This window comes from Musca vetustissima, unplaced genomic scaffold (genome assembly GCF_032173495.1).
Source record: "Musca vetustissima isolate MV318-11 ecotype Yass unplaced genomic scaffold, APGP_CSIRO_Mvet_v1 utg5482, whole genome shotgun sequence".
Lineage (NCBI taxonomy): Eukaryota > Metazoa > Arthropoda > Insecta > Diptera > Muscidae > Musca > Musca vetustissima.
The window spans coordinates 1-72,089 of record NW_026879543.1 but is presented as its reverse complement, the minus strand read 5'-3'; the positions used below and the strand labels follow the sequence as shown (position 1 = coordinate 72,089).

General features: G+C 33.2%; 2 protein-coding genes across 2 annotated transcripts; one reads left to right on the top strand and one right to left on the bottom strand.

The window, feature by feature from the left end:
- Positions 1-23,386: 23,386 nt before the first annotated feature.
- On the bottom strand, positions 23,387-23,685 carry LOC133324460 (uncharacterized). The gene has a single exon (XM_061533295.1). It carries the CDS (start codon positions 23,675-23,677, stop codon positions 23,387-23,389), a length of 291 nt encoding a protein of 96 aa, XP_061389279.1. The 5' UTR covers positions 23,678-23,685.
- Positions 23,686-30,559: 6,874 nt separating this feature from the next.
- LOC133324459 (uncharacterized) lies at positions 30,560-70,951 on the top strand. The gene is made up of 3 exons (XM_061533294.1): positions 30,560-30,639; positions 70,165-70,445; positions 70,536-70,951. The coding sequence occupies exons 1-3, from the start codon at positions 30,560-30,562 to the stop codon at positions 70,949-70,951; spliced, it is 777 nt and encodes a 258-aa protein (XP_061389278.1).
- Positions 70,952-72,089: the final 1,138 nt, after the last annotated feature.

Below are 72,089 nucleotides of genomic sequence, written 5' to 3'. Positions count from 1 at the left end.
CAGTAGTAAATTATTTGTTGCTGTTGTTGTTTTTATTATTACTTTTTTATGTTGTGATCAACATGCAAATCTTGTTTTATTCAAATTGCAACAATATAAAATCAATGGGAAAACATCTGTGGTATTGGTAGTATTCACTGTAACTTGGTGAATACATTTTGTAGTATATTTGGCGGTCTTGTGGTATTAATATTCTAGAAAATATGGACAAAAGAGACCCACAAGAACTAGGGTCTTTGTCAATTTTGTGTCACAGTATCATCATGAAATTTTTCTAAATGTAGGGGATAGGGGGCACCTTTGAACAGCGCTCTTAAAATCTCGGTTTAAAATATTTCCAACCCACAACCACATTTTGTATATGGCAATCTTATTCTCTATCTGCGTTGTCGACAAATTGTGCATGGGTGATCATGTTTTCGCAGTGCAATTGTAAACTTTTAACCTTTTGGTTGAAAGGGCGCTGGAATAATTCGGGGATCGTTTTCTTTCGATAAACAATTTTTTTGCATTCCAACAATAATTTCAAACATAACTAATGTATTTTCATTCATATATATTTTCTACAAAAAAAAAAAATTATTACAAATTTCCGTAAAATGCCACAGGTGGGGCACCTTTGAACATGCCAAATAAACTCCAGTAAAAAACGGAGTTTTCAACTTTTGGCTTCGATTTCTCAAAATTTCAAATGGGTTAATAAGAATACAAAATTGACTGTATTTTTCACCATATTAATTTTTGTTTCAAGTCATTTTATATTTAAATAAATTTTGATTTGATTTTTTTTTATTTTCGAAACTTATTGTATATATTTTTCATAAATAAATGCATTTTTGATATGTATGAATAAAATACATACACATTTGAACATAAACAATGTAAACCAGTAAGGAAAGTAGTAAAGTAGGACGGGGCCGACTATATGATACCCTTCACCACTATGGGTATATTAAACAGGACTATTAACGTGAAATTGGATGAAATAAAATATGTGATATTTATCTAAATGTGAATCTACCTAGATCTATCCATAAAGTATGTAAATCGACTTCAAACAAATATAAATAGGCCATCCTTGGGCTATGTCTGTACTTCTAGAAAACGCAACTACGTAATTCTATGCTCAATTTTATACGTTGTGCAAAATTTGATGTCAATCTGACTAACATGAGGAGTTTGATGCCCAATTTACTTGAAATCAGAAATATAAATTTTCGTGCAAATCGAAAGATATATAGCGACTTTGGTGAACCATTTACATGAAATCGGACGAAACTATATGTGGGAGCTATGTAGAAATCTGGACCGATTTTCTCGAAACCTGGCAGACATCATTCCAGGCTCAATTCAGTACGTTATGCCAAACTTCGTGCAAATCGAAAGATATATAGGGACTATGGTGCACCATATACATGAAATCGGACGAAACTATATATGGGAGCTATATCTAAATCTGGACCGATTTTCACGAAACTTGGCAGATATCATTCTAGACCTAAATGATTAGGCTGTACCAAATTTCGTCCAAATCGAAAAATATATAGGGACTTGGGGGCACCATTTACATGAAATCGGACGAAACTATATATGGGAGCTATATTAAAATCAGGGCCGACTTTTCGAAACTTGGCAGACATCATTCTATGCTTAATTCAGTACGTTATCCCAAATTTAGTGCAAATCGAAAGAACACTTTGACTTCGCCCGTAATAAAATATATTTATCAAGCTTAAAGTATGTCATGTGTATATTCATTTTAAAGGTTACATATGTACCTACTAGTTAAAATTTATAAAAAACCCAAAATTATAAAATAAAAAATTTTATAAGGTTTGAAAGAAAAAAGTGTTCAAAGGTGCCCCCCTCTCCCCTATGCCATTCGGGAAGTGCGAGAAGAAATGGACTAATACTCTTCGAATCAAATTGGATACTTCGTTTCGTAATTGTTTGAAATGAATACATCTGTAAAGTACACCTCGTTAAAATGTAAGTATTTTCCTAAATACCAAAAACAACAACTGTTGCAAATGCAATATTTTCAAATATAAATAAAAAAATTGTAAACAAGCAAATATTTAAATTAAACGTTAATTATTTAAACGCCTATATAAACAAATTACGGAACTGCACACATTCTCTGTATCTAATTATTTATTTTTGTTCGTATTTTATATTTCAGATTCTTTAAGAAATTTGTAAATAGTTTTAGATCATGTTAAAAACCAGACGAAATTACAACAACATTTGTATTTGAAATAATATTGTTGATATTTAAGTGATATAATATTGGAATAGATATGATGACAAAAGTCTGCAATTTTAAATTGATTAAAAATAAGAGGCACAAATGTAGAAAAATGTCAAGTTTAGGTTGGATCTATATGCAGTGTTGTCAATTAAGCACTTTTTCAATTCGTTGAGTACCAAAAAATTTGATCAAGCACCTATAATTTTTTTCTGGAATATTTTTACAACGTGAATTTTTTTGATTTCACATTGAAATTTCCATATGGACGTGACCAAAAGTATGAGAAACTAATTGCATCATCGGCGATCAAAACATTCATGCTTATTCTGTGACCTAGCGTTGTCCTGGTGGAACACGACACCAGTCCTGTTGACCAATTCGGCCCGTTTCTGGTCAATTGTAAATGGTTGAAAACCATTTCTCCGGTTTTATCGACATTTTCAACGACCGGCCTGGCCTGTGCGAGGTGCATCTTTAACATCAAAAATTCCTGAACGGAATCTACGAAACCAAAATTGCACGGTTAATTGAACAAAAATTGTGCAATTTTTGATGTGCAATTAACCGAAAAATACTGTATATTTCTTTCGATTACGATGACATTTTTTATCACTTTATAATTTGTAACGATGCTGAAACAATATTTGACGTAATTATAGATGGTTTGCAAATATTACTAAAACACTCTTCCGCCCATGTGTCTCATCGAAATATTGTCTTAAAATCCAAGGTTTCATTGGACATAATCAGTTTCAAACAATTTGGAGCCAATTTAGAAATTTCCGTCTGTCCTTCGAAGGGAGAGTTATCAGCTCAATATTTGAATGAAATTGGTATTCAAGCACCGATTTCATCCAAACTTTGCACATCATAGGTCCATTTATAGGTCCTTGTTTTGACATCTATATACAGTGAGTGTAATAATTATTTTGCTTCAATATAAATTTGAAAAAATTTAATATATACGCCTAAAGCCAGCATACTAAAAATGTAAAATGAATTATGTATGATGGGATATGTTTGTGAATATATTTAGATCTTATTTATACAAGAATTACTGCGAATGACCTATTGGTCTCGAAGATATCGGCCAAAATCCATACCAACCCAAAAATGATTATCAAAAAAGTATTTTGCTTTTTATTATTATTTTAGTAAAAACCCATTACCTATCACACGCTTTGTCTCTTTATAGTTACAATTGCGGGTTAACACATACTATAAGCGATTTGGCGACGATTCCAATAAAACACAGCATTTTTTCGCGAATATTTTCTCACATTTAAGTTCAATTTATTCTGCCGCAATATTTCAGTCGTCGCGGCTTCTAAACATCCCAAATATGTTTAGAATAATAAAAAGGAGGTTTTACAAAATATAACGTGAGGACAGGACCTTAAAAACTATTAAAGTGAAAATCCTATAAACAAATTATTTAAAAAATATATAGCGAAACCCCATTTTTCTGACTTCGAAAACTTTATGGTCCATTACTATTGATCTAGGAACCATTATATGCGATGCAAATATGAATAAGGAGGTCAGATACCATTTTTCTAAGATTTCCCGAGGATGCGTTGTTATAGCATCGAAGGTAATCATAACTCAAAAATTCAGGGACCGAAAATAACAGTTATTTTTTAAAATACGAACAAAAAAAATCTTCATGTTAGACACATGGGACACCAATAGTGTCATATACCAATAGATTCGTATTGAGGAGCCCATTAAGGATATTGAGTGATCTTGAAAAAACACTCTCAGTTCCCATATTAAGGATTATTTTTTAACGGAAAAAATAAACGTTGATTTTTAACTGTTAAAAATGATTTTTATTTTGTCCGTCAAAAATAAAAGTCGTTTTGGGATTTTTATTTTTTTCGTCAAAAATAAAAGTCTTTTTGGGATTTTATTTTTTCCGTCAAAAATAAAAGTCTTTTTGGGATTTTTATTTTTTCCGTCAGAAAATAAAAGTCTTTTTGGAATTTTTATTTTTTCCGTCAGGAAATAAAACTCTTTTTATGTAAAGAAGTTTATAAAAATTGTAATCAGTTATAAAATTACAATTTATAAATATCTGTCCTTATTACAATAAGTGTACACATAAGTAATCAAGATCAAAGGTAAATAATATTTGTTATAAATTTTTAAAAAATAAATCATGAATATAAATTAAAGAATCAATCCCCTGACTATTAGGTCAAAGGTTATATAACTGGTACCAAACTCTATATGTTTATTTAAAAGACTTTAAAAAGACTTTTATTTTCTGACGGAAAAAATAAAAATCCCAAAAAGACTTTTATTTTTGACGGAAAAAATAAAAGTCCCAAAAAGACTTTTATTTTTGAAGGAAAAAATAAAAATCCCAAAACGACTTTTATTTTTGACGGACAAAATAAAAATCATTTTTAACAGTTAAAAATCAACGTTTATTTTTTCCGTTAAAAAATAATCCTTAATATGGGAACTGAGAGTGTTTTTTCAAGATCACTCAATATGCTTAATGGGCTCCTCAATACGAATCTATTGGTATATGACACTATTGGTGTCCCATGTGTCTAACATGAAGATTTTTTTTGTTCGTATTTTAAAAAAATGCACACCTCATTGATTTGAAATCTATACGTAGAAAATAAAAAACTTATTGTTTGTGGACTGAAAAACCACTAAACAGATTTTACTAAAATGTTCATAGTAAGTCAAGTGATCCCACGGAACCAACATAGTTTAGATAAAACTGAGGAGTAATAGCATCAAAAATATTCATACATTTGAAAGAATGTACATATGTAGAACATCTTCTATGGGTATATCTTAAGGTAGCGGCTTGAAAATATGTTTGAGTAACATGGATACAAATACTCATCATTCGATGAGGATATATTTTCGAACGATGAGGATATATATGTATTTTGAAATACTTATATAAATATGTATAGATTTAAAAAAGACAAAAAAATTGAAGTGAGTTGTGTGAATTTCAATTATAAATCGTTTTATCATCTGGAAAAAGTCAGAGACTGGGATAGGATAAATTCAGATACACCACTAATTTTTTTCAAAATACCATGTTGTGGAGGAGCTAAAAAGGTAAAAGTATTGGCATTGTAATTTATTAATTGTTGTTACATTGCGAAAAAAATTGAGTTTCAACAAAAACAAAATTGCCACTATTGCAGAAAACAGCGAATTATTTAATAACTACTACAACAGTCCAGTGTTAACGCGAGCATATAAAAATGCCAGGGTTTACATAATTTTAAAATGAAATGTAGCAAATATTGCAGTCGTATATAGGTACCGCTAGTGTTCTTATAAAAGGGGCTATAGTTTTTGGAATTGGATATATTTCTATGTTGAAATTTATGAATACAGTTCCATGTTTTTATAGAGCATCCATATAAAGAGCCCGCACTATTTTCGGTAATTTGAAGTATTCCGGGTTTTTGGGAACTGATATTTTTACTGAGACAATTATCAATATAGGCCCATATTTTGACATAGCCCTCATATAAGGTTATCCAAATTGGTAATTCGCGGTTTTGGAGTATACTGGCATAAATCCACGCAGAAAATTGTCATTATATAACTGTCATATTATGGACCTACTTCATTTTAAGTATTTTTAAGATTTTAATCGAAGTGAAAGTAATATGGTAAAAAAACATTATTCCCCGAAAACGTTCAACGTAGGTCAATGTTTTTATACCCTTCACCACACTGTGGTACAGGGTATTATATCTTTGTGCATATGTTTGTAACAGGCAAAAGAAAACGAGATAGATCGTTCTCAGTCGATGTATACATGTCCGTCCGTCTGATGATGTTAAAATTGTAAATTGGTCCAAGGGCGAACCCTATTGAAAACGGTTCAGATTTAGATATAGCTTCCATATATATTTTCGTCTTATTTTATGTAAATGGTGCACTAAACTCCCTATATGTGTCCGATTCAAACAACATTTTGCACAGCGTACTGAATTTAGTTCAGTTTGGTGTCTGCGTACTAATTCAGTCTAGTTTGACGTCTGTGAAGGTTTGCTTAAATCGGTTGAGATTTAGATATATCTTCTATATATAGTTTCGTCCGATTTTAGGTAAATGGTGCACCAAATTCTCAAATTGGTCCGATTGAGAACAAATTTAGCACAGCATTCAGATTTACATATAGCTCCCATAATTAATATTTTCTGGATTTCATACAAATGTTACACCAAAAGACCCAAGTCTGCGCCACTGACATAAAATAGATAGATTTCAGAATTGTATGTATATAGTTTTTTATTGGTTCAAATATCTATGTAGATCACACATTTTACATACATAATATCATCTCTGGTATGTTCCCAAAGTGGTGAAGGTTGTCATATAGTCGGCTCCGTCTGACTTTTGATATTTGCTTACTGTTTGAATGTATACAGAAGTCCCGCTTAAGTTTGGTTATGTTAAAGTTTTACAATATTTATACCCTACACAACTATGTTGTCAGGGTATGATAGCTTTGTGCAGCCCCAAGAGTTTGCTGAGTCGATCTATACATGTGTGTGCGTCCGTCCGTCTGTCCATTATAATTTGTAAACACGATACAGGCCAGAATTATGGACCAATCTTCACGAAATTTTGCATGTAGGATGGGTTCTGTAAAGATCGGCTAATATTTAGGGGATGAAATGGAACAAATACTAAATTTTTGTCCGTTTTTCTGATCGCTCCTGAGGCCTCAACTATGGCCCAAACATTGCGAATTTTTACATGGAGAAGGGCAGCGGGCCAAAGAATAAGCATGTATGTTTTGATAAAGATTGGTCAATATTTAGCGGGCCAAATGGACCCCGACTTTTGTGTGAAAAATTACAAAATTTGTATTCAATGGCGTATATATTTGTCCCTGAAGGACACAGACCCGAGAAGTTAATAGTATATCCAACAGGAGTGGTTGACCATTAAATTGATACCAATTATTATACTCAAATGTGGGAGTTACACCTAAAAATTTAAAGGTGCTTACGTAATGAGATATTATTTAGTAACCCATTACCACACTAGAGGGCGGAAATATAGCGCTGATCGCTTTGAAATTTTCCATGAGATTCTAGTTGTGGTCAAGGACAACGCCAATAATTTTCGGTGATGATCAGATAATAATTTTGGGATGAAGTGGACCGAAAATTTAATTTTTTGTGTTTTTTTTTCCAATGGGTCTATAGGCCAAAATTATAAGCCGAACATCACAACACAACTCACGGTGAAGGGAATCTGGGCAAGTAAGTTGAAAGGATGTACTAAATTTTAGGAATATATGTCAAGTGTAAGGAAGAGGTGCAGTTGACCTCTAATCGGAGAAGAGTTTGCAAATATCACGAAATATTGCCCATACGCAGAAAGTTAGAGTTGCGTGGTAGTTGTGTAGGGTATCGTATGGTCGGCCCTGTCCGATTATACTGCTCCGCTCACTGGTTTAAACTGTAGTTTGGTATTTAAATTTCTAAGAGAACAAACAACCTACTGTCACAAACTTTACAATGACATATTCGTCATATAAATGTTCAGGCTTTTTTAAGAAATTTTCAATGTAACCAACATTTATGATAGAGAATGGTATTTTTCAATCGTTGCATTTTGTTCCTGCCGTAAATAAAATAAATGTCTAATATATTATCAATAATCCATTAGGTGAATACCCTTATTGTGTTATTCATTGTAATCGCATAAGCTGTCCCACTTTTAAGGATTGGTTGATAGCACTTGTCATTTTATTTATTTTTTGTTTTTCTTTATTTATCTTCCTTTGTTTTTGTGCATTTTATTATTTTTATGGTATATATTAGATTCACCAAAATTTTTCAACTCACAATGTTTTTATTCGATACGATTGTTTGCCGTATACGATCGCGTACTTTTTTTGGTTTTAATCAAAACAAATAAAAACTCGATTGACTTGTTCTTCAAAAGCGATTTGGAACAGCTAAGTACGTCCACTCACGTCTGGAGTGAGAATACAACTGATTTAGTGGGCCATGGGAGAGTGATCATATGTAGGTAACAAAGTGAGTACATGGGTATGAGCGAACGAACATTGAACAACAGCCAATGTCTCTGCAAACAAACGATTCGAACGAAATTCGGTTATGGTATCGTATCTGCCGCGAGAGAGAGATGTGATGGATTTTTCGTTGTTGTTGAGGTTGTTGTCATTTTTGTTTGTTTTCAAGATATTAAAGAACGACGCCGGTGACGACGACGCCAACCAATTCACCAACCAACCAACAATTCAAAATTATGATCGTTATCTTGTTGTTATCGCAGCGCTTCATTCTTGCCAATTTGTTTGAATGTTTTGTGGTTGTTGTTGTTCGTTTTTGTCGTGTTTTCTCAAAATTTGTTTACGAACGTTTTCATGTAGAGATGTGAAGTGGTTGGCAGTTTGACTAAATGAATGGATGGATGGTTGGTAGTTTGTTTTTATTTGACAGAGAATTTTTGTATGCACCTTGATAAGTTTTATCGTTGTCATTATTCTACTGTTTGGTTATATCTGACAGAGTCAACACATAAGTCGTAAATATTACATTGTGGCACATTACATTGCACTGTAGTACTTGAAGGAGGTTTAGCCATGAAAAAATTTAATTAAAAAACAATACTTTATACTTTCACATTAGAATGAGCAATGTATTAAAATTCAGCTGCGGAGGCTTGTGGCCCTTAAAGTTATTTAACATTTTTGGTGACCACCTTATAAAAATACTGCATATTCATGAAATGGTTAGAAACGAAGGTTCCAGTATGATATGTATACAATTAAAGAAAGGCCAAATAGGAAGGAGAACGATGTAATCATATATTAAAATTGGTTTTAAAATATTGCTTTTAAATAAATTTTCATCAGATTGAAGATTATACTTATTTACCTCTTTATAATCTAAATTTAGAGGACGCACAGGGATCATCTTTGTGGAAAGTTCATACAGAAAAATTTTAGTTCATGGCATGTGATAAGTTAAGTGCAGCACATTACATTTGTAGAGACTTTCACAAAATGCTATAGTCGTGCCACAAAATAATTAGGAACAACCCGAACTTTTGGTAAAGCCGAGTCAAATAAAGATTTGCTGTGTGAACAACAGAAGCCAATGGTCAATGACATTATTGGACCATACCAATCACTCTGCGCCAAATCCTGGAAAAGACCCCCGAAAACACATCGACACATTCCACCTATTCGTCGACAATAAAGCCGCATTCGACAGCCCTATCTTGGAAAAGACCCCCGAAAAACACATCGATACATTCCACCTATTCGTCGACTATAAAGCCGCATTCGACAGCCCTATCCGTTCAGAGGTGTTCAAAGCCATGTCTGCGTTTGGCATTCCTGCAAAATTAATTCGGCTATGCAGGATAACTTTAACTGGCACAAGATCAGCAGTTAATGTTGGAAGGGACACCCTCGGAGCCCAGTAAAAGGTCATACGAGAGGCAAAGGTGAACAGAAATGGCACTCTGTACACCAAACAACACATATTACTCGCCTACGCCGATGACATCGACATACTGGGTCGAACATTGAGAGCGGTAACAGCAATCTTTAAACAAATTGAGAAGGATCTGCCAAAGTGGGTCTGGCAGTAAACGGCAAGAAGACCAAAATTATGTTATCAACGCGCAAGACCAGTAGAGTCGGCCCAACTGTGGAACTTTAAAACTAAAGCTTTGAGGTATTCAAAGATTTTATATACCTTGGTACCGCCATAAATAAAACTGATGTCATTAAGTTTTGAAAGAGGGATAGTGTTGGTTACTTTTTCAGGTAGGGTAGTCATTCGTAAACGTGGCCCAACAGCTAAATTGCAAAATATTTTAATATCTTCGTTCGGCTGAATTTTAACGATTTTATAGACCCAAAAAGAGAAATTTTCAAGACCCTCTGTATGGGAGGTATACCAAATCGAGGTCCAATCTATCCTAATGTTATCAGTTGCTTTATAGACCAAAGTAGATGTAAATAGCCAATTTTCATTGAATTTTGGTTGTATATTAAAGAGACCCATTATATGGATAATGGTCCTATCTATCCCATTCTTGTCAGTTGCTCTTTAGGCCACTAATAAGCACTTGTGCACTCGCGACATGTAACGATACCTCACATTTCCGTACTAAAAATTATTAATATTGACCATGCCGGTGTTTTGGGAATTTTAGGCAGTAGAATATGACATTTGTCTTTTTTCTTGTACACTGCCGGTACCGCCGGACCGATATCAGTGAAAAATCCAGGGACCGGAGGGGATCACCTTTAAATTACAGATGTTGATATAGGGGAGAGGGGGGCACCTTTGAACACTTTTTGCTTTCAAGCCTTATAATTTTTTTTATTTTATAATTTTTGTTTTCTTATAAATTTGAACTAATACGTACATATGTAGCTTTTAAAATTAATATACATATGACATACTATAAGCTTCATAAATATATTTTATTACTGTTTTAATGGACGAAGTCAAAGTGTTCAAAACTGCCCCCCCAGGGGGGCAGCTTTGAACAAGGGTTGCCATTTTTGAACGACATGGTTTTTTACAGTGTTTATGTTCAAATATGTATGTATTTTATTCATACATATCAGAAATGCATTTATTCATTAAATAATATATATATAAAAAGTTCCAAATTTAAAAAAAAAATAGATCAAAATTTATTAAAACATAAAATGACTTAAAAACAAAAATTAATATGGTGAAAAATACAGTTAATTTCGTAATCTTATTATTTGAAATTTTGAGAAATCGAAGCCAAAATTTAAAAACTCCGTTTTTTACTCGAGTTTAATGGGCATGTTCAAAGGTGCCCCACCCATGGCATTTTACGGAAATTTTTAATAACTTTTTTTGTAATAAATATATATGAAAGAAATTACATTAGTTATGTTTGAAATGATTATTGGAATGCAAAAAATTTGTTTGACGAAAGAAAACTATCACAGAATTCTTCCTGCGCCCTTATAACCAAATGAATAAAAGTTTACAAAAACACTGCGAAAACATGGTCACCCATGCACAATTTGTCGACAACGGAAAAAGCAAGCCAAAGTGGTTTACGCAGATAGAGAACAAGATTGCCATATACAAAAATGTGGTTGCGGTTCGGAAAAATTTTAAACCAAGATTTTATGAGTGCTGTTCAAAGGTGCCCCCCTCTCCCCTACCTGATATGTTGCAACTTTAGACTTACCCAAGGTGAGATCCTAATTACTTGGTGATCAAATTGAAGCTATTGAGGGAAGGAGACATTCCTCTAACATTTAATAATAACGAATTGTTGGTATTGCTTTAACTAGCAATACCAACAACTACGTTATGTGCATTCGTCACAAAGTGACGACACATGGCAGCGGGAAATGTATTGTAGTTTTCTGCAAATGCCTTATTGACAACGAAGTCAGGCACCAACGAAACGAACTTCTTATCGCTGGTATCGTAAGAACTTCGAATTGGCACAAGAGGCATTTGGGTATGAAGTTTTTTTTAAAAAACATTACATAGCTTCTGGGGAGAATATCCCAACAAAAAACTAAGGTAACTGATGAGGATTAGTGGCGAGATCGGAAACTATAGTCTTCCCTGCCTTACCCCTCGGCGGAAAATTCCATACATTCCCCACTAAAAAATAGTTGTTTTTTATAAAGACAACACACTGGGATTCAGCCTGACTATTTTGCAAAAAACAACCCGAAAACACTGCTGAAAAGAAAAATCTTTCAGCGGGATCTTCCTGTAATAGGCTTTGACAAGTCAGGCAAAAAAAAAATTTATTTTTTTTAAATCGCGAAAGCGTTTTTTTAAATGGGGGGAACTTTGCTTTATTGACTATTTCACCATTCGACATACAAATAAATTCGTTTGTTAATCGGTATCATATAGGTCTTCCCATCATTCCATTTATCGAAAATTAAGTTTTCCCATATTAAAATTATCACAGTATAGCAACGACACACAACCATCAGTTTTTTAATAAAAAATGTGGCATTGAAATATCGCAAATTCTATATAGTAGTGCAGTAATCTTATCTGCAGAAAATACATTTCTTGAATAAATTTGATAACAAAAAAGTGCACCTTCATTTAAATAAAAATATAGCCTAATTTACATACACAAATAAGATGATACGAATCAAAAAAACAGTAAGGAAAGTAGTAAAGTCGGACGGAGCCGACTATATGATACCCTTCACCACTTTGGGCATATTCAACAGAAGAATCATAACAGACGTCGAATTTTTGAAGGACCATTAAAATGAAAATGGATCCATAAACATGTCATTCTGCAACCGATACAAAATTTTTCATTTGGTCAGATATAGGGTTGCTTCTTACAATGGGACAAAATTATATAAAGCAATGTAAAGGAAATATATATATATATATATAAGCTATATCGAAATCTAAACAGGTTAAATTATATACATTATGTACTTAAAATCGGGAGAAAATATTTATAGGAGCTCTATCCAAATCTGAACTGATTTCAAAACTTTCCACACGCTAGGTTATATTAACATCAGTACGTTGTGCAAAATTTTGTGTCAATCGGTCTACCTTTGGGTCTTTGTTGAACCATTTACTTAAAATCGGACGAAACTATATATGGGTGATATATCTAAATCTGAACCGATTCTTATTATACTTAGCACACGATACGCTATACTAAATTCAGTACATTGTACAAAAGTTTGTATCAAACTGCCCAACTTTTGGCTCTTTGGTGCGCCTTTTACTTAAAATCTGATGAAACAATATATAGGAGCTATATCTAAATCTAAACCGATTTCAACTAAACTTGCCACAAGTTATGTTATAGTAACTTCAGTACGTAGTGCAAAATTTTGTGCTGATTGGACCCACCTTGACGAATCACTTATATCCAACTTCTAGGTTATAGTAACTTCAGTACGTTGTGCAAAATTTGTGTCAATTACTTGTAGAAGCTATATCAAAATCTTATATTAACTACAGTTCATTGTACCAAATTGTGTGCCAATCAGACAAACTTTGGGTCTTTAGTGCACAATTTACATACACTCGGAAGAAAAAATATATAGGAGCTATATCTAAATCTAAACCGATTTTCTCGAAAATTAACACACATAATTCTAGACCTAATCCATTGCGCTATACCAAATTTCGTGCAAATCGAAAGATATATAGGGTAACCATATATAGGTGAACCATTTACATTAAATCGGACGAAAATATATATGGGAGTTATATCTAAATCTGGACCGATTTTCAGGAAACTTAACACACATCATTCTAGAACTAATTCATTACGCTGTGCCAAATTTCGTGGAAATTGAAAGATACATAGGGTATTTGGTGGACCATTTACATAAAATCGGACGAAAATATATATGGGAGCTATATCTAAATCTGAACCGATTTTCACGAAACTGAGCACACATCATTCTGGACCTAATTCAGTACTCTATGCCAATTTTCGTGCAAATCTAAAGATATATAGGGACTTTGTCGCACCATTTACCTTAAATCGGACGAAACTATATTTGGAAACTTTATCTAAATCTGAACCGATTTTCTCGAAAATTCGCACACATTATTCTGGAACTAATTCAGTACGCTATACAAAATTTCGTGCAAATCGAAACATATATAGGGACTTTGGTGCCCCATTTACCTTAAATCGGACGAAAATATATATGGGAACTATATCTAAATCTGAACCGATTTTTCCCAATTTCAATAGGGTTCGTCCTTGGGCCAAGTAAGTGAGCTGTGCCAAATTTCATCCAAATCGGATAATCAATGCGACCTGTACTTTGTTTACAATTTAACATGGACAGACGGACGGAGATGCATAAATCGACTTAAAAAGTGATTCTATGCATATTCTCAAACATTTTTATATTGAAGTTTTCTATTTGTTACTTATTCATAAATTATATTTGAAATTCAAAAAATCCAATTTAGACATAAGGAAAGGTCCGAAGCTGGCTGTGCAGACAATATGAAAGATTTCCCCATTAAAGAATGAATTTAGACACACCAAATTTAAAAAATGATCTACATAGAATTGAGGTATAGGTGCAAAATTTTGTATTGGTGAACTCTGAACCATATTGAAGTAAATATAATGTCCATCATTCTATACTGAATCTGGATGTATGGACAAAATTTAATGGTTATCAAATATCGCTGTGCACTATTTCTTTTGAACGGATTTTAACAAAATTTGTATTCTGGTTCGGAGGATTTACTATGTCAATCGGACATGCGTAGCAGCTATATCTGAATCAAAATCAATTCAAACCAATTTCAATATGGTTTGTTCTTTGGTTAAATGAATGAGATGTGCCAAATGTCATCGCCATTGGATAATAGTATCGATCTGTAGTTTGTTTATGGTGCAGACTATAAAATCAGAATATTATAATTAAATATAAGTTATTATATCTGGAAATCTTATGATTTTTTTAACGATTTTCCAAAAAAAAAAACACCATTCATTTGTGTATTTTTCCACTAAGAACCAGAATATTTAATGTTGAAATTATAAGCGATTTCAAATCATAGAGATCACGTACAATTCTAAAACACATCAATGTTCCTCATTGTACATTTAAAGGTTAATAATAGATTTTCAAACGCCTAAAAGTATGCAACTGTTTTGTTTCATTTAATTTAATTAATTTTAAAAAAAGACTATAGGTGTTGGAAATAAGCAATTATTATTTACTCTCTTTAAATTTCGTGCAGTTATTCTCATGAATAAATATTGGATAAAATGATAAAACATTTTCACTAGAGCTATAGTAGTAGAGCATCGATCCACGTTTTGATTTAATCTATAATTTGGAACTTCGTTTTTTCATATACAATGTAGTTTATTGTTTACATAGTCCCTATTTCCCAAGAATTGTTTCCGAAGGCATGCAAATGCTGGGCAATGACACAGGAAATGTTCCAGCGTTACTTCCCCACACGCTCTGCAAATGCTGCTACCTTCGCATCCAATCTTGAGTAGATGTGCCTTCAGGCTGAGGAGTCCCGTGAGAATACCCGTCAGTCGGGTTATTTCTTTTTTGTTTACCATTAGGATTTGCTTAGTTTTGTTTTTATTTGGGTCACTCCATAAGATGTTGGTGATCTTTCCTGTCCTCTCTCTCATTTATTTGCGTATTTCGTTAAAGGGTTTGGCGTACGCCTCTTCTACAAAAGGCCAGCATCTATGGGCCTTATGAGAATATAAAATAACATATTGTGATAATTAGATACCGGTTCTATAAATTAAGGACGAAAGGGACATACAAGGAATAGATTTAGAAGAAAGAAATGTTCTACAAACAAAAATTCGATTTTACTGCGGAGATGTAATTTTCAAAAATATATACAAACGCTACACATCAAGATATTGAGCAATATCTTCATGTATAATTGTGTCGCCAACTATGGCGAATTTTTCCTTCTATGGTTTTCATATACTCACCAAGGTCTTTCATCCCCAATATGTTTTTATCTAAGAGGTTTCGGGTGTTGATCAAATCGATTACTCAATTCGCTTCAAATTAAATTTACAAATTAGTCCCATATTCGGACTTGATATAGACTTGGAAAATATAATAGATTGTGCAAAGTTTGTTAAATCGGACATTATGTTATTGGATACATAAATATTAAAAATTTTGACCATTTGTGGGGAAGGTGCCAAAATGAGTGGGTCCCATTTTCGGACTTGATCTAGGCTTGGTAAAGACAATAGGTTTTACAAAGTTTAATTCATCGGTTAGTCCGATATTCCACATCTTGAAACTATAACTAATTTTGAAAAAAATATTAGTTTGGATGAAATCGGAAAAATGGGGTCTAAAACCAATATTTCTATGAGGCACATTTTTGCCGTATAAAACTACGTGGTCTGTTAGTACGTAGAGTTGGAACTGAAGTGAATATCTCTCGGCCAGTGTTTATGATGGCCCTTAATTATCGATTCGTTGTCGTTCGCAGCAATTGGGGATCTCTAAGATGTAGCCTTTCAAAACAAAACTAGTGTAAGAACTGAAGCATAACGACCTACCGCAACACCAAGATTTATTGATTGGGCTCTTGAAAAGTTGGCGGAATATCAACTTTTTCATCGAAAAAATGTGTTCAACGACGAAATTAAAAAATTAAAAAAGTCAGAATTTGGTGCGGTTTATAGACTGGTGGGTCATACTTCCGCAAACATGAACGTAACTGTGAAGAGCGGGTACTACCCATGAAATAATCTTCAAACATTAAATTATTTGGACCGTACTATCGATTTCAATAAAAAGTTCGTTTAAATGTCTCTATTTTATTTTTTTATTATAAACGTTCCTATAGCTCTTGTTTGGAGTACAACTGTAAATCTAATGAAATGATACATCCAATTGATTTTTGTCGATTTAATATGGTTTGTTAAGAAACCAAATAATCACTTCTTGACTGATTGTCCTGGTTTTTCGAGCTCGTCAATAACCGATGAAAACATTGAGATAGTGAAGAAAATTATTTTGGATAATCGTGGAATCAAACTGGACATATCTGGTAACGATTCATTCATCGTAATTTAAACGATTACTGTTTTCTTTAGCTGCAATGGCATGGTACATCATGAATTCATTCTACAAAGTCGTAAGATCAATAGGCAATACTCCGATGAAAATAAGCTGCTGGCAATACCATAAAATGTGTTTCAGAAGTGTTTCGAAGATTGAAACCAGTAAGGAAAGTAGTAAAGTCGGACAGGGCCGACTATATGATACCCTTCACCACTTTGAGTATATTCAACAGATGAATCCTAATATACGTCGCATTTTTAAAGTACCAGTAAAATTAAATTGCATCCATAAACATGTCATTGTGCAACCGATACTAAATTTTTCATTTGGTCAGATATAGAAGCTATATCTAAATCTGAACAGATTTCAGGAAACTTAACACACATCATTTTAGAACTAATACATTACGCTGTGCCAAATTTCGTGCAAACCGAAAGATATTAAGGAACTTTGGTACACCATTTACGGACGAAAATATATATGGGAGCAATATCTAAATCTGAACCGATTTTCACGAAACTTAACACACATCATTATAGACCTAATTCATTACGCTCTGCCAAATTTCGTGCAAATCGAAAAATATATAGGGACTTTGGTGCACCATTTACATTTAATAGGACGAAAATATATATGGGAGATATATCTAAATCTGAACCGATTTTCGCAATTTCAATAGGGTTCATCCTTTGGGCCAGATAAGTGACCTATGGCAAATTTCATCCAAATCGGATCATAAATGCGAAATGTACTTTGTTCACAAAAATACATGGACGGACATGCAGAAAGTGATTCTATGCATATTCTCAAAAGGAACCATGTGTCTATCTCGTTTCCTTTTGCCTGTTACAAACATATGCACAAAGACATAATACCCTGTACCACAGTGTGGTGAAGGGTATAAAAAACCTTATATATAATTATTGAAAAAAATATATAATGGTTTTTTGATCAGTTTTCATATGAGCATGGGACAGAATGACTGGTATCTTGTACAATATGCTACGCTCCTGAAGTATATTGAAATTTTACTTGGCATGAGATTGTCTATATATCTCCTTTATGCTGTAAAAAAAACTGAAAAGATAAATATTTTGCGACTCAATGTTTTTGAGGTATTTCAAATTGGCATTTCCATTTTAAATTCAGTGCAAAACGTTTTTTAAATGTTGTTGTTGATGTTTGTTTTACATTAGCCAATTTTTATTTCGCTTGCTATAATAACCACCACTAATTGATTCCATTATGAGGCATTTATGGGGTTGTTATTCTCTTAATGGCGTCTAAAATCAATTTAAAGTTTTCAATATCCCTTATATTGTGATTGCCATATTGATTAGAGGGATATAAAATGGCATTAACTGAACAATGTGTCATGGATTACAGCATATAGGGATGCTACGTATATTTGTATGTACCTGGATTGGTTGGTTGATGTCACACACATTTTACAATTTTAAGGGATGATGCTAAAAATTTTAAAACAAGCGCCAGAAAGAAATTCATTTCTATCTTGAATGTCATACAATTTTCAAAAAAATGGGAATATGTATATCAAATACGCAATTTATGCATTTAAATATTTAAAAAAAATCAAGACAAATTTATTATTTGTTAGAATTTTATTATGTGCATCAATGTCTACATTTGTTTTGTTTTTATTTTTGTCTGTGAGATAATTTTTGAGTAGCCAAATTGCAATGTCTCACACCCAGACATTTGATTAAATAATCTATTATGTGTTAAATAAAAAAACTGCAGTTCAAAGTTTACAAACAGCAAAAACATATGACGAATAATTGCAAATAGCAAAAAAAAGTGATAAGAATTAAGTCGTATTTGGGTGTGACGTATTTACCTCATTGTACCCTGACTGAAATCACTCGTTTTTCACATAAATCTCTTAAGAAGACGTACACATAACTAAGTAACCCATATTAAATTAATAATTCGTACCAAAAATGTTTTATTTATAATCGAATTTTTAATATATTTTTTGTTCATTTATTACAACTGGTAAACACAGGGCGGGTTCAACAGAAGGCGGGTTCAAAGTCCATGTAAATAAAAATAAAGCGAATTTTAAAGATAACGAAAACAAAAGAGGTTAATAGAACTTCAAATTTATGTTTTGTAAGGTGACCATATGTCCTCTTTTTTAGAGGACAATCATCTATTTTAACTGGCTGTCATGTATAAAATGTATGTCATCTATTTGTGTAATATTTCATCTAAAATGTTTACATTGTTCATTATTTATTTTAGTAAACTAAAAATTATTTTTTTTTCTGTTGTTAAATTAAAAACATTTACAGTTTCGTAACACTATTGGTCGGTATCAGAATTTACAAGAGTAATTGAAGATTAAATTGAGTCAAAAGACGCTATAAATATAACAATATTGCATATGAAACTGTGAATATTTTTATTATATACTCCACCATAGTATGGAGGGTATATTCATTTTGTCATTCCGTTTGTAACTCATCGAAATATTCATTTCCGAACCTATAAAGTATATATATTCTTGATCAGGGTCAAATTCTAAGACGATCTAGCGATGTCCGTCCATCTGTCCGTGCGTCCGCCTGTCCGTCTCTTGTAATCACGCTATCTTCTGAAGGAATTGAGATAGGGTGCTGAAATTTTGCATAGTATTGTCTTTTGTCTGCAGGCAGGTCAACATCGAAGATGGGATATATCGGTCTACGTTTAAGCATAGCTCCCATAATTTTGGTATTTTGAGGTTCTTGAGCGCGTTTTTCAACCGAATTCGCTGAAATTTGGTACATTGAGTTGCTATTGGATACTAAATGCTTCCACAAAAAATTATGAGCATATGTCCACTTTTTCTGGTAGCCCGCATATAGCAATTCAGTATTTTGGGGTTTTGATCGTATTTTTCCACAAAATTGGCTGTAATTTAGTATTTTGAGCTCCTTATAGGTACCAAATCTTTCCACAATAAATTATGAATATACGCCCATTTTTTCGGATAGCCCCCATATAAGGGTACCTCCAATTTTCGATATTTTGGGTTTCTTAAGCGCGTTTTTCAACCGAATTCGCTGCAATTTGGTATTTTGTAGTCTTATATGGTAACAAATCACCCTACCAAAAATTTTTAATATTCGCCACCTTTTTGGGGTCGTCCCCAAATAACCCCCTTTTTATACCCTTCACCACACTGTGGTACAAGATATTAGGTCTTTGTGCATATGTTTGTAACAGGCAAAAGGAATCGAGATAGACACATGCTTCCTTTTGAGAATATGCATAGAATCACTTTCTGAGCCGATTTATGCATGTCCGTCCGTCTGTAGATGTTAAATTGTAAACAAAGTACAGGTCGCATTTATAATCCGATTTGGATGAATTTTGGCACATGTCACTTATTTGGCCCAAGGACGAACCCAAAAAATCGGTTCAGATTTAGATATAGCTCCTATATATCTTTGTCCGAAAGTACCTATATATCTCTCGATTTGCACGAAATTTGGCATAGAGTACTGAATTAGGTCCAGAATGATGTATGCGAAGTTTCGTGAAAATCGGTTCAGATTTTTAGGTAAATGGTGCAACAAAGTCCCTATATATCTCTCGATTTGCACAAAATTTGGCATATAGTACTGAATTAGGTCAAGAATGATGTGTGCTAATCGGTTCTGATTTAAATATAGCTCCCATATATAGTTTTGTCCGATTTTATGTAAATGGGGCAAGAAAGACCATATATATCTTTCGATTTGCACGAAATTTGGCATAGAGTACTGAATTAAGCCTAGAATGATGTGTGTTAAGTTTCATGAAAACGGTTCAGATTTAGATATAGCTCCTATATCTGACCAAATGAAAAATTTAGTATCGGTTGCAGAATGACATGTTTATGGATCCAATTTCATTTTAATGGTCCTTTAAGAATGTGACGTCTGTTTAGGATTCATCTGTGGAATATACACAAAGTGGTGAAGGGTATCATATCATATAGTCGGCCCCGTCCGACTTTACTACTTTCCTTACTGGTTTATATTAAAATAGTTATCTGATTTGCTCCGTGATTGGGTTTGGTTCTAAGACTCTGTTGTAATCATTTTATCTGCGGAAGATACGAAAAAAACTAGAACATAAGGTTTGATAATTAACCTTATATATATTCATATATATGAACAGTAACCCACTTTTAGGCCTAGCCCCTGTGTGGAGGAACCTTAAGGAGGTAACCGATATTCCCCATGTTCGAACTTGAACAAATTTTGGAAGTAATAATAAGATGGGCAAAGTTTGGATGAAATCAAAAAATTTTGAAACAAATTTGGTCCAAAGAAACATGGGGAGCTTTCATATTTTAGGAAAAATGCCTATTAAAATTGCTGAGATTTGTAATTTGTTTACATATCGAATTAGAATTATCGGTATATGCCCACTTTTTAGTATGTTACCTATATTTTCATTGCACGAATCAGTATACCTATGGTGGTTGGTATCCAAAGTTCGGCCCGGCCGAACTTAACTCTTTTTTCAGTTGTTTTAATTGACCCAAACATGTACTCATTTTAATCCCCTTGAAATTTTTGATTTCAGAGGTTGCGTTGGGTGGAAATCGACTTCGATTTTTTTGGATTTCTTGTTCATATTAGGGGAACATCGGGTAATGTGGACTATGCGTCTAATGTGAAAAACTTTCCTATATCTTTGAAAAATCACACTTTACAATGCACTGTTAGCATTTCTTACAATCCTCGAAACATTTATAAAACTAGTTTTTTGTAGCCACAGCATGCATTCGTCGGTGTTCAGTTCGGGAAGTGAAAAAACCAGCGGGCGGTATGTCGAGTGATACGGTAGTTGAGGCATCGTTTTTGGTCAAATACAGACGCACAAGTATTTTGAGGTAATATGGATCGTCGTTGACGATGTTCAATGGATGCAGTATATAGATGTTGTTGCAGGGATTACATCGTTTTTGGTGGAAGTGTTAAGGCGACGTTGTTTTGGTTAGTTGTTGTTGTTCTACAACACAAGTATATTCATTCATCATCATAATATTCAGGAATATGTGGTAATATCATAGATTGAAATGAATTTAGTACATTTATTACATTTTTTAACTGTCGAACGAACTAAAAATTCATCAAAATAAAATACAACAATTTTATATTTTATATATAGTATTTTTATTAATAAATTTACATATTAATACACATCTTTGTGAACCATTTCATATATATTACAATTCTGGGCAGTTCGAACTTATAGATATAATTAAGACTAATTACATACATACAACATATAACAAATATATAAAACATAAAGTAGACATGTTCAAACCCTTTTTTTATACAAACAAAAATTAATAGCAATTAATTATGTATTTGTTAAGTTTGTTTACATTTTAGCTAGAATAGGAAATATGATACAACAAAGCATGTACTTTAATAATATTTTTTTTATTAAAAATTGTTTAATAAAAAACCAATAATAATAAAACCACACAATAACATCAACATTCATCCCTGTATATTAGTGTGTGCCAGTATAGTGGTTTGGAATTGAATATGTGAGAATTGTAAAATTTAAAAAATCGATTGGAATTTTCGAAATTCTCGAGATGTCCATTGGAGCGGAGGCGATTATATACAATATTTACTCCAAGATAGTACAAAAATACACTACTACAATTATTTTGTCATGGCTAATATAGGAGGCACACCCTAATATTTAAACATACATGTACAATACTTCCTAGGAATTTAAACTGTAATGAAAATAGTCCGTGATTTAAAATAAGAAATACTAAGTTCTATAACGTTCCGATCAAACACAGAAATTTAACCTTCAGCTTTGCCATTTTCAATGAAACCCAGGATTTACTGTGTCTAATAATCGGAGCACTTGGAAATGTAATCGAAGTTCTATTGTCCCAAATAGTTTTGGTTTGTTATCAAATAAAACAGAAAAATTAAAAATTATTTGAAAATTATTGGACGGATTGGTATTTAAATCAAAGATTTGTAAACAAATATATGTATCTCTCACAATAACCAGTATAATTTTTTTAAATCGATTTCAATTGAATAGTACCCTAAGACCATTTTCAGTTTAAGCCACAAAACCCACAATTTACATAAAAATCAAAATAAAATATTGAAAATATTAAATCAAAATACATACAATTATCATATACATATTTACATAACTAGGTTACTTCCATCACAGATATATCTGAAGTTAACAGATAAATTACACACAAACTAGTTTTACTTGCAACCAGGTGTTGCATGTTGTTATTAAACGCCATCACTGACTGAAGGCCCTAATTTAAGTTTCTTTGAAAGAATTTAAAACTAATTTGTTGTTGTTTTTTGTTTTTGCCATACCATAAAATACAAAATTACATACAGACTATTTTTACATACACATGGACACGTATTTTATACAAGTCCTCTTTAGTTTTGAGCCTAATTCTTATCGCATAGTAAGTAAGTAACATAAGAATCAGTTTTCCTTTTTCTGTTTTGTTATTTTTTTTTTTTTGTCCTTTAAAAATTGCCAGCCTTTTCCATTAAATACCAAGGTAAAAATACGCTCACAGCCACCGCCGCTACACACGTTGCACACATAACCACTGTCGACGAGATATTACTCAAAGATATTCCACTCTCATGATGATCCATATCTTCGTGTGGATGTTTTTCGAATTCCAGAACTTCGACATCGAAACGAAAACGTATACGAGCACTGGGTGATTCTTTGCGCCATACCAAATGGCCGGATGATTCACGACGTTCTAAGCTCCATTTGGGATCGTGTATACCGCCAGCCATATCCATGGTTGAATTCGTTTGCGGGGAGGGTGACAGTTTAAATGTGGATTAATCTGCAAGAGGAAAAGAAAGAGTGCAAAGTCCAATTAGAAACAAGGCAAGCTTTTTGGCATGATGATAAACAAATTTAAAGCTAAACAAAATAAAACTAAAATATACATATCGGTCATTTGCTGCAAGAGAGGCATAACTCAAAAAACGTGATTTTCGAGTTAATGATGCACGATTGTTCGCTATAATAGACCTCATATTGTATAAAAAATTCATATAAATATCTCTTACACACTCTAATTGAGAAGCTGTAGAAGTTCGTCTGTCCCATTAAAAGTGTAAGTAAATTGAAAACTTAAAACGCATTTTCTACAAAATCGTGCTTTTTTGAGTTATGCCTGTCTTGCAGCAAATGAGCAATATGTACTCGTATTTGCGGTGCTATTCAATTGATTTTTATAATTTAAAATATGATTTTGTAATCTTTTTGATTAGGGAGGGAGGGAGTAAATATTAAATTTTACGCAAATGTCCTCAAGCATCAACAAAATATCTAGAATTTGCCATGTAATAATTGTGTCATACAAATGTTGACTATTCACTTGGTGCAATTTTGGCATAGACTTTCCAACTTCTCCGACGGTTTCTTACGAAAAAAAGCTTCAATGTTGTTTTTAATGCTTGTCTGTATAGATATGTGCTTTAACATAGCCTCAGTCTACAAGCGTTAAATTGCAAAATCTAGGGGGAATAACATCGTTAAAAAAATCACTAAACTTGCCATTACTTAGCACAATAATTCTCATTCACTTCGTACTACGATACAGATATATGTTTCTCTTTCCCATACCGAAGGGATCGACATCGGACATTGACGAACTACGAGTAACGAAAATGTGTGGCTCGTCCGCAGTCTAAGTTTTTGCTGAAAGTTAGCAACGTTTAGGCTAACTCCACGCTCCTTGCTAAGCTCCACGCTCATAGTCAGCTCCAGCTCGACAGATCCATTAGAACACCAACGACCCGACAATATCTAGCCGAGTACCTTTATACCGATTGTGGTTCGTCCGCAGTTTAGGTTACTGGTAAAAGTTAACAACGTTTAGGCCTCGCTCATAACACATGTCCAGTCGAACACCAATGACCCGACAACACTTAGCCCAGTACCTTCAAACCGATTGTAACCAGCCAGTAGCCATATTTAAATTAAAATAATACCCTGTACCACAGTGTGGTGAAGGGTATAAAGAGTGAAATTGTAATCACTCGTGTTTTTAATTAAGGTTTGTGGGTTCCTAGGTTGACCTGTGCAACGACTAAACTTAGATAAAACCACTCGTTATAATCTGTGACAATTTCTAGATGCATTGGTAGCTTTTGCAATGCTTCTGGCAGATCTTCAAACCAAAATCGACAATTGAGCAAAAAATTAGCTTTGACGCTGAACACAATTCTTTGATAAAAAAGTGGAGTCTATTTACCAAAAGTTCGGTTTTGCGGTAGGTCGTTCGTCTTCAACTCGTGCACCAGCTGCATTTTAAAAGGATTCAAACATAAATCCTACCGCAAAATTTTTCACGTTGTTCAGTAACAGAGGCCCAATTGCAGCGAACGCCGAATTAGATAGCAAACCAGAATCATTCCAGCCATAGTTTTATGGGTGGGTTTCCACCACATGCACCACAGAAAAGATGCTCGTGATCTACATAGTAATACAAACGAGAACCCTTAAGACAACAGACCTATCAATCACTTCTGAGTTGCTCCTGATCAACATAGATATCTAAACGAGAACCTTTAACTCAACAGACTTCTCAAGCAGTTTTGAGTAACATTCACGCTGAAGAAGTCGTCAGCGAGTGTTGCGTATTTGGTTACCTTCGCCCATCTATAGGTTAACAGTTTCTAGGTAAATGTGATTGGTTTTATACAATGAGATCTTATAAGGCAAAGACCTCTAGAATACTTAAAATTGGTCGATCTATCAGAAACTCCGAAATGACTCATAGGAGGGAAATGCAAAATGACTTATCTTAGTATCGAAAATGCCGCTAACATCTAAGTATGGACTACGGCAAAGCGTCAACCGATATATCCCTTGTTCAATTCTAAACAACCTAAGGTAAAATATGTTCGCGGGTAATTTGTTATAGAATTCTATGTTTTTACATCCTCCTGCCCAGTTCATGTTTTTTGCCTCATTTTCAATCGAGTTAGCTTTAATTTAGAAACCCGTGTACATGGTTTATGAAAAATTTATTTGTAGAAAATGTTCAATATATGTATTTATTCTGACGTTTAACGGACCGCACGGCTTCCAAACGATTTATGTATAAGTTGACATTTCGAGGATAAAATACCTCTTGTTTGAAAATGTATAATATTGTTTAATGTTTGGACGTAGTCCTCGAATTTTCCATCTATAATTTATTTTTAATTCCATATAATATCCAGTCCGATTTGAAGACCCACCTAATGGTGGAGAGTATAAAAAAAACGGTTTGGTCGAACTTGACTGCGATTTTATGTGTTTTTTTTACTTTTTTCAACAACAACGATTTTGTGGGCAACAATTTGTCACACAATAGTTCTTATATTTCCGATCAATAAATTACCAAACCAATTGAATAAAATTTGCGTTTATGCGGATATAAACAAGGTCTTGTGTATTTACGAAATATTACAGCATATATCCAGTAAAGAGCAATTACCAATGTAATTATTAAAATTAACCACGTTTCATTGATATTGTTTTTTTTTCGAAATCCAAAAACAAAAGAAACATACAAAAATGTGGCGTGACTAGAATTGCACGGTGATATAGGCTTATTTCCTCTTACAGCTAAACATTACACACATTATATTTTATACAAAAAAATATTGTAAGGAAAAAAGAAATGTCATAAGAGCAAAATTGCCAGCAATGGAAACCTTTAAACTTTTTAGTTCTTTTGCAATCAATTATGCCACCACTATTAGGATTTAAATTTCAAAACAAAAATCACTGCACACTCACGTCGCGATAGGGTTCTCTATATTATAACAATAATAATATTATAACAAATAATTTTAAGCCGGTTAAAACTTTTAGCTTTTTCGCCGCCAACCACACAAATCGGCGTGAACTTGAATATTGGCAAAATATTTGTTGTTCGAAATCAAACCAGAATAACCACAAAGGCTGTTGCCTTCAAATCAAAAACGAATTTGTTTATGAATTCAAGTGATGCATTCGAATTGGCCTGATGTTTTGTTTTTGGTTATAATTACTTTCAATGGCAACAAAGCGACAGCAAAAAAAAAAAAAAACAAGAAACAGAAAAATAAATACCAAAAAATACTTTACAAATTAAAGATGTATCAAATGGAGGCACGTATTAAATGTCTGCCACTAGTAAATGATTCATATAGTAATGCTGTCACCCTGATTGACGTTATGCAAAGAGTTAGGATATTTACTATGTAGTAGATTCTGCATCGGGGAGAAGGTAGTGACCCCAACTAAATAGATTGTTAATATTAATGACCACTATTTCTGAATTGTCACCTCGATTGACGTTATGCAAAGAGATAGGATATTTACTATGTAGTAGGTTCTGCATCGTGGAGAAGGTAGTGACCCCAACTAAATAGATTGTTAATATTAATGACCACTATTTCTGAATTGTTTTCATCATTAACAATCATCGCATATTAATTGAAAGCACGCGAGTATTAATGACCTTTCGAATGTCTTGAATAGGAATGGTTTATTTTCGGACATTGACGGCTCTAGCCTTTTCCATGTTACATTGTCCTTTTCTTTCAAATATTAAATTAAAAAAGAAAACAAATAAAATAATTAAATAAATGCAAGTAAAGATTGCAATCGGATGGATCTGTTTTAAATGCATTGGCAACAAAATTATTTTTTACACCCCGATGGTAATTACACTAAATTTCTATTTAAAAATATAAATGTTGATGCTGATTATCAATCGTTTATACACACTATGCTCTAGGGATATGGTAAAATTTGCCGACTCCTCAAGATAGATATTTAGTAAACAAGATAGACCCATAATTAAATCATGTCTTGAATGGAGTTTGTCAAGGAACTCTTGCCGATAACGCACCATTATAACATCGTTAAAAAATTGATTATCCGCCTTTACCTAAGGAGACTTTATCGAAACAACTGGCTCCATAGCACTATGGACAGGTTTCTGAGGCAATGACATGTTTCTGAGACAAAAAGTCTATTATTGAAGTCATATATTTGAATAAAATATAATGGAATTAGATTTACAACACTACATGGCCTATAAAATAAGGTCTAATGGGTGGCACCACATCATCATATACTGTGCCGTCAAAATTACCACAGTAAAAAATTACCACAGTAAAAATGTGAAAACACAATTTAAAGAAGAACTAATTTGTTTTGTTCGGAATTTAAACGCCATCAACACCGATCGTCATAACTTAACTAGCTGAATCGATCTATACATGAGTGTCCGTCTGTCCATTTTAATTTGTAAACACGATACAGGAAAAAGTTATGGACCATTCGCCATATGTAAAACGGGTTTCCATGTAGAGCGGATGTTTTGGTAATGCTCGATTAATACTAAGAGGATCAAATGTACCAAAAAAATTATTTTTGTCTGTTTTCCGTTCGCTCTAGAGGCCATAATTTTGACCCGAACAATATACAGAGAAAGGGGTCTGACCATAGAATAAGCAGGACTATTTTAATGAAAACCGGTCAATATTTAGCAGATTAAAGTGACCCAGGCTTTTGTGTGAAAAAATGAAAAAACATATACCTGAGAATTTTATATCCAATATTATATACTTAACCCATTCGAATGCTATAAAGAAATTACTATGATTGTTTTATATAAATTATCTTTTCAACATGGATTTTAATATAAATTATTTTAATGTATATATAGAATTTTGAGTTCCTAAATCTAGATCAGATCCGTATAGACTAATTTAAAACCGCACGATAGTCAAATTTTTAAATGAATTACAGCGCTAACTTTGTATGGGTAAAGATGTAGCACGGTTATTGATCTATGTAGGTAATAACTTTAAATATTTATACAAATTATACATATGGAAATTCTAGAGGGAGTAATAAATCAAGTTCAAAGATGGGACTTATCGTCACTCCCCACAAAATGTCAATTATGAACATTTGCAAATCCAATATCAAGCGTATGAACTGTCCGGTTTAATCCAAACAGAACACATCAAGTTCGAAGATAGAACCCATTGGCCCACTCCTTCTGGTACCTTTACCACAAAGTCCATCATCTCTAGTACTTCCTCCATAAACTGTCACAATTTGGAAAAATTATAAATTTAATAAAAACCAGTGAGCGGAGCAGTATAGTCGGACTGGGCCGACCATACGATACCCTACACAACTACCACGGAAATCAAATTTTCTGCGGATGTTTATTCCGAGCCTGGGCAATATTTCGTGATATTTCACCCTCTTGCCCGATTAGTGGTAAAAAGCTCCTCTTCCTCACACTGAAATATTTTCTAAATATTACGAGTATTCAGTACAGCTATTGTCCAGATTCCCTTCACCGTGGGTTGTGTTGTGATGTTCGGCTTTCATTTGTGCTCTATAGATCGACTCGAAAATAACACAAAAAAATAAGTTTTTGGTACACTTCATTCCAAAATTATTATATGATCATTACCGAAAATTATAGGCGTTGTCCTTGACCATAACTGGAACCTCATGGAACATTTCAAAGCGATCAGCGCTATAGTTCCGCTCTCTAGAGTGATAATGGGTTACTAAATAATATACGAATACGGAGATACCACATACAACAATATAATTGGTATTAATTGAAAGGTCAACCACTCCTCTTGGATATAATATCAACTTCTCGGGTCTATGTCCTTCAGGGGTAAATATATACGCTATAGAATACAAATTTTGTGATTTTTCACACAAAAGTCAGGGTTCATTTGACCCGCTAAATATTGACTGATCTTTATCAAAACAGGCATGCTTATTCTTTGGCCCGATCCCCTTCTCCATGCAAAATTTCACGATGTTCGGGCCATTATTGAGGCCCATGGAGCGATCATTTCATCCCCTAAATATTAACCGATCTTTCCCAAAAACAATAGGGGTTTTCATTGGCCAGAACCCATCCTACATGCAAAATTTCGTGAAAATTGATCCATAACTGTGGCCTGTATCGTGTTTACAAATTATAATGGACAGACGGACGGACGGACACATATGTTTAGATCGATTCAGCTAGTCGAGATATGACGATCGGTATACTTAAAGGTGGGTCTAGGACCAATATTTCGTGGCGTTACAAACTTTTGGGGCTGCGCAAAACTATTATACCCTGACAACATAGTTGTGTAGGGTATAAAAATGTTTCACCTCAATAGTAATTCACTAGACCTTCACAAACCATATATCTGCCGGCAACACCGACCGACACTTTTTAGTCGTTTGAAGAACAAAAAGTGGTCTGACCACCGATGCCTTATGAAAGATGATACTACGTTGATTGAGGAGATAAAAACTGATTCGAAAGAGAAGATGAATAATATCACAAACATTTTTATGCTTTATTGGGCGAAATAACACCCAATAATAAAAAAACAGTCCCTAACCTAAGGATATTATTTCTGAAGACATGATGTCCTTTCAGTTTTGAAGACATCACAAGTCTGTCTAACGTATTTGCTAAATTTAAAATTGTAACCACCATATGTTGAAATTACTCTTAAATTTGTCACTATGCAACAAATTGAAATAATTACCGGAAACCCATGAAATAGTCCATATATTTACCATCTGCCAGTGGAATCACGATGGAGCTCACAATATTTAAGGTATAACTTTTAAATGTTTATACCACAATGTCACATCCTGTACCACGTTTTGTTGTACCCCCCATTAAACGATACACTTCAATTTCCAGTATTTTAGGAGAATTTGGGTACGTTTTTCAACCACATTGATTGTAATTTGTCATTGTGGGTACTCATTGGCTAGCAAATCTTCCTATCAAAAATTATTATCATTGATTCACTTTTTAGGATAGCCTCTATATGTACCGTTATTACAAAATTCGGAATTTAGGGAAGGTTGGACTTTTTATTTAAACAAATTTGCTCTGATTTCAATTTTTTGAAACTTATAGTGTAAAAAATCCCCCTAGACAAATTACCAATATTGTCCCAAGTTTCAGGATTCTCAATAGGTTTTGGTACAGTTTTCCATATAAATATACCTCCGAATTGTTGATAACACTGTGCAACAAATTATTTATATTTTATTTTTTTGTTTGATAATTATCCGGAAACTTCAAAAAATTATGATAGAGGGGCTAAAAATAGAAGACACGTGTATCGGCAAATTTACGTCGGGAGGTAACCTAAAAAGTCGCACCAATATTTCCCATTTCTGGGACATTTAAAAATATACGCATTAAGAAATCCTAGCATTTTAGGTGTATGTCATTGGCAATATTACTGATATAAATGCGTTAACCCTCAGCCAACTCTCTGAAGGGGTCTGTCTTTTCGTTCCCCTTTTCACAAAATTATTAAAAACAAACGTTTTAAAAGGGTCAAAGTAAAAGTTATTATTTCCACTAATTTTGCTAAAATTTCGAAGAAAACTACAAGCAAACCTTTTACATTTGACAGGACCTCGATTATTTAGCTACGTCTTCGTTTTTATTTTCATACCATAGCATGTTTCATTATATTGATTTTTTCATTTATATATTTTGTTTTTAAATTTCCCCTTATAATTGCGGCAACTTTCTCTTCAGCTAACTTTCATACAATCGATTTAGCTATGATTAAATATTCACAAACATATTATTTACATGCGGACCCTTTCGTCTAGCAGCACATACTCTTTGCACTCTTGTGGTCAGCGTAACCAAAATGCCCAAAACAACTTCCTATTTACACGCGACTAACATGACTGACACTCTGATAAAGTTCAACAGCTGACCTTGTTCGTTGGTTCGCCAGGTTGTTTGCATTTGTACACGAAATGACCCAAGGTTTTTTGGCATTTTTACAAATATTCCACAAAAAAAAAAACAGCGACTTATTGGCTGCCACTGCCACTCGTTGAACTTAAGGGCCAGAAAGTCGATTGTATTGTAAACACCATAAGAACATTTGTATGCAAATAAATAAAACAAGTTTTGAATGTTTGTTTATTTTGCGGTTAAATAAAACTTAAGCGGGCCGAGAAAAAGTGAGTATTTTACTAGAAGTGTTAAGAAACGGGAATTCCCTGCCATAGGGGTGCCATTATGGGAATTAATGGGGAATAGGGAAATTAAAAACGTACGGTGGAAGAGTGTAAAGCATATGATATGATTGTCGCCACATAAATAACGCATATTTTTGAACATTGGGTGTGTGAACACAAGGGTGTAGTTAAATAAATAAAAAAACATTATTTCTCAACCTGCGATGGAGCATAAAACGTTGATATATTTTTACTCCCCAAGAAACCCGAGTGCCAAACGAGTGATATTAATTTCCCATTTGGCATTCCTATATTTACAAGCACATTTTATAATCCAAAGAATTTCTTATCTCTCAAATATTTACATAGAAAATACCCCGTAGAGCTTTACGGAAACATAGTAACAGACCAACTTGTAAATTAATATATAAATAGACACAGACACATATACTCATATAGGGCGTGTCGGAAATCATCCCATCTAGCAATGATACAGCATATTCGAATTGTGGAATACCTAAAAAAATTCTAATCATCCTCAATGTATGTCACATTTTTTGACGTCACGCCAGAAGAGTTGTGATTAAAAACGCGCAAGAGTTCATTTAACTGATAACATTTGTGAAATATTAATTTTAATTACGAAATTGGTAATAAAAAAACCTTCTAGACAGATCACCGGAAATAGGATCATTATTTTTGGCATGATTTAAATTTATATATCATCCACCATTAGGTGGAGAGCATATTATAGGCGTCGGGTTAGTAGCCCACACTCGGAAAACTCCTACCACTATACAAAAGTAACGAAAAAGAAAACCAAACCCGCCCTAATGTTGACGACCCCCGCAAACGTATTAAGGACCACGATCTGCGAATCTACAATTGGAATGTGCGCAAAACAGGCGCAGTTTTAGCTTTGGCGGATGTACTCAAGAAGTACCAAACCGATTTTATTGCCTTACAGGAAATGCAATGGAAAGGGCAGGCGTCAGTAAATCAGATGATTACGTTACTACAAACTGCAGAAAAGCAACACTCAGATACCAAAGTACACCATCAAGAAACCCATGGTACGATCAGAAGTGTCGTAATGCGACTGATGTGAAAAACGCAGTGTATAGGGCAACCCCGCAGACAGTACCAACACGTAATGCGATGGAGAATTATTGGGAGAAAAGAAGAGAGGAGAAACGTATTCTTAGAAAAAAGAAGATAGAACAAGAAAAACGCGAGCGTGAGCAACTCGAGATGTACAGGAGTCAGATCGAACTCCAGAAATTTTACCAACGAGTGAAACACTAACCGAAGGCTTTGGCGCAGGCACATCCTCCTGAGATGAAGATGGAAACCCGTGACAGATTTTTTTTTAATTCTATTTGGGTGTCGAACCTTCCTCCAAAAAAACATCGACATTTATCCACATTTTAGGGTAGCCCACTTTCTCCCAAATTTCGGTATTATTGACAGGTTATTGACAGGTTCCAATTGTATTTGCTCTGATTTTATATTTTTCATTATTGTTGTGTGACAAATCTTCCTACCAAAAATTAACAATATAGATCCTTTTCTTAGAATAGGACCCATATAAATATACCTTCTCAATGTTGATATTTTGGGTATTTTGAGCACGTTTCTTCAGCATATATGTTTTAATTTGGGTTGGCATTGCGTAACACATCTGCCAACCTATCAATACTAGTCCACTTTTTAGAATAGCCTTTATATATTGAGGAGTTTGGCTACGGGTTTGATTATCATTGCCTAGAAGTTTGTTCTACCAAAATCTATCAATATTGACCTAGGTTTAGGGCAGAACCCAAGTTTTCAATGCGTGTCAAATTTTCCTACTAAAAATTATAAATGTCGGTACACGTTTTCTTTATTTGAAGGCCCTATATTTAATGTTCTATTGTCACCAATTTAACATACCAAAGACACCATATCGGCTTTAGGTACTTTGAATGTCCACCTCATGGTCCGGCGCCGAACTTAACGAGGTATTAATAATGTATCAGAAAATACACAAAAATTTTTTATCTACGGATCCCAATTAGAAAATATAAAATACCATACACAACTGAGTGGTAAAAATATGATCCTAAAACCAAGATTTATCACACAGATTGATTTCTCCCTGGATTCTGGGTCCATCGGAAACTATCTTTCTCCATCTTTGATATGAGCTATTGCATAACATATTATACCAATAAATGTCAAATTATAGACCCTTCCCCCTCATAGATCACATATAAATGTGCGGGTCGATGTTCTTAGTCCTTCAAAAACATATTTGTAGAAACGTTTCAGGTTCTTGGTGGGTGCACAACTTCTTCGTAGTGAAGGTGGCTGTAATTTGACATTTCAGGTTCTTGGTGGGTGCACAACTTCTTCGTAGTGAAGGTCATCTTCAAAGTTTTAGCCGAAGTTTCTAACTTAAGTGCCAATAATTTGGTATTTAGATCTGGCAGACAATTTATGAGAATGGCAACTCATTTAAGTTATTTTGATGGTCCATCCATGGTGGAGACCTTAAAATTGTGTTTTCCAAAACCAAAATCTGAGAATGTTCTTTCTAAAATATAGTGTTTTCGCCCTTATCAATTAACACTTAAAATCATCATTTTCTAAAACATCACCTCATGACGCCATTTACAAATAGTACATCACGTCAGAATGCGAATTTCATGGGCACATACTATATTCTACAAAAAAAAAACAACAAAAATATGGCACGAGGTGACATTCATTCATGCGATTTCTCCTCTTATCGCACAATTCAAGATAGAGTTGTGGTCGTACGAACAAAAATCTGAAGAATACCAAAACAAAAAGTACGCTGTTAGATTTCATCAAGCACGCTTAGAGTGTTAACGATTAGGCCGCACAACGCACTTGAAAATTGAATAATAAAAACAAACCTCCATGGGGGTATTATGTTACGATTTCAATGTACAAAACATTAAAAACATATTTGTTTTCAATGTTGTTGTTTTATTTTTTTTTCTATAAATAACCACATGGTTTATATACTTCCCACGATTTTCAACCACAAGGTGGAGGGTATATTAAAAAATGAAATATTCGTCGGAATAAAATTCTATGTTGAAACCATGTGAGTTCAATATATGGCATATAACGGCACTATAATTTTTTAATAATTGAAAGGTTTTAGTAGAATTTTCCAACCAAAGTGGCTACCCCGGGTAGGGGTACATTCGACTTTGACTTTTTAACAAAAAAATTTTTATTAATACTAACTTATTATATGTTTTTGACACTAGTCTTTATAATTAAGTATCAGACGACAATAACCAGCCATAATTTTTTTATATCTGTTGAATAAGAACTGAGATATAGAGCTCTAAAAAATGTGCCGGCACATTCAGTCTCCCCTACTATATATACATATTCTATGTGAAAACAGGTTACGGCATATCATAAGTATACATATTGGTATTCTATAACAATATCTCCTAATCTTTTATAACAACAAACTATTTTTGGTGGAAAAAATTTTTAGTCACCTGTTGAGATAAAATAATATTACATATTATTATTGGCTGGTTATTTTCTATTTATCTTATTTTCCATAATCACGATAAAATTGTTAATATAAACAATTTATTTCTACTCTCACAGCCATTATTAAGTAATAACACTAGAGACCTGTCTGTAATTTTCACACTATGACAATATGCAAATTTAATATGTATACTTACATTTTTATACGTATGTATATTTATATATAAGTACATATATGTATACACAACTTTAATTGATTGCAATACTATCTGCGGCAAACAACAAGAAACTCAATACAATTTTCTTTGTTCGTTGTCCCGTCACACAATCGATTCGATTAACTTGAATTAAATTGATTTTACTTTGGACTTCAGTATCTGATAAAGTCGCCGTACATTTACTTTACGTACGTTGCAACATGGAAACAAAAAACAATAAAAAGAGAAACAAACAAATTATAAAACAAAAAATAAAAACTCAATAACAATAAAAAACAAAATTATTAATTTATTGATTTTTTTCCTATGTGTCAGCCAGCTGTCAGTTGTAGTCATTCTTTCCCATTATCTTCTATACAAAGGGGATTAGTGGGGGAAACCGATGTTCTCAAAAGTTGGTCAAATTTTAATTATTATGTATTACATACTCGTACACATATGTGAAATTATACATGGGGAGGGTGTTAACCCAATTAGTTTTAGTGAGTCATATAATATGAATTGACATTATAGTTCTTATTTGGACAAACCCAAATAGTCGTGAATTTTTTATTAAGAACTCATTTACATATTTCTACACAACAACAGGTTTTATTATTATTTTGGAAAACATTTTAAATATTTCAATTTAAGTTATCCTAGAATGTTCTAAAAGAATTTTACATAGAACTTGACAAAAATTTTTGGCACACATTACTAGGCAGTCTCAAATTAGCAGACCAATTGATACATTAAAAACAAAATCCAAATATTTACAAGTCATTTCAAATTTAAAATATAGGAGATTAATAAAAAATGAGAAATACCGAAAGGCAAAAATGTTAGGTATTCCTCAAAATTTTACAAATATTTTTGCTTGAACTTTTATCGACCTTTTACCAAATATCCAAAATAAAAAAAAACTTTGTATTCGTCTTCATATTAATTTAACCCTAATTAATACATTTTAAAGTCTCTTTCTTCAACGTTTCGCCACTATTTATGCAAATTTTTATGGACACGTTGAACTTCAGACATTAAGGCGTCTGACATAGATAGACAAAAATTTACATTAACAAACAAAAATACATTTGATTTTTTTGAAAAAGATTTTTAATCACTATAAAGAGTGTGACGAAAGGGAATGAAAATAAAGTAAAAATCGAGTTAAAATGACTGCAGTCCATTATGAATAGTTATGGTTCTTTTATATTCGAGGTCTGATAAAGTCATACCAAAGGACGAAGAATTCTTTCTGATGTATCATTCTTCAAAAACATTCCGGGAAGCCATAAGATGAAGTGCAGTCGGCATCATATACCCAAAATAAACCAGTATGCAAATTCAACAATCGGACGGGACTGACTATATGATATCCTTCACCACTTTGGGTACATACAAGAGATTCTCATAAGTACAATATCCTGTAGATATAACAGACATACCATATTTGGAGGACCATTGAAATGGAATCGAACGAAATTAAATGTGTGAACTATATAGATATTTGAACTAATTTAAAACAACCCATAAACACAAACCATTCTTAAATCTATGAAAAATTACAAAATCGTACAGACTTGGGGTCTACGGTGTACCATTTGTATGCAATGGACCAACACTATGTATGAGAGCGATATGTTAATCTGTACCTATTTAAAACAAATTTTACAGCAAAGGATACAGTCAAAGATTTCTATCTAAATCGAACAAACGTTGGGTATTTAGGACACACTTTCATGAAATCGGACGAAAGAATATAGGAGCTACATCTAAGTCTGAACAGAATTAAACGAAACTTAACCCTTTATGACCCAATGTTGCCCACAGGCAGTAAAATGTTTTAGAGCTTATATTTAATATGTAGCTAGTATATATATATATATATATATTCCTTGGACTTCATACGTCAAGACATACAGTATCTCCCGAATGCAAGTATGTAGCGATGTATTAAATCTGTGAACAGAAAATTGTTCTATGATTACGGAAAAAAATCGGGGCACAAAGGATTAATGCACTTTATTGTAGACTTAATTAGATACGCTGTATAAATAGTCAAGGTATTATGTGTAAAATTTCGTCTCAATCGGACAAACCTCTGGTGTTCAGTTTTAGTAAAATCGGATGGAAATATAGCATTTCTTTAAAATCAAACGGAAATATGGGAACTATATCTAAATCTTAACCGATTTTCTCCAATTTCAATAGGGTCAAATAAGTGGGCTATGCCAAATTACATTCAATTGGGATCATAAATGCGACCTGTACTTTCTTTAAAGTTTAAAATGGACAGACAGAAGGCCGACAAGCATAAATCGACTCGGAAAGAAATTCAAAGCATATTCTCAAAAGAAACCATGGGTCTATTCCATTTCCTTTTGCCTGTTAAAAACATATGTACAAAGACATAATACCCTGTACCAATTTTTAAAACTTCCTACATATCCCAATCCTAAACCCAATAGTGAGCCTAACTCCAAATTTCAGGATTCCAAATTTCGTACACATTAGTATGAATTTCCAAAACTTCCTACATAGCTCAATTCTATACTGAACTCCGAATTTTAGGATCGCAGCTCTATCAGTTCACCCAAAACCCAAATTGTACCAAATATAGTACAATTTAGTACTTTTCTTTCACATAAGTACATACTTCTAAAACTACCCACATATCGCTACAGATCAGATACCTATAGTTTGAATTTCCGAAAAATAAACTTTGCTACATCCTACATGAGTGACTCTTGCTACCCTACATGAGTGACTCTCATTTCTAACGGTTCGCCAAATACAAATGGTACCACATTTAGTAGTTTTTAGTACTTTTCTTGCCGTTCTAGAACGGATTTCCAAAAACACAATCTTATCTGACACTCTAGCCATAAATTTGAAAATTCTAGCCTCAGCCGTTTTTTTAAGTCAATGAATCGTTAAGTCAGTCAACCACCATACGATTATGGGGTCTATAGGGCAACTTCTTCCAGTAAATCCCCACAGATGGTCAACTTTTTGATAAAAACATATAATTTGCCGCAGTTTTGGCAAATTATAAATATAATTGAAAAAGTTTGTTCTCCTCGATACTAGACTGTAGTCCACCTCAAACCAAAATATCATATCCCCATAGGCTGAAAATATATATCTGTCACTACTTGTTGTTAGTGGAAAATTATAAAATTTCAAAGACGTAGACTATTATTATGGAAAATTATAAAATAAAACAAATAGTTTTAATAAAAATAATTTATTTATTTTGATACACCCTGTCATGAAAATCTTCATTCCAACTAATAAAGAAAAAATCCACTATAGAAGAAACAAATTACCTTGAATGTGATGGGAAACATACTTATTTCTACAAACAAAAGAAAACAACAATCATGGAATTGTGAATGCAAATAATATTGGCAAGATCAATTATACATAAACACAAAATTCCACACATATGCTGGGCATTTATTTTTCTCCAACAACAAAAAATGTTTATGACAATCATTATAAATTGCCATTGTTGTCTCCCCAAAAAAATAAACAAACAAAAATTCTTGAATGTACATTTTTATAAATTGAGCCATTTATAAATCTCCTTGTGTATATATGCTTGCATGCATACAACGTGATGCATTCTAAAAATAACACCTCAATTCTGTCACGGCTCATTTCCAGTCGGTAGGTAGTTTTTTATCCCACCAATCGAATCAAATCCCACCAATCCCACCAATCGAATCAAATTACAGTTCAATAAACTGGTATTGGTTGTCGGACATTGCATGTCCGGGTTTCCGGTTTATTTGCGAGAGACTGACCTATCCTCAGCCATATTTGGTCAAGTCATGAAGTGTGAATTAATATAACAATGAAACACACACACAAATTATCCAATTAGTTTCAAATGAGTAAAGCTAAAATTTTTATAACTTTGAAATACTGTAATATAAATCAATTATAATTGCGTTTTTGTTTTGCAAAATAATATTTCGTTTTAGCAAATTTTACGCCCACGCAAACATTCGATTATTTTAGGAACAAAACAACAGCAACAACAGAAATATTTATTTGTGGCGTTTTTAAGTGATTTGTTATTCGTGGAGATTTATAGCATTTTAGCAGCAAAATATTTGCAAAAATATATATTGCCCAATTTAATATGAGCAACACTAAGCTACAGTAAATATAAGCCAATGCACAAATCGAACTTTCTGCATTTCCATATTCTTAACCTGGGCTATATTTCCTGGCCTATTTTCAGAATATTTATTTTCTCGGCGTGAACATTAATTTTTTTCATTTTACAAAGAAAGGTCTTGGTTGATTCGACTCCCTTGGTTGATTTGACTTGACCGATCAAAACACTCATTCTAATTAGCTGGCCTGATTCCTTTTCCCATGGGTCATAATTGTGACCTCTAGACCGAAAAAAAACAGACAAAAGTTTTGGTCCATCCTCCAAATATTAACGGATCATTACCAAAAACAATAGGGGTCTTCTTTGACCAGAACCCATCCTACAAAAAAATGTGGTCTGTACACCTAAGTCTGTTTTTACACTGTCTTTTTGTACACGGTTTTGATATAACACGGTTTGAAAATTGAATATTTTTAATTTTTTAGACGATTTTATTCCATTTAGCACGATTTGAAATTTTATGTACTTAAATTTTTTTGTCAAATTTAATTTTTGCGAAGTATCTTCATATCACAAAAAAGTATTTATGAAAGAAAAATGTCTGAAACCATCGATAGTTTGCGAATACTAGCTTAAAGATTTAAGTGAATTCCCCTTTAGCGCGTACACACAATTTTAACTGGTCAAAGCAAATGTGAATAGCACTAATTTAGGGGAATTCCCTTAATGTATAAGATCAATGTCTTTTTTACACGTTTTTTTACACGGCTTCTTCTGGAACCAATCTACCGTTTAAAAACAGACTTAGGTGTATTGTGTTTACAAATTATAATGGATAGACGGACGGACTCACACGTCTAGATCGACTCAGTTAGTCAAGATATGAGGATCGGCATACTTAAAGGTAGGTCTAGGACCAATATTTCGCGATGTTACAAACTCTTGAGTTTTTTTTTTTTTTTTTTTTTAATGGAAATTAAGGTTGATAAATAGGGTCAATATAAAGAGGTGGTTTTGGAAGCGTGTACTCATGTATACGAAAAGTACTAAACTGTACTATATTTGGTACAATTTGAGTTTTGTGTGAATTGTAGGATTGGGACACGTAGTTTGTTTTGGAAATTCATGCTAATGTGTACTAAATGGTACTACATTTGATACAATTTCGATTTAATGATCCGATAGAACTGGAATCCTGAAAATAAGATTAACATTGGCATCGACGTAGCCAGAGTGGCCCAGTTTAAAATTATAGTAGTATTCATTATAAATCTAAACAATTTGTTTTTTAAAGTATTTAGAATTTTGCCATTTTTATACTTTAAGGAGAATTGATCCTTTTTTGGGGGTCAAAACCAGGGTTGTATTTAAATTTATCTCGTTTTAGCATGTTTAAATCGACGTAAATTCAGCTCGAATTAAAAAAACATGTTAGCTATCTAAATTTAAAAACGGAGCTGAAACAATTTTCTGCTGACATTTTTAATAGTTAGAACCGCGTCGGTATATGTTCGCCTTCCAGGTTATAGTATTCATTTAATTTTCAGACACATCATATGAGTTCAATATAGCAATTGCTATATTGCCCAGAGTTGGTAATGTACACAAGAAAAAAATTTAATTAATATTTTCATAATTTCATTCATAGTTTTCATGAATACAAGTAAAAATTTTTATAATCATGAGAAGGCCACTATTTTTTTACAGAAAATGTAAACATTTCATTATAATCATAACTATTTTCTTACTTCACTCTACTTTCGCTCTCTCTCTCTCTTTTGCAAAAAAAAAAGATATATTCCTCCACAGAGAAAAAATAGCAACCATTCATTGTTCGGTTATGCTTTGTTTTGGTATCGTTTTCCTACTTTCCTCCTTACTTGGAGGTTGTTGTTTTTGAAACCGTTTATTTGCCTACTGTTTCTGTTGCTAACAACCGTCAACGGCATCTGTGTTACAAAATTCGTATATGTATTTTCCAATTTATTTCGATATAAATACGAAATACAATATATCAAACAATTGTTGATACGAACAATTGTTGATACGAACAACAAGCCTAATAGTACGTTTACATTTAACCAGATTTCGTTATCCCACTGGTTTCAATTGTCAATTCCTTTGCATATATGTCAAATAAATCCACATAAAGTAGGTTAACCCGGTAAAAAGTTCTAATATATGCCGTTTAACACTGTACATCGTTAAAAAGAAACGATACGAGACAACGAAAAAGAACACATAAAATCGTAATAGAAAAATTACAACGACAAATAATTCCTGTTCCATAGAAACCGCCACCACCAAAAGCACACACACTCCATAGTTGTTTTTTACTCTCTTTCCGACAAGAAACCAATATTTATAGCTTTATGAACTGCATTCATAAAATGCAGAAGTCCTGACATTGACAACACTTCTAAACACTATTCATATATATATATATATATATAGATATTTTTTTTTTTTTGTAATTTGTATTTATACTGAGTTTGATGTAGATGCTATCATCAGGAAGTGACTGAGGATCCAATATACTACATACTGCAGCCAATTTTTTGGAATGTTTATAGGGAAGTGTAAAAATTAAAATTTTGACCTGTACGTTTACACGACTTCATTCATATTAACGTTCAAATATTATCTCTAGAATTATCAGAATTAACCAAAAAACATTAAAAATCTATGGATCCATAACAGATATATATCTGATATAATCTATTATGTACGTAAAACAGCTTTTCGACTATGTAATTAATTCCAATTTTATTTTGAATAGATTACATCAATTTTTGATGTCGAAAAATCTCAAAGTTTAAAGTGTGATGATTACTTATTTTTTTAACTTAATCATAGAGATAACTATATCATAGAATATTGAATAACATCCTTTTTCGTAATTTATATAATTTGGTGGGATATAATGTTATTCAAAAAGTTGTCACTGATTATATTTTCTATGGGAAAAGTCAATGATGAACTGTTCTGAATAAATTACTGAAAAATAATATTCATATTAAATATTTTCTCTATAAAAAATATTCACCCAATTTTTTTATTTTATTAATGTGTATTTCGCCAATTGTATTTAAGCACGTGTCTTTTCTCATAAAAAACAGCTGTTAAAAAATACAATTTCCAGCTCATTTTACGTCAAAGTGTGTACATTCCCAATTGCTTAATGCATTTAACAAAAACAATTAAAACTTTAACTGTTGCTATTTGTAACAAAATAAATACAACAATAAAAATAACAGGAAGAGGAAATCACTTTGTTATCATCTGTCTAAACAACAACAAAAACAATACCTGTTGATATTTTTGGTGTGGAATTTTATTATTGTTGTTGTTGCTATCCCATAATTGATTATTCAAAATAGTTAGCAATAAATAGTTGGGTTATTCACATTATTCAAACAATGGAATAAATATTCTATGATAACAAGAGATCGTATGACGGGACCTATAGGTAATTAATTAGAATTTTACAATAATTTTATTACAATAAATTAAATAATGTGTCATCAGCTCTTAAGAGTAGATGACAAAAAATGGGAGCCTTGACTTAATATTACAAAAGCAGATTTTTCGATTTTTACCTGTGACTAAACAACGAGTTTTCTATTTTGTAAAATTTGCTGAAAATAAATTTTCAACTTTTACGGACTATTTCAAATTTAAAAACAAACTGATATTTCTGAAATATCGTGGAAATGTTAGAAGAGTCGTAGTCTTGTAATAAAAACACAATTTTGTGGGTGCTGTGAGAAGTCGGATTGGTATGGAATAATGACATTTATTAGGCTAATCTCAAGCGATATTTGATATTCGTTTATATGGTTAAACTCTATATAACTTGCAGAACATATATGGATTATATTTGACATATACTCTATAGAATTGAGGAAGGAAGGGCTCGATTCTGGAGGGATTGTCTTGGAACTCTCCTATTTGCAATGTCCTAATAAAATAATTATTTCGATAGTTTCTAGCTTTCCTTTTGTTTTTGCATTTGTACTTTTCCTAAAATAAATACCAAACCTTCCAATAAAAAATTTACCGCAGTAAAAACCGAAAAACAACAACCCTCTTTCTCTTTTCCCAACCTTAACTATAACACACTTTTTTCATTATCAATAATAACAATTGTATTTATTTATTTATAGACTGGCGTAACGAGTATATTTTCTGTATAAGTGGGGTTTTTTTGTCTGCAATTTAAAATATCAACAGTAATTTATTTTGGAATTGCCTCCCTTTCTAGATAAGATAAAGACGACAAGTGGTTCTTCAGGTTCATTTTTCAATCAATTTCATTAGTTCTTAGCAAAAAACCAAAAGTGTGGGTTCTTTCTTTTTTTTGCAAATCAAATGGAATTTTTTTTCTTGACGAATTAAACTTCTGATTGATATTTTTTTCAATAATCATATGATATGATATAATATTTAAATGGTATACAAATTATCTCGCTTTTTAACATTCATGGTTTCCATATAAAAAGGCAAACTTGTTAATAAATCACTGGCTTTTGTTATTTTTTATTTGCACCCAGTGTTGTTTAGGTTTATTTTAGAATTCCATAAAAAAGTACTTCCAGCTGTTTATAAATAATAGTACTCACGTCTACGTTTTCATAATTTGCATAAGATTACCTATACATACATATAAATATTAGCAATGACTAATAAAGCAGTTTTTTATTATGCCACATTGGCGAGATTTTCAATTGAAGTTTTAAAACGTAAATTTGCCAAACAAATATTTTATGCACAAAATGTTAAGAGGTACTCAAAAAAAGCAATAATAAAATATGGTGCCTTATTTCGGTTACAGGTACTTGGATAATAGTGGTAATTCTAGAGCAAATGTATGCATGCATAGTAAACGCAGAACTTATTTAAAATCCCATCGACCTTTGTCAGTATATAGACTCGACCCTATTCAAATCTTTTAAATGTAGACTGTTTCAGCATTTGATGGTAGTATCTAGGACAATGCACTATGGACTGATATTTATTAAATTAATGTTATGACCGATACAGCTGACAATTTTTTAGCATTTTCCTGTCTTCCCCTCATACTCTACACCTGCTGCCAACTTATCCAATGTGCCTGCAGGCTGAGGTGCCCTGTAGGAATACCTGCCCAAGGAGGGCTCAGTGAATGCTCCAAAATTTTTAACGTTGGTCACATCTATAGTGTGTAGCTCAGTAGAACTTCTGAGGAGTAGGTTAGCGGATTATCTTTTGATTCCAAAGATTGCCGCTATCTTCATTCTCTCTTTTCGCTTTCTGTTTGTCGATCGGATTTATAAATGTTTGGTTTGGAACAGAACAAACTAATAAAAAGTATTAAAAAGGTGTATAGTTTAAATACAAATATCGTTGAACTTTTTTCGATTTACTAAACCCAAACATATAGATTTGTATATAAACATATTTATTCAAGATAAACTTGGTATTTTTTCGCATTCTTCTATGTTCCAAGGCTTCGTACATTTGCCTGTAGCTATGGAAAATTTTAGACTAATTTCTTATGATTTGTTTAGCCAAGACAAGGTTAAGATTCTTACATAGTTAAAAAGGAAAAGAAAATAAAAGATAATATAAGAAACTGTCCAATTTTTAGCATTTTCTGATTTAGATTTTCAAATATTTATTAAAAAACTGCGCGCAACTAGCAAATTCGTTTTTTAACGTGAAATATTCCATATTTAAACATTATGTTTATGACTTTTCGACCTTTCAAAAGTTTAATTAATTATAGATGACTGATCGAGCTTAAGGTCAATATTTGTATTTATTTATTATTTTCCGATATTTCGAAATTCATTGAATTTCATCTTCAGGAAAGTTTTCAATGAATTTCGAAATATCGGAAAATAATAAATAAATACAAATATTGACCTCAAGCTCGATCAGCCATCTATAGTTTATTCCATACTTTAATATAAATGCATTTATTCAGAATTTTTCTGAAAATTAGAAAAAGTTCGCATTGTATAGCAAATCTTCCCAACAAAAATTATCAATATTGGTACACATTTTAAGGGTATCCTCATATAATGGTATCTTCCAAATTTTCCGTATTTTTAGACCGCAGTATCTGTACTCGAATTTCGTTTCTCCTGGCCACACAGCATTACAGTTGGGCAATCTAGTTCACGAAAAAAAGGAACTAGTTCCTTTGCTTCACATTGTTGCGACTCTTAGATAGTTCCTTTAAATCTCTATCTTTCATCGTTCTTCTTGTTTTTCGTTCATATGGTGTGGATTCGTTGATGGATGAAAAACTACAGAATTCAACTGTTATTAATTTTGTATTTACATAATAATAAATTGAGGAAGTATGTGGTGCCGACTGATATATATCCTGTCTAGATCGGAGGTGCATCATTTAAAAATAAAAAAAAAATTCCAGTCGCGTCGGTCTTGGTTCCGAAATGTTTTTCACTTGATCTTTCCATCGGATTCGTGGCCTTCCCCCTCTGCGTGAGTTGGCTCGTTTTTATATGTTTTTTGTGCTAGGGCATCCCCATCCATTCTCACAACATGACGTAGCCAACGTAGTCACTGCAGCTCGATACGTCTGACAATGTCGATGTCCGAGAATAGATGATACAACTCATGGTTCATTCGAAGGCAATATTCACCGTCAACACAGATCGACCCATAGATCTTTCGGAGAATTTTTCTCTCAAACACTCAATGAGCTGCCTCATCTGCTTGCGTAAGTACCCATGCTTGAGATCCATATAACCGCACGGGTAGTATAAGAGTCGTTAAATTAAATTCACTTTTTTTAATTGTGATAGTTCGTGGATTATTCCAGAAATGATAGCCCTATATATCCGATAATTACAATAAATCTATATTTAGTATAAATATTAAGGTCTGATATGTTTAGACCACACAGGATTTACTATTATGTGGGGAGTTACCTGAAGAAGTGGGCCGATGAGTTCTTTCTTTGGTCAATGTTTGGTAAAAGTATTTCGATTGTACTTGAAGTAGAAGACCAATAAGTCTCATTTTCAAACATGCTACATTTTGAGTTAAAATATTAGACTGTGCAAAATTTGGTTTAAATCGAATGCTCGGTTTGACCATTTTGTGGGAGAGGTACCAGAAGGATGAGCCGATATTCCCCATCTTCGAATTTGATTTCAATTTGAAAGGAATATTACGAACAGTTTGTACCAAATCGGACAATCCATTTGCTTAATATTGGTGTCACAAATGTTCATCAAGTTGGATAATCCTTTCGGTTAATACGAGTTTTCAAAATGTTGTCCCTTAGTGAAGTGGATTGGACCCATAAGTGCCCTCTTCTAACATTATATCGGCTTGGTTAAAAGATCAGGTTGTGCAAAGTTTGGTTCAAATTGAATAGTGCGTTCGCATAATATTTTACAATTAAGTTTTGGGCATTTTATGGTGGAGGTACCAAAAGTAGTGGACCTATATTAAACTACTTAGAACGTGATTTAATTAAGAAGGGATTATTAGGATATGAAAAGTTTGAATGAAATTGGTTACTCTCTTCGAGAGTTTTGGTGCACCCATGCAGGCCAGACCGACGGACAGACATTTATAAATTGATTACAAATAGTCAAAACCTGATTTGGTCCAACGATACATTGGGTCTAAAACAAACAGTATTTCGATGACGTACATTTTTGCCGTAGCAAAAATATTACATTAAGTATTCAAAAAAAACCATTTCTTAAGTCCCTGGCTGTAAGTCGATATGTAAAATATGCACAAATGATGGCTATTCGTCACTGAGTATAGAATTACTTGATTTGTTATTATTTTGTATTTCAATTTCGAAACATAAGTTGTATAATAATACTCGTTATATGTGAGTCTATTTTTAATTATGATATCTTACCTACTTGATTTAAAATCCAAATTGAGAGCACGTATCAAAAAACAAATAGATTGCTGGCGTTAGTCCGCTTGTTGTTGTATATGCAAAGTTTAAGTTATGTTGTTGTTTTTACACTCGAAACTCAATGGCCAGCAATAACTAGACTTGACCACCACTAACAGTTGTTGTAGTTGTTGTTGTGCACTGCTATGGGAATCTAAGGATGATAATGTGTTTGTCGGTATGTTATTGTTGTTGTTACTTTGTATTTATAGTCAAGAGATTTGTTGTTGTTGTTTTTATGTTCTGAAACAACTGTTGACTATGGCTTCAGAGATGGTCGGGCAAGACGATGTCTTCAAATAAGTATGTTACGTTATGAAATTGCGATGTGTTTGTTATTTTTTGTTATTGTTGTTGTTGCTCTTTTTTTTGCAAAAAAAAACTTAACTAGTTTTATCACTAAGTCACAGATTTATATTTTTATTGGAATTATTTTTTCTGTTGGACTAATAATCGCTAATAAGAACTCAATTCGCCTTTTTTTCTTCAATGAATTCCATTCAAATTTTATTCAAGTAAATTATTATAAAATAACCCCGAATCACACCAACACACACATCGACACGTAAAATAAAACTTTGTTTATTTATTTGTATTGAACTTATTCAAACAAAACGCATTCGAATCGTAATGAAATAACATAAAAAAGCAATAACGACCGTTTTCAATATTCGCTAAGAACGTACCAACGAACTATCGGAGTCTAGGTATAAAAGCACACTAAGCTGTCAGTTTGCAAAAATCTAGCTGAGCCCCCTCCTTTTCGGTAGAAAAAAACGCCATACATAACGAACGACCTACTACTACTTACTCGACGTATTCGAGTGCCAGCGACGTTGTATTGTTGTTATTATTATTGTTTGTGTTGTTGTTATGGTGCGGTGCTGTTAATACTGGAGACCCCACATTGTGGAGGCAAAGAGTCAAACAATAATCAGGCAATCGTACGTCTGGTTTAGCTGAAAGCAAAAGCAACTGCTTGCTAACTTGACACTCGCACGCTCGTTCGCTGGCTCTCGCTCACTAACACTGCAACCAGCAGGTCGTAGTCGTCGTCATTCTGTCCGAGTTGTTAGCAAAAAAAGCAACAACAACATCAATTATAAACAAACGAACTGAAAATAAAGCTTTAATATGGTATGGTCGAATCGTCAATACCGGCCCAATTTCCATATTTTGATGGGTTTGGGCGTGTTTTTAATCAAAATTTTAGAATTCCGTGTTTTTTGGAGGCTGATAAACATAAAAATCTATGGCAAATATACCGTACACCATACTGCGCCAAATCCTGGAACAAACCATCTGGAACAAATACATGGACTGATTCGTAGACTACAAAGACGCATTCGACAGCCCAATCTGCTCAGAGGTGTTTAAAGCCATGCCTGCGTTTGGCATTCCTGCAAAATGAATACCTTTAAGTGACACAATGTCAGCAGTTAAAGTCGGAAAGAATCTCTCGGAGCAATCCAATACCGAACGAGGATTTAGTCAAGGTGACAGTTTGTCGTGTGACCTGTTTAACATCCTGCTGGAAAAGGTTATACGATATGCAAATGTGAATCAGAACTGGCACTCTGTACACCAAACAGCATATGTTACTTGCCTACGCAGATGACATCGACATAATGGGTCGAACAGTCTCACTATGGTAACTGTCAAAGTGGGACCGGGAGTAAATGGGGAAAAGACCAAGCTGATGGTATCAACGCGCAAGACGTCCAGTAGATTTGGACCAACTGTGGAACTTGAAAACTACAGCTTGGAGGTAGCGATTTTATATACCTCGATACGGCCATAAACAAAACTAATAACGTCAGTTTTGAAATCCGGAGGAGAAAAGTGTTAGCTAAATGATGCTACTATGGTCTGCGTAAGCGATTCAAAAGCAAGGCAACCTCTCGCCAGACCAAACTCACACTCCACAAGACGCAGATATTACCCGTGCTGTTGTATGGATCTGAAGCAAACATATGCTCTTGGAGTGTTTGAGAAAAAAATTCTCCCGAAGATCTATGAATATAGTCGTCGAATAAACCATGACCTATATCATCTATTCTCGGACATCGACATAGTCAGGCTAATCGAGCTGCCCCCAAATAATTGTACGTTTTTCTCCATATGGTGTCTGTAACTATACCCTAAAAACCTATGTTGTCAGGGTATTATAGATTTGTACAGCCCCAAGAGTTTGTAACGCCGCGAAATATTGGTCCTAAACCCACCTTTAAGTATACCAATCGTCATATCTCTACCAGCTGCGTAAACACGATACAGGGCAGAGTTATGGACCAACCGTCACGAAATTTTTCATGTAGGATGGGTTTTGGCCAATGAAGACCCCTATTGTTTTCAGTGAAGATCGGTTAATATTTAGGGGATGAAATGGACAAAAATCTTTATTTTTGTCTGATTTTTTGATCGCTCCCGAGGCCGCAATTATGGCCCAAACATCGCGAATTTTTACATTGAGAAAGGGATTGGGTCAAAGAATAAGCTTGCATGTTTTGATAAAGATTGGTCAATATTTAGAGGGTCAAATGGTCCCTGACTTTTGTGTGAAAAATTACAAATTTTTATTCTATGGCGTATATATTTGCCCCTGAAGGCCATAGACACAAGAAGTTGATTGATATGGTTGTATGTACTCATATGTGGGAGTTACACATAAATATTTATAGGTGTTTACGTGCTGAAATATTATTTAGTAACCCATTACCACACTAGATGGCGGAAATATAGCTCTGATCGCTTTGAAATTTTTCATGAGATTCCAGTTGTGGTCAAAGACAACGCCTTTAATTTTTGGTGATGATCAGATAATAATTTTGGGATGAAGTGGACCGATAAATTTATTTTTTGTGTTTTTTCGAGTCGATCACAATACAACCCACGATGAAGGGAATCTGGACACGTAATTAGTAGGGCTGTACTGAATATTAGTAATATTTGTTGACCTAAAGACGGTCAAAAAAATTGCGCGAAATATTGCCCAAGCTCAGAATATAGAACCACATAAACTTATATTTTCGTGAATGTTGTGTAGGGTATCATATGGTTGGTCCCGTCCGACTATACTGCTCCGCTCACTGGTTTGGTATTTCGGATTCCTGGTGAATAAAAAATGTCTTTGATCAACATTTAATATATGACCCCATATATTGGTTTCGCCTCATTTTCGATAGTTTGTAGATTTTAGTATCATGTCCCTATCAAATTGGCTATAATTTTGCAATCAGCATTTTGCCACCGAATCTATTATAATTTTGCATTTCGCATATCAGGCGAATAGAAAACGTATTCTATGAACATTTTCAATATATGACCACATGTTTGTATAGCCCTATTTCCCACCGAAGTGATTATAATTTAGTACTTCGTGTTCTTGGAGGTTTCATCCATGCCTTGATGTAGCCACCATACAAAGGTCATCTCCATTTTCGGTATATTGAAGATTTTAGCTGAGGGCCAATATATATATATATATATATATTGAGACGCGGCAAAAATATCAAAATATTGGTTTCAGACCCCATGTTTTTTTGGAGCAAATCCGTTACAGACAATTTGGAGTCGATTTCCAAAAGTGCTTCCATCTGTCTGGCCGACTGCTATTTCGCGACGGGAGTAACCGATTCCATCCAAACTTTTCACATCGTAATATTTCTTCCAAACTTTGTTCAAGTTCGAAGATGGGGGGAATATCGATCCACTCCTTCTGGTACCGCCTCCATAAAATAGTAAAATAATCGTTGAAATTTCATTTTATAATATCATGCGAGCGGACTATCCGATCTGAACCAAACTTTGCACAGCCTATAATCTTTACCAATCCTAAATCAATTCAGAAGGTGGAACCCATTCTGGTACCTTCCCCACAGATAGTCAAAAATTTTAATATATAAAAATCCAATATAACTTCATCAAACCTAGATCAATTTCAAAATTTTCAATATTTTAAAATCCAATATCAGGCTAAAGGAATGCCCTATTTGAACCAAACTTTGCGCAACCTATTATCTTTACCAAGCCTAGATCAAGTCCGAAGGTGGGACCTCTGCTTCTGGTACTCCTCAAAAAAGAGTCAATATTTTATAAATTTGTAAATTTAATATAATAAAATAACCGATTTGATCAACATTAAATCTTAAACATCTTAGATAAAAACTTATACCTTATATAAAGCGAATGATAAAACCGGTGTGTAATTCCGAAGAACATATGCAGTTCTTGGGGCACGGATTACGACGGTAAACCTTTTTTGCGGAAGTCCGTATTTCCGGTGATATGGGCCGTATTTCCGGAGAAGCTGGATTTATGTTTGTTCTATAAGAATGATTTAATTCAATCCCACCACCCATTCGTACAAACCAAATCATAACACCAACATACCCATCCAAAGTTTAGAAGTGTAACAAAAGCTAATTTTGCAGCATATGGTGAGTGACCTTAACTAAAACTCACAGCAACACTTGTATTCATATTAAAACGAACAAACACATAACTATACAAAAGCATATACACTTATAAATATGTAATGTATGTGAGTACATCGGCATGTTTTGTCGGTGGCCCCCCACTGTCCCCATTATTGTTAAGAATATGAACACAACATTCGGCCGTACTCAGTACTTGTAAGTAGTTATAAACTACGACTGTTACCGCTACCACAGCAACAACAACAATTAAATGCTACCATACAAGTGAGCAAATAGTTGTTGTAAGATGTGCGTGAGTGTATGTGCGAATGACAATACCAGCCCCCCTTTGTGACAAGCCCCATTAATTAAACAAACATACGATTCCACTTCTATCGAACAACAACGACAACAAAAACAAGCAAACCTTGTTTTCATTGAGCTTTTAAACGATCCCTCTCTCACTTATTCTATGTAATGGGGTCATGACGAAGGGGGCTGGTTAACATTGAGAGTGAGATAGAACGAATTGGTCACTGGGGAGACACTGAGATACCATATGGCTTATTCTCACGCGAAATTGTGTTATTGTTGAACAGAAGAAAAGCTTTTTTCTCGTTATTCTAATGTTTATTTGTTTTGTTTTGATTAATTCTGGGCAAGCATGGAACTGGTGCCCCTGTTTTCATGTATCGATAAGCTCGTTCTCTGCGTTCTCTTTTAGTAAGACATTTTATATGGCGGTTTCTCTTTTACTCTCTGAGCATTTATTCTTTACTTTATTTTGCACAACATTAGTTTTGATTCTAGGTGTAGTTTGTGTTATCATTAGAGAATGTAAGTATCTCATGGTGTGACCAGATATGGTAAAAAGTTTGAAAGTGAATTATATATGCGTAAGTGTGACAAATTTTGTAATATATTGAAGTATTTCGGATATTAGCGTTATAAAGTGTTAATATTAGTGTTTTTAACTTTCCTGGCCTAGAATCCAATACAAATAACACGCAACAAAAACTGCTGATCTGATAAAGGTAGTTCTAAAGGAAATTCGCTGAAATATAGAATTTGTTGCCTATCCAAGGACATCATTCCAAAATCTGTACTAAAACAAGCTTATGTTATCTTACTCATTTATTTTAGAATCATTCTTGTCATATTTCCCTTCAGATCCTTTAAAATACTTGAAGTGGATGAAATTCCATGGTTACATGATAATGGCGCCCAACTGAAAATTTCATTAGATGTGTCACAAGGAATCCTTGTTCGAACAGCATATTTAAATCCAGGGGCTATGTCAAAACATTGACATTGTGTCTGAAAGCAGATGTTTATTATCTGAATATACGATGAACCAATTCGGCTAGAAACTTCAAGGGAACGAAAATAGGAATAGGACCGTCAACAAGCCAAAAATTAATATCTAACTAGTGTCAGTCGGTGTTCTCTTAGCCTTTGGCTTATCCTGATTTTTTTTACGGAAGGTAACGAAATCACTGTCTAGTGTCGATGTGGAGCTTTTTTATTACATCATTATTTTGTGCCAATTTGTCGGGAAAATACTAGAGATAGTGGACCTATAAAGCCGATAGTTGCACTAAATTTATGGTTAGTATATATATATATATATGCAGTTTTGCCAAATTTAGACCACACATCATTAGCTTTATATAAGGAATCAGTTTTTATTTATGAGATGGGCATCTTTTTGGGAAGTGCCAGGAGAAGTTTGCCTTTATACCACATTTTCAGATTTAATGTAGGTTTTTGTAAAAATGTTAGGATGAGTAATCAATCAATCAAGAGTAATCTATCGGATACTACCATATGTAGTAATGGGGACCGATGTAGCCCATCTTAGAACCTTCAGATCTGGGCGCTTTTATATCGACATAGAATTTTACGTCGAGGATTGTTATAATATACTTTATAGGGGAAAATAAACTTTATGACCCAATTTCTTGATCTGAAATTTCAACTATTTTCAATCGATTGGCAATAAATACAATTGTTATTATTACAGCATACCAAACGATACGCTGAAATATGAACAACATGCGCATGTAAAAGGGGAGATCAGTGGAAACCGATTTACCTGAAGTAGTGCACCATATTGAATATGCTTTCAACAATGTCAGCACTAATACGTTTTTACAATCCTTAGATACCTTCCCAGTTGACCGGGCAATCATAGACTGGGTCAACTATATGCTAAGTAATATATGGATTAGCTGTAGCATACAGGACATAACAATCAGAGACAATGTAGGTAAGGGAACACCACAGTGAGAGATTTTGTCACCGCTCCTGGGGGTTGCCACAATAAAAGAACTCTTAAAGAACTTCAACGATGAAGGATTTGAACCAGTCTGCTGTCCAGGTGACGTTATAATATTATTATTACAGATAACCGCATACCTAAAACGAGAGTAGTCACACTTTGCGAAACTATAATACCGGATAGAGAACAATGTAATAGCGGAACACTAGTTCAGATGGCTACTTGTAACTGTTGCTACACAGATGGGACAGGGAGGAAAGACTGGACTGAGACTTTTTATTGAAGTACCAAAATTTCTCTTCGCCCTACAGATCACAGCACGATCCTACATGCGGAGGTGTCTTAACTGGTTAAGTTCAAAACTAATACAAAATACAACAAATATAATTACGGATAGCAAACAAGCTATAAATGCAATATCCTCCAAAACAGTTAAATCCAAAACTGTACTGAAATGTTTAAACACCATTAACAATTTCTCACAACAAGGACCTGTACGAATCGTATGGGTACCGAGTCACACAGGCGTAACAGGCCACGAGATAGCCAACCAACTAGTGTACATTTTCTGTGCCACTGCCGAGCATTTACATGCTTTCGAAAACAATTCTTAGGATACGACACTATTCACGGACTAATCAATATGAGGGGGTGTGAACGGAGAAGACTGAAGGAATTCTCAAAAAAAACACAGAATTCCTAGAATCGTAAGGGGATCAAACCCAAGATGTTCAGTCAAAATTTTCCATAATTATACCTTTCTTTTCCTTTATAGAGCGCACAACATGCCTCAACTGGCTTAAGGGGACCCCCCCCCCCATTCTCGGGGTCAAAATTTTTGTTGATATAATTCGAATCTAATTAAAGAATGTCCCTACAAAATTTCAAGTGAAAATCTCAAGAACTCTTGAAGATATAGCCGATTTATTGTGTCAGCATCAAGTGACGGCTGAAGGGCTTCTCAAACTTTAAACGAGTTTTTCTCTAAACATTTTTTTGCGAATGGCGGGCACGATAACTCAAAAACTAATAATCCAATCGGTTCCAAATTTTGCAACGTTTCTCTAGGAGTGTATAGCTATCGTATGAACTAGGATAAAGCCAATCGGTGAAGATCTTCCTTATTTTTTATCTTGGTTTTTGGTAAAAAATCGGCGATTTTCCAAAAATATTTTTTCAAAGGTCCACCATTTTGTTAATTTTAGAGCGAAGTCAATAATCCTAGTTCATACGAGAGCCAGACATGTACTCTTTCTAACACCGTTGGAATTTTCGGATTCCGATGTTCCAGTGAGGAGTTATCATGCCCGCCATCAAAAATAAGGACTTTTCTTTAATTACAAAAAACAACAACAAAACAATAACAAAAAATTTTTGTAAATTATATTTCTTCTCTTTTACATCTTCAATTATATATGTGCAAAGTTACAAACAAGCAAGCATTGGTATTGGTTTACCAGCCCTTTGAAAATATTGAAAAATTAAAATCGAGAATGGGGGGGTTCCCTTAAGTTTATGTCCTTCTTTTGTTGGACAATTCTTAAAGGAGATTTTTCCTAAAATATGTGTGGGTGGAACATGTGTGTAAAACCCTAAAAATACTACAAATTAGAGGGCAAAGTACACGATTTTATTTCGTGGGGTGGTAGTGCTGGTTCAATAGGAAAATTTTCATTGCAGAAACAAATTTTTTGTGTACATACGTCCTGTCTAAAATCTCCAAAATACCGAATATTTGGGAGTACCGTTATAGTGGGGCTACCCTATATATACTTTATAGGATCGGATATGATTATTTCGATGAATTACAAACGGAAAAAACATAAATAAAGAAAAATATTTTTGAGAAAATATCCTATTTGCAACCCCAAAACAAGCTGGAAAATTGGGTAGATATTCACCGATTGAATTTATCATAGTAAATACCATAGTTATGTAGTTCCAGGATAACATGTTAAATCATTATCATTCTTGAATTAGAATCAAATAAAAAACAAAAAATCAATTTTTTAAAACCCACAATGGGGGATCCCCTTAACATATGCCACAATTTGCCCAACGGACTAAATATTTGCCAATAAATGCAATAGAGATTCAGCCCCTTTAAATTTACTTAGCTTCAATATCATATTATTTCATACAATCTTGGGGTATTGAACAAAAATGTTTGGTAGTGATCGTCACCGCAACCACCTGTTTTCTTAATGTCAGACCTTCCGCACTGTCAGAGTTTTATTATGCAATTAAATGAAGTACTTTAAAAATATTCCGTTAAAATTAGTACAAACACAATATATTATTGATTTGCTAGACAATGCATTGAAATCAAAACAAATGTACAATTACACTTACATACATACTCGTACACACACTCAGTAATAGTCCATTAGTATTTAATTACGCATAGAAACCAAAGCGTCAACATCATCGAATCACACACAAATAAACAGACATACAAACAATAAATATATTTATTAACACAAGTAAATAAACAAATAAATAGTACGCGCTAGATGTCGCGCTACTTACAAAAACAAGAAAATCATAAAATTGTTTATTTCGTTTCTTTTTGTTTTTTTTTCATTGATAAGAAAGTGCATCAATTTTCAGTGCAATAAATGAAACAGAACTGATGATAGGCGTTTACCATTCAGCTTTGTATGATTTTTATTAGTATTTTACTGTGATGATGACGATGTTGGTCGTGTTTATTTTGTTGTTTACAATTGCAGTAGGGCATTCACATATACCCTCTATATTATTATTGGGGTACAAATAAATATGTTGTCCTGCAATTCATGGACGAAGGTATGAGGACATCATTTTATCTTATATTCCCATATATTTTAATCCGCGAGCTTTCATGGGAAATTCTAGCATTTATATCGGAATAAGAAACTCAAAAAAAGCCGGATATTTCTTACTTATATGCGTTTTTTTCTTATATGGAATTATCGGATATAAGAATGTAGAAGCTCGGTGTTTTTGATAATCATTTCTTATATGAGATGTGCTTATATCCGATATCTACTATATGGATATGGACTCTGCGGTCAATAACCAAAAATTATGCGTAGATCAATAACCGTAGGACATTTATGTACATCCAAATATAGCGCTTTTATTCATTAAAAAATGGGACTATCATGCGGACATTCAAAAGCTATAACGAAATTAATATAATAATTGTTTTAGATATATAATCATTCAAACATTAATGTTAATACATATTCTTTTAAAGTGTAAATAAATTGGAGTTCCTACATCAAGATCAAGGCTAATTTAAAACAAAACAAGTGAAAAAAGCGGGCTGGGCCGAACTTTGGATACCCTCCACCATAAGAATACTGACAGTTACGAGAAATGAAAATATGGGGAACATACCAAAAAGTGGACCAACAGCGACAATTTTACCTTTTACCTTTTTGTTACAGGCAAAAGGAAACGAGATAGATACATGTTTACTTTTGAGAATATGCATAGAATCACTTTCTAAGTCGATTTATGCATGTCCGTCCGTCTGTCTGTTAAATTGTAAACAAAGTATAGGTCTCATTTATGATCCGAATTGGATAAAATTTGGCACAGCTCTTTTTTTTGGCCTTAGGACGAACCCAATAGAAAATGGGGAAACTCGGTTTAGATTTAGATATAGCTCCCATATATAGTTTCGTCCGATTTTAGGTAAATAGTCCACCAAAGACCCAAAGTTAAACCGATTGGGACAACATTTTGCACAACGTACTCATGTTACTATAACATAACGTGTGTAAAGTTTTGTTGAAATCAGTTCAGATTAGGATATAGCTCCCATATATAGCTTCGTCCGATTTTATGCAAATGATGCACCAAGGACCCAAAATATGACATGCAATTTTGCACAACGTACAAAACTGAGCATAGAATGACGTATTTGCGTTTTGTAGAAGTACAGACATAGCTCAACCGATGTCCGACTTGTTTTTGCTTGCATTTGATTGATCTAAGTCGGTTCACATTTAGATAAAGATAAAATGTTTAGTTAATTCAGAAATTTTAGTTCATCCAATTTCATGTTAATGGTCGTTCAAAAATGCGATGTCTGTTAAGGTGCATCTATTTAATATACCCCTAGTGATGAAGGGTATTATATAGTCGACCCCGTCCGACTTACTTTTTTAGTTTTGTATCTCAGTAACTTCCTTCACGCTAAATATTTAATCGGTATGTGGTTCTAGAACCTGACCTTCTAGATTTTTATATCGATATATTTCAAAGGAAGATTGATTACAACATATGGATAATTGATATAAATTGACAATTTCGAGTACATGATGGAGGTACGGGTATATGGAGGCAACCCCAAAACCCGGAACAAATCAGTTAACTATTGTAATATAAAAAGGGGGTTATATGGGGACTACCCCTAAAAAGTTGCGAATATTAATAATATTTGGTGGGGAGATTTTTTACCATATAAGACTACAAAATACCAAATTACAGCGAATACGGTCGAAAACCGCGCTCAAGAACCCCAAAATATGGAAAATTGGAGGGGCCCTATTATGGGGGCTACCCGAAAAATGGACCCGTATTTATAATTTTTAGTGGAGAGCGTTGCTACCTAATAAGAACTCAGAATACTAAATCAAAGAAAGAGAGTTCTTTCATATGTCGAATATATTCGACAAAAACACTGAAAGGGTTAACTGAAAGAGCGTGTCTATATTAAATTTGTCATATCATTTGCAGCATATCAACATATTAGTTGAGGTCCCCATAAAGTACATGTATATAAAAAGTATATCAGAATAAAATTGTAGGCCGATTTATCCATGTATTGCGTTGGAATTTTGTACATACATTGCTAGGATATTTGATATTATTTTAAAGACTTTAGCCACATATAATGGTCCTGCCTCATTTTATGTATTTTCATGGTCCAAAACGCATTTTCGTTTTCCTGTAGATTGTCCCACTGTTCACATTCACAATTATTATTGTTAATAAATAGTGCACGCACACTAAAGGTTAACAAACCGCACAATTTACATCGATCTAATTGTGCACGCAAACTCCCCTTTTAATATCCTTTGCAAAAAAGGTACCAAATCGTAGATGTTTACGTATACATACACATTTCACTGGTTTCATAATTTCTGTGGCAATTTTCAATATAATCCTTATGAGGATTTATGTGGCATATGTACAATGGATGTTACAATTTAAACCCACTGAGTTAACAAAATCCGATAAGGGAGACTGGGCACATTCGGCACTTTTTTAATTATAAAAACTAGCACCAAAAACATATAATTAATTAGTATTTTTAAAAAATTGTACAGTTTTGTAAAAAAGTCAAATTCGCCGAATGTGCCCCTACCCGGGGTAGTTTCGGCATTTGATGGGGGCACATTCAGCACCATAGTCATAGTCTGGTACAGTCGACTCCGCTTTACTGAAACGGAAAAATCTGGATATTTGTTTCAGTTATCCGATGTTTTCACTTAAGCGGAGTTCGGTTAAATGAAAATAATTTCAGTTATCCGAACTTCTCATAAGCGAACAATTTTTCAGTTTAAAGAATTTCAAAAATTCATATTTTATATCGAATACGTAGGTTTCGAATTTTATGAAAAATAGACGATCGATATTAAAACTGGTTGATATGTTCACAGATAAAGGGATTTTTGTTATGAACTGTATTTTTATTTGACACACATATTCCATACGTCGGAAAAATCAAAAATTGCAGAAAAATATCTGTTATGGTGCGCTTTGTGTATTTCTCAATTATCTTTCATTCTCATGATTTCCAGAAATACGGAGTAAATTGAAAGGAAATAGCAATATTTAACTCTAAAAGCTATTTCAGTTATCCGATATTTTCAGTAATGCGGAGTAAATTGTGGGAGATTAACCTAAAATGTAATGGCATAGGAAATCAATTTCACTTATCCGATATTTTTCAGTTAAGCGACTTACAGTAAAACGGAGTCGATTGTAATTAACACCGCTATGGGGCTAGTTGAAATTAACCCAAGCTGTGCTAGCGTGACCATATGATCACACTCATAATACAATCAATAAATCGTCTAAAATATCTGTACCCGAGCAGTGCTAGTGTGAACATATGGTCATAGCCCAACAATTGATCCAGTCGATTATCCTGATAAGAAAAAAAGATACAAATCAAATTTTTGGATTCAGTGACCCACAATCTAGAGACGCTGAAAGTTTCGTTCCACAATTCGAAAAAAATAATTACAGCACTATTCGGGTTAATATCCTCTAAAGGTTCCATTTTGTTTTAATATGCGACTCAAAATTTGAATTTTAAGGCTATATTTTCTAACGGCGGACGTTGACATCTCAAGGTGACACACACCATCAATACAAAAACGTTTGGTCTTATATATTTAATTTCGAATTATACTAAAGGATTATTTTTAAAGACAAACTCAAAAACATTTTAAGGAAATAATATTACCCAATAACTATATTGGATGAATGTGCCCCACCTCAAAATACCGAATTACCCCGACAGTACTTTTTATGGTTTTTTCCTTTTTTTTCCATCTTCTAAAAATTTTATATTTTTTATAATGATATAAAGATTTGTTACCAAATAGGAATCCAAATTAGGTAGAAAACAGAGTTCAAAACCTCAAAATAACGAAAAATGGGACCAATATTGATATTTTTGTTAGGTAAATTTGGTACCCAATTCAATCAAAAACTTGTCCAAAATCCACAAAATCCATCTATTTGGGGGGGTACCCAAAACGTGGACGTATATTGATAATTTTTAGTGGGGAGATTTCATACCAAATGGGAATCTTAAATACCAAATTACAACCACCCCGGTTGGAAAATATGACCATAATACCGAAAATCAGAGTACCATTATACGGAGACGAGCCGAAAAAGTAGATAAATATTTATAGTTTTAATATTGATATTAGATACCCACTGAGAACACAAAATACAAAATTACAGCTAATTCGGTAAAAGAACGTGTACTGTTACATGAGGGCTACCCCAAAACATGTACCGAACTTGACCTGCCGGTAGACAAAAGACAACCCTGTGAAAAATTTCAGGAGGTAACGTGATTATAACAGAGCGACGGATCATCTTAAAATTTTACCCTTAACTAGAATATATATACTTTATAGGGTCTGAAATGAATATTTCGATGAGTTACAATCGGAAAGACAATAATAGTCGTAATATACCCTCCATACTATTGGGGAGGGTATAAAAATTCTCAATTTTTCATTAGCTGCCATATTTCTGGTCAACAATTATTTTGAATTGCAAATTGTGGCGCACAATTAGGGTTGTATTTGAAATTATCTCGATTTAGCACATCGAGTGGATTTATTTTTTTATGGCAAATTCAGCTTTATTTAGCTATTAAAACGAGATTGTGCACTTTACACGATAAAAGCTATAAATTAAAGGCGCTTCTACCCAAAATAATTAATTTAAAAACAGTACTAACTACAATTTGTACGAAATTTATTCATTTACGTGGATAAAAGTTTATCTGAGCATAGATCGAGTAGATGTTGAATATTTAGAGTATCGAGTATAATTTGCTTACTGTTTAATATTTTTTGTCAATTAATTTTTGACATTACAATAATCTACAAAATATTTACTTTATAGGGTGTGTTACTAATGCCGGCATGTACCAATTGTCGGCATCTGTTGTATATAACTTCAAATAACTAAAAACTCATATAACCAAATATGAAAAATACCATGAAGAATCTTCAATAATATTGCAACCTATCTCTGTGAAATTTTTCATCGAGCTAAGTAATTTTTGTCAGCCAACATTTTGTATTTTAACTATGATGTATTTTGAAAAATGCACTCGGGTGGTGAAACCGTGCCGACTATTGGTACACTTACCCTAAACGTCAAATCTTGTCAAATACGATAAAAACATTTATTCGTGTTAGCCAGATCCGGATCCCTGATCCCTGAAAAATTTCTGAGCACAAAACATATATTGTCAGATTATCAGTTAACTGGATTTTCCAATCTCCACACCAGGAGCTAAATTTTGTTGCAGTGTTAGTGTTATATTGAGATTTCGATTTTCTTCACTAAATTAACGTAAAAATACTTAGTAAAATTAATTAATTAACACAGGTAGCTAACTAGTTACTTTGTCATAAAAAACTAATTTTTATTATACATCTCAAAAATTTCGAAGAACACTTCTAAAAAATGTGCAGCACCCTAATACACACGTGCGGATGGAAACAATGTCTAACAAAAATTTAAATAAGTATAAGTACCTGCCTGAACTGTTTACATTCATTTGTTATCATCATCACCAACATCATTATTATGTTCCGAAAGATAACACCCTTGCCGCACTCTCTTACCTAAATGACTGGAAAAACAGTTAATCTGAGTTGTGTTTCTCCTTCCTATTGGAGCTCAGATTTCAACAGATCTCTTGCTGTCTGTCACATAGAGAAAACATACACAAAACATGCTCTTCTTGTTCTATACTGGAACCCGTCATTCTCATTGAATATAAAGGGAAAAAGTCATAAAAATAAGAGGATCGAAAATAAGAATAAATCACCACAAGAATAGAACAACTCTTCGTCGGTCATGTGCTGTTGTTATTGTTGTTGTTGCTGTGCCAAAGTGCACCCGCCACTCGAAAAGATTAATTACAGCCACGATGATGATGATGTACTCCCGCACGCACGTAGCCGCGTAGACCCTCACACACATGTGCACACAGTGTGCCTGCACCTACCACCAAACAAGTAAACATTTTCTCATTTCTTCCACTTCATTCTTACGAGTTTCATCTGATAATTGTCATTTTTTATTTTAGTTGAATAACCAACATCGTCCGCAACGGATCACTCTCACCGTCATCGGTCGTCTTAGAAATCTTCCAGCCTCCTCGTTTTCTAGCTGCTAAAGGGCAGATCAACGACTTTTCTTTAACTCCCTCGTGGATTGGACTCGAAGAAAACATCACACCAGCAGTGATAAGCAAAAACAGTAATCATCATATTAATTAAAACAACAAAAACAAATAAATAAAAAAAATCCTCATAGAGTTCTGGTTCTGCTGCAGCTTTTGTTGTTATTGTGATAAGACCGTGTATGTTTGTCGCTATTAGTATTCCATATTTCCATATTTTATTTGGATGTGTAAACAATTTTTATTGTCAGTTCAGAAAGGCATGCTGTTCTAGCATCAGCCGCATCATCAACATCATCACTAGAATCGTGGCCGTAATTATTTTAATAAAAAATTGTGTGTAAAAGAGCTACTTTTTGTACAATTAAAACAAAAATCATTGTGACAGACGAAATCTAACAAAAAAGAATAACTGATGTTCTACTAACATTTGATAAAACTTGAAAAGTAAACAAAAACTTTATTGTTGTTGTTCAACTTCTAAACACATCCCACCATAAAATTATGTCGGATACCTATGGAATTAATTGTATAGAGGAAAATAGGTAAGTGTGAAAGTGATACAATTAATTGATTGATGACAAGTGGTTATTCAATTACGTGAAGTTGTAATAAGGAAGATATTTGCAAGGTGTAAATATAAAACAAGTATTTGAATAGTGTGTAAATACCGCAAGTGTCTTATAGAAAGTTTACATTTCGAATTCTTTATAAATTGTAATAATTGTAAATTCAGAATCTATAATTGAAACAACCACAATGTGTGGAGTTACTAAAAAAATTAATTTTAGCTAGTGCCGAATAATATCTATCCCCAGTACATATATGTGACCTTTTCTGTATACAAAATCAGTTAAAATTATTTAATATTATAAATGGAACCCCTAAGAAAGATTACTAGTCGATTCTATTAGGTTCAAATATTTGACCTGTCATTTCTAGTAAATGGACATATTTTTATAGTCGACATGTCGATATAGGGCAAAAATAGTCGGTAGTATTATTTTATATTTAAACTCAAATAAGTAGAAATTTTATCATTGAATATGCAAAATAACTTGAAAATCTTCAAGAATACTGTCATCTTTGTTTAAAAATTCAATAAGCTACGCTAATTTATTAAACAAAAAAAGTAGCCTGTTGTCAATATGTTTCAGAGATCCCATATTAATTGGAGAAGTGAAATAAATATCACATATAATGGTTTCCGGGTGGATCAAAAATGGCAGCCATTTTTTTAATTGTATTCATTAAATTGTTTTTGAAATTTAAAATCTAGCCGATTGGCCATGGTATAATAATAGAAGGTAACAGCAAGTGTTGTTGTACAAAAAACGATACAACAACCACATGGAAATTTGTTGTTGTAAGTTCTACTAGTGTCAACTCATTTGACAGAAAAATGTAAACAAACAAACAAATTATCATCAAATTATTTTTATTTTGAAAATGAAATATTTTCGAATCCTCAAAATAAAAATTGAAAAACATGAATGTTAATATATCAAATTTATATTTCTATCGCTTCCACATCTTTCCTATAATTGAGCCATTGCCATATATATGTGTAACACATATGAAAATGCTGGGAATAGCGAGTTATTCCTCGAAGAAAGATTCGCTTCCTCAAACTTTCGCAGCAGGCAGATTAAGTAAATTGAATACGAGAGCACATTTAATAAATAACAATTTCAAATTGTATGCTTTCCCAATTTTCCTGTTGGGTGATTTTAAAAAACATAATTTGTCAAATTCATATTGACACTAGTATTACGTTGGAATCAAATCAGCTGGGATTTGCTGTTACCTTTTATAATTGTACCATGACGATTGGCTTGAATTTATATGGGGCCTACCCCGAAACTTAAGTCAATATTAGCTGTGTTCCCAAACCTGCAATATAGTACTATATTGTACTAGTTTTGCAATTTTTGCTAGAAAAGCGTTTCCTTACACCGAAAAGTAGGAAAAATTGAAGTTAAATTTAAGAGAGTTAAAACCAAAATGGCGTTCTCTTCTCCTATTTTCTGCAAGACCAATTTGGCCTAGCACGAAATAGTAAATGTAGTAAATTATGAATTTGACATTTGATTGCCAGAGATATACTGTCCGAAATAAAGTTAGCTAGAAAGTTAGCGCTTCAACAAAAGGGACACACGCACACACATTTGCTTGAAAAAAAAAAAAACAAATAAGAAATTTAAAAATTGGTCCAAAGTCAAGTTTAGGGGCTCCACTTGGATCGCTTTGACATTTTTACAGTAAGTAGTCCTCTGTGAACTGATTACAGTGATATATATTTTATGGGGAGAAATGCATACTTTCCGAGATATGGGCCTTAAAAGTTCGGAGAGTATGTTGTTTTAATCAGCCGTATCATTTTATCATTTTAAAGGTTATGGTTTGTGCTATATAACTAGATGAAGAATATATTGCGTAGCCATGTATGCGCCTGTCCATGTGGCTACTTACGGTAATCATATCAAAATTATCCGACTGGGGCCCCTAAACTTGACTTGTTCCATATCTTGTTGTTCTAGTTCGCTAAAACATTGTAATCATTATGGGAGCTTCCAGCCATATACGACTTTCCGGGCTTGGAGTCGTCGGAAACTCCACTTCCATATATTCCATAATGTTTTCCTCTAAATTATATAAATTAAAAAATATACAATAAATATTAATATTATCAAAATCATGCAATAGACGCCGTTTAACTTTTTGTTATTGTTTTTTTTTGTGCATTAGGTTCCTGTAGTCTTTTTTTGTCCTTAACAAATGAAATTTTTGATTTTGACGTTTCTTCATGTTTTAACTATTTTTCGTTCCTTTACTTTTTGCGCAAATCTTGTATGTGAGAGTAATTTTTGATAGTTCGCTCTTTTACTATATTTACTATCAAAAAGTACGGGAACGAACCTATTGATAGATTTAGGTACGAATGAGAATTCAAAATACTAAATTAGAGGCAATTTGGTTGAAAATTAGTTGTACCGTTATATGGGTCTCCCCAAATAGTGGACTAAAATTGATCATTTTTGGTAAAAATATGCGAATTCAAAATACATACCAAGTTACAGACAATTTGGTTGAAAATGAGACTATTATGTTCCAATGTTATCATCACGCTATGTTAATAAAAGTCAATTTTAGTTTTTATACCCTTTACAATAGTATGGACCCTATAATGTATTAATATTATAAATATTCTTGACCACGTTAGATTGATCGCCAAAATTTTGTATAGAGTTGTATTTTGTCTCCAGGCAGGTCAACTTCGAAGATGGGAATAGTTCCCATATAAGGGTACCCCCAAATTTTCAGTATTTTGGGGTTCTTGAGCACATTTTTCAACAGGGTTGAAAAATGTGGGTTCTTATTGGGTACCAATTTTCGGTATTTTGATGATCTTGAGCTCGTTTTTTAGGGCTAGCACCTCATGCAATCAATATTGGTCCTGCTTTAGGTATTGCCTCCAGGGACATACGCATTAAACAAATTTTTTAATGAAAATATTTATATTGAAGCAGCAGCTTTCTCCTCACCCCCCGAAGTAAAATCTTGTGTACGTTGGTGGTAGCCTCATATAACTTTTCCCTCTATGTGGCTGTATTTAGAGGATTTTATACACATGTTCCATCCTACCATGCGTCGTCAATATCGGTCCACATTTTTGGGTTTTCCGATTTTAGAAGAAATAAATTATATGTATACAAAAAATATGAAATTTCGATTTTGACCTTATGTTAATTCTAAACCGAAATGTAATGCTCAAAGTACACAGATTTGAAATGTTTAACTTTTTTCCTCTCTATCTGAAATAGACTTTTTGCCAAGAAAATTGATTTTTGGCCCATTGTGTCGTTTTAAAAAGTGTTGTCATATTAAAATTTTTATTTTTCATTCAAATTTTGTTAACAATTTTTTCGCTACCTTTAGTAACAAAAAATTGAAGATTTTTCTTCAATTGGAATTTTTTAATAATTTTAAAAGTTTCAAAACCCTATTAATATGTACCAAATAAAAAAGAGTCAAGAGTCAACATATTTATGGGTTTTAGAGGCAAGGATCTTCAAAATATTAATACATATAAATGATTTAGCATTTTTGGAAAATCGTAGCGTACCGGCTGCGATAAACTAAAAATCGTAGTGTACCGGCAGTAGTACAATAAAATTGTTAGTGTACCGACTGCGGCACATTAAAAATCGTTGTGTTCCACTGGTTGGAACCAGGGATGGTCCGTGTGACAAATTTTTAGGTTTTCGACTGTCAAAGAGGTGTAAACGTCGAAAACGTCATATACCTGTATAAAATGTAATAAATGTAGTAAACGTCATTTATTTCAATATTATCAGCATATACATGTATTTTCAAGAATGTATATTGTTTTTACATATATCTGACTATTCCTTAGTAGAACTGATAAACATTTCTAAATTTTTTTGAGAAGAAAATTTTGAAATTTTATATTAATTTGAGTAAAGCATGCGTAATTTCCAAATTGATTAATGGAAATAGTTATTTTGTCAAAAACCTAATGGATTTGGGTAGGTTTCCGACGTTTCTGACGTATGTATTATACGTCGGAAATGTACGTCATTTACGTCACTGTTTCTGACAGGCCATCTCTGGTTGGAACACTAAAAATCTTGTTGTTCCACTGGTCGGATCACTAAAAATCTTAGTGTTCCATTTGCCGGAACACTAAAAATCGTAGTATTCCACTGGCAGGAACAATACAAATCGTAGCGTTCCACTTGCATGAACTGTACTTGTAGTGTACCATACACGTATGTTTTGTTTTTGAGGAAAAAATAGAGCACATAATAAAAAAATAAAACGCTGAATTGAATATAACATTATTTGCAATTACAAAAGTGAATAAGTTCATTTGAAATAGGTATTTTGGCCAGTTTTTGTGACAAAATTATACAGCTTTGGAGAAAATTGTCATTAATTTACACAACGAACATGATTTTCCCATAATATTGGAAGATCTCCATAGTATGAAATTTTTTTTTCTTAAAGGGTAAAATGCAGGAATTACAAATAAAAAAATATACCTGGAAAATTTGCTAATTGTTACACAATCAATATAATTATTTCCTGTTTATTCATGAAAAGAAGTGTTCAAATTACGTGGATATTCGAAAGAATGGTTTTATAATTTTGGGATAAATATTACAAAACCACATACAGGTACCACATAAACAAATGATTTCATATATCCATTATTTGGTAGTCTTATGCAATACAGTTTTCCGATCAACACAATCGATTATCAGCCAAAACGCTATCTAATGTTATTTTCAGTTACGAGTTGGCATCAGATTGAATTTTCACTAGACGATCTTTTTAGTTATAAAATCTTTATTATGTTAAACTGTTGATGCTAACATAATATTACCAATTTTTAATAAAATTTAAACAAATACAAATATAAAAAAGTGTGTATCTTTTACAAGTAGGCAATGTCGAATAAAATAATTCATTTTCAGATCCCAAACCATTTTTGTTAGTCTTGATTTAGATTAGGCGAGTTAACTTGCGGCAATTCTTGTCGTTCTCTTTTGAACTTGCTTCATGCGTCTATACAAGGCAATTCGGTTTCCAAAATATGTTTCTATTTGTTGTTTTTCCACATTTAAATATATATAAAACGTCAACAAATACGAAATACACAAAACGAATTGCCAGAAAATTGTCGGAACGAGCAATTTTTTTTCATTTATATTCCCCTTGCCCCTCTCTCCAACAAACAAAGACTTACCGCAAGTAAACTCGCCTAATCTAAATCATGACTTAGAAAAGTAAAGTAAAAAATAGAAAAAAATTAATAACAATTTTATTTAAATTTATGTAATAATTTGTATACCTATTATTTTTATTAAATCTTTATTGAAAAACAAAACAGCAATAAAATTTCTTCATACAAAAAATAAAAGATAATAAATACATATTTTTGTGTTCCGACAAGTGCTCCGGTACACTACCGCTAAATTTTTTTTAGTGTTTGTGTTCCTGGTACGGTACACTACGATAGTGTACCTTTTTTTGCGAAAACTTTATATCAGATTTACATTTTTTCAAATGTTGGCCTTTTGTCGGAGAGTTACTAAAAGGATTGGACCGAAAAGCCCCATCTTAAAACATTATAGAGTCTTATATAAAATATAAGATTGTGCAAAGCTTGTAAAATTAATTTTAAGTTTGACAATTTTGTGTCAGAGGTACAAGAAGAAGTGGCCCGATATTTCCCATTTTTAAAATATACCTTACTTTCTTACTTTGGACGGACTTTTGTAATTCGACTCCAAATTAGGCCCAAAGAAACAATGGTTCCCAAATCAATATTTCGATTAGGCATAAGGCTGAAGATTTAATAAAGCTCAAATAAAAATATTACGACGTTCAAACGATGGATCGCATGCCCTTTCAATACATACAAGTTTCCCACATATGGAATATTTGGTGGAAAGGTTCAGAGGGAATGGCAGTGCTATGAGAAAATTGGTATATAAATAAACTTCAAATTGCCTGAGATTGATTTGGTCCAAAGAAACTTGAGGTCTAATCGACACATTTTTGTCGTATCAACAAATATATGTACCATATAGCCATGAATTTTTCATCATAATACCGATTCCAAAAGTGGAATAGGTATTAACCTTTGACAGAACAGAATTCCATTTTTATAATTCTATTATTGTATTTTTATTTAGAATAATTTTAGAATCAAGTAAAAAGTATCCGTTGTATATGAAGTTTTTTTAATAATTAATAAACATCTCTTTTTTTCTCCTCAATTCCAGTAACTTATATGAATTATTAAAAAACTGTGTCAATTTTCAATCATACGAAAGTCTGCCAAGCGAAGATTACAACGACGTCGTATGCGAACTACCCGAATACCCCAGCACTATTTACTTGGATAATTCCCAGAAAATGATATCGAGCAATAATGTTTATTCCGTTAGCGGTAACATTTCCAATGGCAGTTATAGCAGTGAAGATTCCCTGGGCGACAGCAATATCCTTGAAGAAAATGGACGAATATCATTGGCCTATGAAAATCTACGCACCATTCCCCGACGTATTGCTGAGAAATTTGCAATGCAAACAAAATTTTTAGATTTAAGCTATAATAATTTTCAGAATTTATCATTTTTGACATTTTTCGAAGATTTACATACGTTGATATTGGATCGCAATACTAATTTGGAAGTGAATTCACTGTCGATTATGGGAAATCCAGGCACAAAGGAGCCTTTCAATTATTGCTCCCTGAATGTCTACACTATGGATCCCCTGATATTACCCGCCGGTATGATAACCGATTATCGGGAATACATACTACAAATGTTGCCAAATCTGGAATATCTTGATGGTATACCAAGAGCAAGTCTGACATCAGCAACAAATCACAGCATTACAAATGGTGGCCATGTGAATTCATCATCCTCGCCAGCAAGTTCAAGAGGCAATGGTTCATCGTCCCACAGTCGAGATAATCGTAAAATTTCACCTTCATTGAGTTTCAAGGATCTCTTCAGAATAAATCGTCGCAAGAAATCATACCCAAGTTCTTCAACCAACTGAACTTGAAGTTCAGAGGAAATTTTTTCTCATAGATTAATAAAACCATAGACACACATCCATATAAATGAAGAACTGCGCTGCTGCTGCTGGTTATCATGTTGTGCATGATGGCCTGCAGCGAAGTATACGAGAATCTAGTTTGGTACCTAGTAACTACACTGCAAGTTACACAAGAAAAGTTGATTTATGTCGTCTTCATCGTATGTTTTTTTAATTTTATTTCTATTCTGTTTTTTTTTTTAACACTTCACCCATCCTTATCATTAGTAATTTTTCCATTATGCCTGCTAGCCATTTTAATATGATTATTTTTATTATTTTTTAAATAAACTGTCATCATTATTATTACTATTATTGTTTAGCTTTAGTCTCATTGTTATTGTAAATACTGTGATTGTTGCTTAAAATAATGGTTGATAATAAACTATTGGTTCTTCAAATACAAAATAATTATACGAAAAATCATAAAATAAATAACAATACCAATAATAAAATAAGTTCGAAATATTTGAAATATAATTTGCAACTGAACAAATATACAATATATTAATATAAAAAATTTTAATCTATTGCTTTGTTTATTTATATGCCTAATTTGGGTTAAATAAGAGGATCAAATATACACAAAATTCGGTCATTTACTTTATGTAATTACTAGTCACGTTTTCGTTCTATAACTCTGAGCTGAATTAAGTCGTAAAATTAAATATTTGTGTGTGATATAAATGCATTGCTAAAGGTTTACTCTAAGCTATTATTTATTCACAATTTATATCTTATTAAAATCAGGCGAGGACAACTCTGGGTTTACGAACTGGAAAGTATCTGAGAACTGCTCCTTCTCGGACCATAGAATCATACTTTTTCAGATTCCTACCACCAGAGGAAAACAGAAACCATACAAAGTCTACGTATCAAGAGAATAAGGAGACCTCCGGTTACGCATTGTCTGAGTTCTTTAGCATCGAAGGAGCCTTCAACAATGTGAAGCTGGAAGCTATCCATTCTGTTTTCCATAATTCAGGTATCCCCTCCCAACTAACGGATTGGATTGAATGCTGGAAAGCATTCTATCCAAAGGTTGATGTAGTCTTGCTAGCAGGTTGGAAATTTCTGCCGACTATTTCGGATATCATGC

What these genes read in the sequence shown, in the direction of transcription:
- LOC133324460 (XM_061533295.1), bottom strand. Translation starts at nt 23,677, where the DNA reads ATGGATATGGCTGGCGGTATACACGATCCCAAATGGAGCTTAGAACGT.
- LOC133324459 (XM_061533294.1), top strand. Translation starts at nt 30,560, where the DNA reads ATGTCACATCCTGTACCACGTTTTGTTGTACCCCCCATTAAACGATAC. An exon ending in AGTATTTTAGGAGAATTTGG is followed by an intron (nt 30,640 to 70,164) that starts GTACGTTTTTCA and finishes CCTCAATTCCAG; the next exon opens with TAACTTATATGAATTATTAA. An exon ending in TCTACGCACCATTCCCCGAC is followed by an intron (nt 70,446 to 70,535) that starts GTATTGCTGAGA and finishes CATTTTTCGAAG; the next exon opens with ATTTACATACGTTGATATTG.